This window comes from Vigna unguiculata, chromosome 10 (genome assembly GCF_037176805.1).
Source record: "Vigna unguiculata cultivar grain cowpea cultivar isolate G323 ecotype 2 chromosome 10, ASM3717680v1, whole genome shotgun sequence".
NCBI classification, from domain to species: domain Eukaryota; kingdom Viridiplantae; phylum Streptophyta; class Magnoliopsida; order Fabales; family Fabaceae; genus Vigna; species Vigna unguiculata.
In genome coordinates this window covers 30,536,245-30,608,333 of record NC_140801.1, presented here as the reverse complement: position 1 = coordinate 30,608,333, position 72,089 = coordinate 30,536,245, and the positions used below count along the sequence as shown (strand labels likewise).

The 72,089-nt window shown below is 38.1% G+C and overlaps 3 protein-coding genes and 2 pseudogenes across 3 annotated transcripts; all 5 read left to right on the top strand.

The window, feature by feature from the left end:
- Window positions 1–26,401: 26,401 nt before the first annotated feature.
- Window positions 26,402–27,130, top strand: LOC146882368 (zinc finger BED domain-containing protein RICESLEEPER 2-like). Its single transcript, XM_085667372.1, has 2 exons — window positions 26,402–26,591; window positions 26,838–27,130. The coding sequence occupies exons 1-2, from the start codon at window positions 26,402–26,404 to the stop codon at window positions 27,128–27,130; spliced, it is 483 nt and encodes a 160-aa protein (XP_085523498.1).
- A 144-nt stretch (window positions 27,131–27,274) lies between these two features.
- Window positions 27,275–28,161, top strand: LOC146882367 (zinc finger BED domain-containing protein RICESLEEPER 2-like). The gene is made up of 3 exons (XM_085667371.1): window positions 27,275–27,583; window positions 27,662–27,989; window positions 28,085–28,161. Exons 1-3 carry the CDS (start codon window positions 27,275–27,277, stop codon window positions 28,159–28,161), a joined length of 714 nt encoding a protein of 237 aa, XP_085523497.1.
- An 11,093-nt stretch (window positions 28,162–39,254) lies between these two features.
- On the top strand, window positions 39,255–44,165 carry LOC146882366 (uncharacterized). Its single transcript, XM_085667370.1, has 5 exons — window positions 39,255–41,234; window positions 42,078–42,220; window positions 42,314–42,449; window positions 42,552–42,675; window positions 44,059–44,165. Exons 1-5 carry the CDS (start codon window positions 39,255–39,257, stop codon window positions 44,163–44,165), a joined length of 2,490 nt encoding a protein of 829 aa, XP_085523496.1.
- Window positions 44,166–47,419: 3,254 nt separating this feature from the next.
- Window positions 47,420–50,570, top strand: LOC114171453 (uncharacterized; annotated as a pseudogene).
- Window positions 50,571–51,141: 571 nt separating this feature from the next.
- On the top strand, window positions 51,142–54,150 carry LOC114171463 (uncharacterized; annotated as a pseudogene).
- The last annotated feature ends 17,939 nt before the right edge of the window (window positions 54,151–72,089 follow it).

The window sequence follows — 72,089 nt, the reverse complement described above, 5'->3', positions numbered from 1 at the left end:
AACATCAGAAAATCAATGACCATTCTATCGGAGAGGGCCTTGATGTAAACATAAGAAAATCAATAACCATTCCATCGGAGAGGGCCTTGATGTAAACATAAGAAAATCAATGACCATTCCATCGGAGAGGGCCTTGATGTAAACATAAGAAAATCAATGACCATTCCATCGGAGAGGGCCTTGATGTAAACATAAGAAAATCAATGACCATTCCATCGGAGAGGGCCTTGATGCAAACATAAGGATATCAATGACTATTCCATCGGAGAGGGCCTTGATGCAAACATAAGGATATCAATGACCATTCCATCGGAGAGGGCCTTGATGCAAACATAAGGATATCAATGATCATTCCATCGGAGAGGGCCTTGATGCAAACATAAGAAAATCAATGACCATTGATTTTGACATGTTGGCAAACATCATGTGATTGCTTAACATCGGTGAAACTTGTACACAATATTTGTACCGATTGAATTTTTTTCAGATTTTCTCTTTTTGAACAATTTTTTTTAATGACTTTCATTGATTTTTATGATGTATGATGTGATACGATGAAAGTGCATGATAGTGGTGAAATATTTTGAAAGGATTTTTTTTTTTTTGCATTTTCATTTTGTGCATCATTATTATTTTTGTCAAAAAGGTCGGGTTTAGGAAGCTTGATGAGTTAGGCTTTGAGGGGCCAACGCAAAATTGGGCTTGATAGTCTAAACTACGCTTGGTTGGGCCAGTGCGAAACTGGGCTTGATAGGCCAGTGCGAAATTGGGCTTGATAGGCCAGTGCAAAACTAGGCTTGATAGGCCAGACAAAACTAAGCTTAGACTAGATAAAACACAGCTTGGAGGCCAGTCAAAGTTGGCTTTATGGCAAGTACAAAACTAAGCTTGGAGGATATATAGGTCTTTCATATGAATGAAGATGACCATCAATTTGAGAAATGTCAAGAAGATGATTTTTTGTAAATTGATTCCTTTAGAAGAAACAATGGTTGAAGAAGTATGATGCATGAAAATTCTCACTAGTGTCATGATGTCAAGATTCTTTTGCTTCTTGAATCGAGTGTCAACACATGGTATGATGATATGACATGCAAATGGTTATGCATGATAGAAATCATGTTTTCTTATTTTTAAGCACAAGGAATCAAAATGTTATTGTAGAGATCAAGATCCTGGAATGCATGAATGCATGATGAAAAACTTGTTATGCTCTGCCTTTTTGAAGTTTTGTTTTTTCATGCTATGTCCTCTTTCCAGTCATCAAACTTATTGTTATGGAGAACGTAGGATGAAATTCGAAGTATTTTGAATTGGAGTTTTTGAAAAGGAAGTAATGATTGCAAGAGAGAAGTGACAAGGTGTTCAGACATTGGTAAGCATGTTTTTAAAGAGGAGAAACTAGGTGTCGAAACCTTGGCAGGGTGTTGAAACCTTAACTTAAAGAGGAGGAAATAAGGTGTAAAAACCTTAACAGAGTGTAGAAACCTCCACTTAAGCAAGAGAAACAAGGTGTCGAAACCTTGGTGCGGGGATCAAGGTGTCGTAACCTTGATATGTAGAAATCATGGTACAGGGATCAGGGTGTCGTGACCCCGATATGTAAGAGAAATAAGGTGTCGAGACCTTGGTGTAGGGATCAAGGTGTCGTAACCCCAATATGCAGAAGAAAACAAGGTGTCAAAACCTTGGTGTAGTGATTAAGGTGTCGAAACCCCCATATGCAGGAGAAAACAATGTGTCAAAACCATGGTGTAGTGATTAGGGTGTTGAAAGACATGCAGGAGAAAACAATGTGTCCAAATCTTGGTGTAAGGATCTAGGTGTCATAACCCCGATATGCTGAAGAAAACAAGGTGTCAAAACCTTGGTGCAGTGATTAGGGCGTCAAAACCCCAATATGCTAGAAAAACTTGATTGATAAGGATTTTGTAATTTGAAGGAGGAAACATGAATGTATGTTGATCCTTTTGTGTTTTTGAAGGGGAAGGATTCGATAACTATTCAGATGAATGAAAAAGGCTTTTATTTGAAAGATATTGTTTTTGGACTGAGGGCAACATATGTTATGGTTGTTTGTGCAAGATGCATGTCTGATAACGCTATCGTCAAGCGATCAAATTAATACTACTTATCTATAACAACTTCAGTATTGTTAAGAAAGTAGCCAAAAAATTAGTATGGGTTAAGTTAACCTTAAGTCGTCTCCCAACGAACACGAAATTGATTTTTAACAGGTTAGTTCTTAAAAAACTATACAAAAGAGTTAGTCAAATAAAAATATGAGAGATAAAGATAAAAATATGAAAGGATTAAGATAAACAAAGAAAGAAGTAGAATTGAAAAGATAAAAAAAATAAAATAAAAACAATAGTAAAGAAAAATAGGTCGATTCCATTGCTTTTTCCAAATAGGATTCATCATTGGCTTCCTAAAGATTTATTGTTATTGATTTCTTACTTAAGACTTCAGATTAATCAATGTAACTTCTCAATTAATTTGTTGGCGTCCTTGCTTTTAACCAAAGTAACATCTCAATCAAAAGCAAGAACTTTGTAGATTAATCTTAGTAAATTTAACCAAAGTAACTTCTCAATTAAATATTACTAATCCTAATCGTGTCCATTCTTTTACCTCTTATATCTAGTAAAAATTTAATTAACCAAAGTAACTTCTTGATTAATTCTAATCTAAGTTTTCACCTTTAATCAAAGTAAATTCTCAATTATTAGCAAAAACTCATTCAATCATATGAAAGTTTCTAAAATTAATCAAAGTAACTTCTCAATTAAAATTTAAAAACCCTTGGACTCATACGATTGTTATGTTATGTAGATTTAACACTGTGCTAACTTGCTACAATGTAAAAATCATTACTTTTAATAAATTAAGAACCAAAAGACATAGATGAAAATAAATCTCAACAAGAATCAAAAGAACAAACAAATTAATTTATCTAACCTTAGAATCCAATTAAGAAATGATGAAGGCATGACCACCTCCTTAGAAGCTCCATCAAGAAGGATCACTAGAAGCATGTCTAGAGGGGAGTCTTCTATTCCATCACCTTTATCTTTGTTTTGCATTACTTTAGTTTGAATTCCCTAAGTTGGTTTCTAGTTGATTTATTTTGGTTGACTTGTTGACTTTGATCCAAAGTTGACCTTTGACCAAGATTAGATTAACTTAAACCAACATGTTAATCCTTGTTTGTCTTGTTTTGTAGGTAATTAAGAGAAAGTAGAGCATGGCTAGGTGGCACTTGGTGATTGGAGCACTTGGATGAAGTGGAAGAGAGAGGAAAGCAAAAAGCATAAAGCAAAAGCAAAAGTAGACATGTACCTTTTGCCTTTGTGGTTTATGCCTTAGAAGGTCACTTGGTCTCCTTCCCCTTTTGGCCTAGAATCCTCATGGGAATGCCTCCACCAATCATCTCCCTTCACTTGGCCAAGACTCACTCTCACATTAGGTTTAGGGTTTGCTAGTTAATCCTTTTTCATGTTTTTGTATTTGCTAAAGGACCCCTATGAACTCCTATTTAAAGGGTGCTCCTTGTCTTGTAAAAGGGTTGATCATTTTGTTTCTAAACTATTGTGTTTCAACCTTTAAATTTTCGTGAGCTCTCCTTCCTAGAAGTGAACTCACCTTTGCCTTATCTTGCTTGCAAGTGGCGGCACCATCACTCATCTCTAGGGCTTGGTTGGCTTAGATCCCCCCCTACGAGTGGCGTGCTTCTTCCATTCTTCATCTTCTATGCTTTCCATTTTTATTGTTTCTTCTTTCATTTTGCTCTTTAGTGTTGTTATTGCCGTGTGTGTTTAAGCTTGAATCCAACTCTCTTCTTCCTTTCATGAGCTTGAGAAATGAACCTTCACATCTAGATAGCATGCTATCTTAATGTCCAGTGGGAATTTTCAAAAAGCTTTCTTAAACAACTTCACCATATTCATAACTCTAAAAGGAAACAAGATAATCCTTCATCATTTGGTATCTAGAGCTTTGGTTGTCCTTGAATATGGTGTTTTCATGTTCTAGCCTTGTTTTGTGTAGCTATCTTTAAATGGTCCACAAAAAAAACAGTGCTGGCAGCAACGTTTACGTTTTTGAAAAAAATACTGCAGCTAGCTCAGTGGTCCAAAAGTAACGTTCTTCAAATCAAAAGAAAGCTCTATGAGTCTAGTTTCCAACAAAAAAAGAATTAACGCATTTGGAGTTTTGTGGAGAGAGTTATGATCAAATGAGTCAGCAAAGGTCAGAGCTGCCGAGAATACGAAAAACAACGTTTTCAGGTTATGTTGTGGCAATTTTGGCTTCGGTTTTGTGACTCTTTTGCTCCTAAATGTGGTTGGATAACATGTCTTTTGATGCTTACTCTTTGAGCCTCAAATCCATGAGTTTAAATGCATGATAGCTACATGTTTGTGTCTTTGTGTATGTCATGTTGAGTCTTTAAATGTGTCTAACTTTTGCTTGAGTCTCTTGTCATATGCTTCTTTGAGTTTTCTTGTTCTTGTTTCTAAGTTTTTGAACTATTGCATGAGATCTATGCCTTGTATTGTTGTATGCTCCTTGAAATTGATTTTGACCTAATTTTAAGGAACTAAGTGTTCAAGACACCCTAAAACATCCTTATCATCATTTTAAGTACCTAGTTTTGAAAAGAAAAAGTGTTTTCAAGACCAAAAACAGTTTGGCCGCGAGCTTTTACAATGTTTGGTGAATCCATTTGGCCATTTTTACTAGGTGTTATGCTACCAAAATTTATACTTGGATTTTGGGTGATATTGGCAAATTAGTTCCATGCTTTGACTTGGTTATGATCTTTCACAGTGTATGCATAATTTGAGGTATAATCTTGGCTTGTTCAAATGCTTTCCATAGAGTCCTTAAAAGTGCTTTTTATTGTTTTAGTCTTGTTCAAGTTTTGTCTTTAAAAACAAGTTTCCTTAGAAGTTAAACTTTCTTGTTTTTTTTTTAGCTTTGCTTGCTTGTCTTTAGGTAATCTTTGTTTTGTCTTAGGAGTTTTCTTTCCTTGTCTTCCTAGAGTGTTGTGGCCGAGCCACTTGTTTGAGCTTTGAAAAGGTTTTCATCTCTTTAAAGGTGTTTTCACTTGTTTGGAAGGTTTTTGAGTGCTAGCCTTGCTTGTGTGCTTTGGGAGTGTGATCAAAAACACTTGGGTGCTTGAGAAGACCACACTTGGTCTCGGGTTTGGAATTGTTTGTTAGCTAACCTCTTCTTTGTCTCGGTTTTTGGTGAGTTTTTGGTGTAGGAACATGAATATGGATCCAATCTTGGAGGTAGAAGAAGAGGAGGAGTCGGCCTCACCTTATTCCCCTCCCATGGTGACTCCTATGGCCCAAGAAAGTGGACAAATAACCCTTGCCAACATCTTACGTGAGATGGAAGTGAGTAGGAGAGAAACTTTTGACCAATTGAGGGCGGATAGGAGGCAAAGTGAGATCTTCCTACAAGAGCACATCCAAAGACTTGAGCTTAGGGAAGATGAGAGGAGAAGGAGGAGGTCCTCTTCCGAGGACTCTAGCCATGGTGGAAGAAGAAGAAGACACGACTATGATGGTGGTGGAAGGCGCAATCAACTCCCACAAAGACAACCTCCACCAATCAAGATTCCAAAGTTCAAGGGGGAGAATGATCCAAACCTCTACATAGAGTGGGAGCAAAAAGTGGACCAAATCTTCAATATTCATTTAGTTAGTAATCAAGAACAAGTAGATTTAGTAGTTTTAGAATTTGAAGATTATGCCATGACATGGTGGCATCAATTGTGTATGGACAATATTAACCAAGAGCCACCCGCAGCCTCTTGGATGGACATTAAAACTTTGATGCGCGCTAGATTTGTTCCTTCCTACTATAGGAGGGAGACTCTTTTGAAGCTCCAAAGGCTTCAACAAGGGTCTATGTGTGTGAATGAATATTTTAAAATGATGGAGTCAATGCTTCTCAAAGTAGGACTCCAATTTGAAAGTGAAGAAGAAAAGGTAGCTAGATTTGTGAGTGGTCTTAGAAGAGAAGTTCAAGATGTAGTTGAGTTGTATGAGTATTCCACTCTTGACAAAATTTTACACTTGGCCTTAAAAGTTGAAAGTCAATTTAAAAAGAAACAAGAGGCCAAGAGGAATACTTCATACAATGAATACTACTCTAGAACTTGGAAAGGAAAAGAAAGAAAGGATGAGAAACCTACTTCCAAAGACCACCCACCTAGGACCAATTCGTCTAGAACCTCCCATGAAAATGCAAACTCTTCTCAAAGTTCAAGAACTAGTTCCATCAAATGTTTTAAGTGTTTGGGCTATGGTCACATTGCTTCAAATTGCCCAACAAAAGGAACATGATCTTGAACCCTAAAGGAGAGGTTGAAAGTGAACATTCTTCTCCCCCCTCCCCTAAAAGTTCTTCCTCCCACACTTCTTCCCAATCTTCAAGTGAGGATGAAATCAAACCTAATGAAGGAGGTTTGTTGGTGGTTAGGCGCATGCTAGGCCAAGTGCCTAAAGAATTTGAAAACCAAAGAGAAAATATTTTTCACTCAAGGTGCCAAATCAACAACAAAACTTGCTCCCTCATAATTGATAGTGGAAGTTGTGTTAATGTGGCTAGCACAAGGGTTGTGGACAAGCTTGGCTTGAAAACCATCCCTCATGCCAAGCCCTATAAGCTTTCTTGGCTTAGTGAGGAAGGTGAAATTAAAGTGGACAAACAAGTCCTTATTAACTTCTCCATTGGAAACTACAAGGATGAGGTATTATGTGACTTAGTGCCCATGGAAGCAACTCACATTTTATTAGGAAGGCCATGGCAATTTGATAGAAAAGCTTTTCATGATGGCCATGCTAACAAGTTTACCTTTAGCTTCCAAGGCAAAAAGATCACATTACTACCTCTTTCACCAAGAGAAGTCAATGAGGACCAATTGCAAATGATTAAGAAAAGAAAAGAAGAGAAGGCGCAAAAGAAGGCACAAGGGCATGAGTCCAAGAGCATGATCACTCTCAAGGGGGTGAGGAAGGTAATGCTTGCCCAAAAACCCATCTTCCTAGCTTATCCTAGTGAATCTTCCCCCTCCTTCCAAAACCCTCACTCTAGATGTCCCTTAGACTTGTCATTAGTCTTAGATGAGTTAAAAGATGTTTTTCAAGAACCTCCAAAGGGTCTCCCACCCCTAAGAGGTATAGAACACCAAATTGATTTCATACAAGGCTCATCTTTGCCTAATAGGCCAGCCTATAGGACTAGTCCCGAGGAGGCTAAAGAAATTCAAAAACAAGTAAATGAGTTGTTAGAAAAGGGGTGGGTGCAACATAGCATGAGTCCTTGTGCAATGCCCGTGATCCTAGTCCCCAAAAAGGATGGAACATGGAGAATGTGCATATATTATAGGGCTATCAACAACATAACCATCAAGTATAGGCATCCCATTCCTAGGTTAGATGATTTGATTGATGAGTTACATGGTGGAACCATATTTTCCAAAATAGACTTGAAAAGTGGGTACAATCAAATTAGAATCAAAGAAGGTGATGAATGGAAAATCTCTTTCAAGACTAAGTTTGGATTATATGAGTGGTTAGTCATGCCTTTTGGCTTGACCAATGCACCTAGTACATTCATGAGACTCATGCACCATGTTCTTAGAGAGTTCTTAGGGAAGTTTGTTGTGGTATACTTTGATGACATTCTCATTTATAGTATGTCTCAAGATGACCACTTGCATCATTTAAGGAGTGTGTTAGAAACCTTAAGGAAGGCATCCTTGTATGCTAACATGGAGAAATGTGTGTTTGGGATGGATCATGTGATCTTCCTAGGTTTCAAAATAAGTCAACATGGGGTCCATGTGGACCAAGAAAAAGTGATGGCAATCAAGGATTGGCCTCCCCCAAAGAATGTAAGTGAGCTTAGGTCTTTCCATGGGTTAGCTAGTTTCTATAGGAGGTTTGTGCCAAACTTTAGCACCATAGCTGCCCCTCTCAATGAATTGGTCAAGAAAGGTGTGGCCTATAAGTGGGGCAAAGATCAAGAAAAGGCTTTTGAAACTTTAAAACAAAAATTGATCAATGCACCACTCTTAGCCCTCCCTAACTTCTCCAAAACTTTTGAAATTGAGTGTGATGCATCCAATGTAGGCATTGGGGCCGTGCTTCTCCAAGAAGGGCACCCCATAGCTTATTTTAGTGAGAAACTCAAGGGGAGTCACATCAAGATATATGATAAATTATTACCAATTAATATTTGTATTAATTTTCCAAATCAACCCTTTGCAATCTCCTCAAATTATCTTCTAAATAATCCAATATCTTCAAGATATATTTGTTTGTTGTGGATCTAACAAGAATCAAGAAGATCTTGTCATATTTAAAAAGATTTGGTAGTTAATATCTTTTAATATTTTATGATAATTAAATAAGATAATTATTTAAAAATATCAAATAAAATATCTAAAGATATATTTTTCCCAAGTTATCTTCTATCATAAAGATAAAGAAAACCGCAAGGTCCAATTTTTTTGTTCCTCTCTTCTTGGTTTAGCCAAACTTCTTCACTTTTTCAAGCTTTTCTTGTCGTCTTCATGCAATACTTGGCTTGGATTTTTGTGCTTTTGATAATTTCTTATTCTTGGATTTATCTTTAAGGTGTCATGAAGCTTTAATCAATTTATTTCCACACCTCCATGAGCTCAACTTAGCTGCAGCTGCACTAACACACCTCAAAATATCCAAAGAACATTTATGCAACTAAAAAGCTATTTTTAACATGTTTTTCTATCTCATGCTCAATAAACCCAATTATAGGAAATCCCAATTAAATCAATCTTTAAGCACACAAATTCAATTAAATACCCAAAATTAAACATTAAATGAGGGCAAAAATACGCACTCATCAATGTCATTATGCCAACTCATGAATGATGAATGTATGTACAACCCTTTTTCATTTTCTTGTTACTCAAGGTGTTAAAACCTTAATGCCAGAACTAGGGTGTCGAAACCATGATATGCATGAAAACCTAAATGCGTGATGGAAAAAGGATGGTTGTGTCTTGTCTTTTGATTTCTTATGCATGCCTGAGTCAATTGTTTTATTTGTTGATGAAGGATTATCTTGTTCCTTTTTAAGATTATTGAATATGGTGTGAGTTGATTAAGAAAGTTATGTGAAATCCCCACTGGACATTAAGATAGCAAGCTATCTAGATGTGAAGGTTCCTTTCACAAAGCTCAAGAGAAGAAGATGATGGATTGATTCAAAATGAAAAGAAAATGGAAAGCACATAAACCATAGAAAACCAAGAACAATTAAAGGAAGAAGAAAACACAAAATGGAAAGGAAAGAAATGGTAAGAATGTGAGAAGCACGCCACTACAAGGCTAGGCTAGAAGCCATGGCAACCTTGAAGATGAGTGGATGTGTGCCGCCACTTGCTATGCAAGATAAGGCTTAAAAGTATTCACTCCCTAGGGAGGAAACTATCACAAATGGTTGAGACACAAGAGTGTTTTTACTTCAAAATGTTCAACCCTTTTACATATCTAGGAGCACCCCTTATATAGAAGAGTTTAGGGGCCTCTAAGCAAATAAAAGATACCTAAGGATGTCTCTACAAAAACCTAACCCTAGCTTCTAGAAACTAGGTCAAATAAGGTTACAAAAATGAGAGACAAAGAAGCTAACTATGGTGTGTGCAAGGCTAATTTCGTTCTAGCACAAAAGGAGACAAAGAATGTGTTTCATATGTCTCCAAAAAGTGGCCAAAGTGTGCTAAAAACAAAGGAGACCAAAGGTACATAGGTACACTTGCTTCATGCCTTTTACTTTATGCTTTATGCCTTTGCTTTACTCTCTCCTCCATACCATTTATACTCCTCAATCACCATGCGCCACCTAGCATTGCTTTCTTACTCCTAATTAACCTACAAAGCAAATAAACATAGATTAGCATGTTGGCTTAATTCAAGTCAACTATAGTCAACAAGTCAAACCTAGTCAAAGGTCAACAAGTCAACTAAAGTTGATTCAACTAAGTCAACTTAGGGAATCAAAAATAACAAACACAAATGAAAGGGATGAAGGATTAGTGAACTTCCTTTCTAAACATGCTTAGTCTTCTTAAGCATGTGCCTTCATCCTTGGTTGGGGTCAATCTTTCATCATCCTCCCCTTCTTGGAGAGAATTTGACCACAAATTCTTTAAGCCTTTGTAGATGGAGCTTGACTTGATTTGGGGGAGGTTTTGCGCCTCCCTTTTATGAGCTCTTGTTCCATCTTTTCTAAGGGTACTACCCCTAGCTTTGGTTAGGCCATCCCTCTTTTCTAGACCACTCTTCTTCTCATGCTTGCACATTGGGTCTTCCTTTTGAGCCTTGCAAGAGAAGAAAGAATGGTGATGTCCATCTTGCTTTGAAAATCTTCTTTTAGAGGCAAGTAACACTTTGGAGGTAACTTGCTCTTTTTCTTTTTCATCTTTTCTCTTATCTTTCACTTTATTTTGGTCCTCATTTGCTTGATTAGGTGAGAGAGGTAGGAGTGTGAACTTCTTGCCTTGGAAGGAGAAAGCATAGGTGTTAGGATGGCCATCATAAAAGACTTTTCTATCAAATTGCCATGGCCTACCCAACAAAATATGAGTTTCTTCCATAGGCACAACATCACATAACACCTCATCTTTAAAATTTCCAATTGAAAAGTTAATGAGGACTTGTTGAGTTACTTTAATGTCTTCTTTCTTAAGCCATGATAGCTTGTAGGGCTTGGCATGAGGGATAGTTTTCAAGCCAAGCTTGTCCACAACCCTTGTGCTAGCCACATTTACACAACTTCCATTATCTATGAGGAGGGGACATAGTTTGTCTTTGATATGACACCTTGAATGAAAAAGGTTTTGTCTTTGAGAAGGGTCAAGTTCCTTGGAAACTTGTCTTAGTTGGTGCCTTATCATTAACAATCCACCTTCAAGGGGTTTAATCCTTTCACTTGAAGAAGAAGTGTGGGAAGAAGTACTTTTGGGGGAAGGGGGAGAAGAATGTTCACTCTCTACTTCTTTTTTAAGGTTTAAGGCCATGGTTCTTTTGGTGGGACAATTTGAAGCTATGTGCCCATATCCCAAACACTTAAAACATTTTATAGAACTTGTCCTTGTACCTTGAGAAGAATTAGGAGTTTCATTAGAAGGCCTAGACGAATTAGTCCTAGGAGGTGGGTCTTTGGAACTCTTAAGTGGTGATTTATCATGTTTTCTTTCTTTATCTTTCCAAGTACTAGAATAGTAGTCATTGTATGAACCACTCCTCTTGGCCTCTTTTTTCTTTTGCAATTGAGTTTCAACTTTGATGGCCAAATGTAAAACTTTGTCAAGAGAGGAGTACTCATATAACTCTACTAAATCTTGTATGTCCCTCCTTAAACCACTCACAAATCTAACTACCTTTTCCTCTTCACTTTCAAATTGGAGTCCTACTTTTAGAAGCATGGACTCCATTAATTTGTAATATTCATCCACACACATGGACCCTTGTTGAAGCCTTTGGAGCTTCAAAAGAGTCTCCCTCCTATAGTAGGAAGGAACAAATCTAGCGCGCATCAAATTTTTAAGGTCCCTCAAAGAAGTCGCGAGTGACTCTTGGTTAATATTGTCCATACATAATTGATGCCACCAAGTCATGGCATAATCCTCAAACTCTAAGACTACCAAATCTACTTGCTTTTGATGACTAACTACATGAATGGTAAAGATTTGGTCCACTTTTTGTTCCCACTCAATGTAGATGTTTGGGTCATTTTCTCCTTTGAACTTAGGAATCTTTGGAGTTTGCTTCTCTTGTGACGGTTTGCGCCTAGAATGCCCTCTTTTCCTAGCCTCTCTTTCTTGCTCCTTAGCTTCAAGCCTTTGAATGTGCTCTTGGATTCTTAGGTCACTTTGCTCCTTGTCCTTTCTCAATTGTTCAAAGGCCTCCTTCCTAGACAACTCCAAATCCCGAAGCAATCTCATCAATGTATTGTTTTTTTTTGGTGTAGGTGCATTTGATGAACTTGCCATGATTCCTACAACAAAAACACTCAAATCCGAGACAAAATAAATGGATTAGGGGTTAGACAACATGAAAACCAAGACCAAATGCAACCCAAAATGTAACCCAAGTGTTTAGATCACTCTTCCAAAGTAACAAGGCAAGGCTAGCACTCAAAATCTACCAAAGGAGTGAAGCAAACACTTTTAAAAAACTTGTTCAAAACCTTTCAAATGCAAGACAAGTGATTCGGCCACAACATCCCAAGAGTTTCAAGAAAAGAAAACTACTAAGACAAAACAAAGAACACCTAGTGACAAGCAAGAAAAGAAAAAAAACAAGAAAAGCTAAACTCTAAAGAAGAAAAGTTTGAGACAAAACTTTTAACAAGACTAAAACAAGAAAAGCACATTTTAAAGACTCTATGGAAAGCATTTGAACAAGCCAAGATTATACCTCAAATCATGCATACACCATGAAAGATCATAACCAAGTCAAAACATGGAACTAATTTGCCAATATCACCCAAAATCCAAGTATAAAATTTGGTAGCATAACACCTAGTAAAAATGGCCAAATGGATTCACCAAGCATTTTAAAAGCTCTCGGCCAAACTATTTTTGGTCTTGAAAATACTTTTTCTTGAACATGTAGCTATCATGCATTTAAACTCATGGATTTGAGGCTCAAAAACTAAGCATCAAAAGACATGTTATCCAACCACATTTAGGAGCAAAAGAATCACAAAACCGAAGCCAAAATTGCCACAACATAACCTGAAAACGTTGTTTTTCGTATTCTCGGCAGCTCTGACCTTTGCTCACTCATTTGATCATAACTTTCTCCACAGAACTCCAAATGCGTTAATTCTTTTTTTTTTTTGGAAACTAGACTCACAGAGCTTTCTTTTGATATAAAGAAAGTTACTTTTGGAACACTGAGCTAGCTGCAGTATTTTTTTCAAAAACGCACACGTTGCTGTCAGCACTGTTTTTATGTGGACCATTCAAAGACAGCTACACAAGACAAGGTTAGAACATGAAAACACCATATTCAAGGACAACCAAAGCTCTAGATACCAAATGATGAAGGATTATCTTGTTCCTTTTTAAGATTATTGAATATGGTGTGAGTTGATTTAGAAAGCTAAGTGAAATCCCCACTGGACATTAAGATAGCAAGCTATCTAGATGTGAAAGTTCCTTTCACAAAGCTCAAGAGAAGAAGATGATGGATTGATTCAAAATGAAAAGAAAATGGAAAGCACATAAACCATAGAAAACCAAGAACAATTAAAGGAAGAAGAAAACACAAAATGGAAAGGAAAGAAATGGTAAGAATGTGAGAAGCACGCCACTACAAGGCTAGGCTAGAAGCCATGGCAACCTTGAAGATGAGTGGATGTGTGCCGCCACTTGCTATGCAAGATAAGGCTTAAAAGTATTCACTCCCTAGGGAGGAAACTCTCACAAATGGTTGTGACACAAGAGTGTTTTTACTTCAAAATGTTCAACCCTTTTACATGTCTAGGAGCACCCCTTATATAGAAGAGTTTAGGGGCCTCTAAGCAAATAAAAGATACCTAAGGATGTCTCTACAAAAACCTAACCCTAGCTTCTAGAAACTAGGTCAAATAAGGTTACAAAAATGAGAGACAAAGAAGCTAACTATGGTATGTGCAAGGCTAATTTCATTCTAGCACAAAAGGAGACAAAGAATGTGTTTCATATGTCTCCAAAAAGTGGCCAAAGTGTGCTAAAAACAAAGGAGACCAAAGGTACATAGGTACACTTGCTTCATGCCTTTTACTTTATGCTTTATGCCTTTGCTTTACTCTCTCCTCCACACCATTTATGCTCCCCAATCACCATGCGCCACCTAGCATTGCTTTCTTACTCCTAATTAACCTACAAAGCAAATAAACATAGATTAGCATGTTGGCTTAATTCAAGTCAACTATAGTCAACAAGTCAAACCTAGTCAAAGGTCAACAAGTCAACTAAAGTTGATTCAACTAAGTCAACTTAGGGAATCAAAAATAACAAACACAAATGAAAGGGATGAAGGATTAGTGAACTTCCTTTCTAAACATGTTTAGTCTTCTTGAGCATGTGCTTTCATCCTTGGTTGGGGTCAATCCTTCATCATCTATAATCATCAAGCTCATTGATTTTGAATGTTCCATGAAAGTGAGGGATGTCACACATCTCGAGGTCCAACATCTGAAATGATTATATCTTTGATTTTCTAATTTGCGACATTAGTGCATACATGCTTGAATTCACAAGTGAGTGAAAGGCCAAGAATTTTTAGAAAAAGTTTGAAGGAGAATGAGGTAGCCATGCGGGTATGTTGTTCCTCACACACCCCTCCAAGGAGAAGTAATTTGTGAATGTCAAGGCGAAAAACACAAGAGTTCCCAAAAAGGTTGCCCCAATTTTGGTGTCTTAGAACAAGTGCTTGAGAATATGGACACGTGAATGTTAGGGCGAGAAACTCATGAGATTCACAAAGTTGCCTTAATTTTTGCGTATCCAGAAGAATTTGAATGAAGTATGAGTTTTGTGTCAGAAAAGATAGTGGATATGGAAGGGATTGGATTAAAAGAATTGCCTAGTTGGTTTATTTTCCTTTCCTTTGCTTTTGGTAAGATAACATGGAGTTCCCCTCTTCCTAAGACACTGTTTTTTTAATCAATTATTTGGTTTGATCAATTTATTGAAAAACTCTATTTTTGTATCATTTCCTTTGAAGTATCATCTAAACAACATGCATAAAATTTCCAATGGCTTAGAAGAGGTTGGATGAGATGACGAGGACTGACTAGGGAGTTAGCCTAGTTTGATTTGGTATCGGGGCACCATGTGTTTGGGCTTGCCCCACCTATTGATGACATGAAGAAAATAATATGGACTTCAAAAGTTGACCCAGTGTGAGAGTATGGATTGGCATAAGGGCACAAAATGCATTTAAATTGCCATAGTTATTGAAGAAAGGATTAGAAAAAAGGAGGGGACTTCAAAGGTTTCTCTGATTTGAGGATTTGGATTGACACACTACCCTGGTTGAGAAGGAACAAAAAGGTTGAAAAATGATGGGGACTTAGAAAGTTTCCCTTATTTGAGGATTTGAATTGACACACTACCCCATTTATGAAGAGGTTGAAAAAAAAAGACGGGGACTTCAAAATTTTTCCTTATTTGAGGACCTGGATTGACGCACAAATTGTGTTTGGTCTGCCCCAATTATGGTAAGGCATGAAAAGGTTTAAATGTGGTGGGGACTCTAGACGTTGCCCCTAGTGTAACCATGATTATTAAGGTGATGTTGCCCTTTCTTTGGATAAATGAATGATCATACAAATGGTAAAATGACGCAACTGCCCCAGTTTGGATTTTGGAGAAAAAGGTTCAACAATTGTATGCAAAGGTTGGACAAGGTTTAGGTCGTGAGTAGAGGATATGATAAGAAATGAAGATGAAATCCATGAAGAGGGTGAGAATGAAAAAAACGAAGGAGGATGCCCCTTATCTAATTGATTAATCATGCTTATTCCAAGGAGCTTTTGGCACATGTGAATCAAAAAAATGTCTTAGTCATTGAAAGTAGATCTCAAAACATATTTTCCAATTTTTATTTTTCTTTTTTTAAAAAACAAAAAAACCACCCTTTCAGGTTTTCAGTTTAGCAGACATTTTTTACTTTTATTTTCATGTTAGAAGAATTGCTCACAATTTGCCTAGGATATGTTGCTCCTTTCATGTTGGTCCTCCATGGAATTAAAGAACTAGGTTTTATGAAAAAAATATGAGTCTGAATATCTCATGTTATGCAGATTAGACAAATACTTCCAAAGATATGATATAAAAAATTATCTATTCATTCATCCTATTGATTTGACCAAAGAATATTTTGTCTTTTTTTTTCTTTTAAACTTGCCTCTCAGGTTTTCAGTCTAGCGAACTTTATTTTCTACTTCGTTTTTCCTTTCTTTTCTTTTTCTTTTTTCTTTGAATTTCTTTTTTGTCTCGACGAAATCAGGAACCACCCAACCAGTGTAAGCAATGATAAACTAGGCAAATCTACCCAATGTAAAAGTGTGTTTATCAACTTGGGTAATGGTTGTGTTGATAGGGCAAATCCTTCATTTTAGGAAAGCCGAAGGATGGATGTTTTCAAATCGTGCGCACATAAACGTCTCAAAGGAAAAAGTCAAGTCATTGTTAAACATTTGACCCCAGAAAAGCGTGACACCCCCTTATTTTTTTTTTAAAAAAAGAAGTGAATTTGACGATTTATGAGAAAAACAAATGACTCAAAATGTGACAATCTTATTGTATTTCTTTCTGTTCATTTTTGGAGACACCCCTTATTCATATGAGATGAGACACATGTTATGGATTGAGACAATAATTGAATGCAACGCAAGTTTGTGCCCAAGAGGCAGTTACTCACTTGTATGCCGATGTGATTGAAGAGCACTGTAACGTCCCATTAAATTAACAAACATAATTAATGGAAACGTCGCACGAGATAGCATAATAGTGCAGTCCTAGAGTTTAAACCCAACTCCTTACAACATAAGGCACATTGCGGTGCCACAAGAAAACCAGTTATAAAGTCAAAAGGAATATAAAGAGATCATAAGTCAAATGAGTACATGGGTTGTAGCCCTAAGAAAAGCCCAATAAAATAAAACATCGGGTCCAACCCAGGTGGACTATGCAGCGGAATCCTCTCCCCTTTGTTGGCCACGAGTACCTCTCGCCTCTGCTCCCATCAATAAATTGATGATCATTGCAAGAGTAGAAGAATAACATACAAGGCATTCAAACAAGAAAGGGTAAGCTAGAGCCAAAAGATTTCATCAATACAGGTAGGTACGTTTTCACTATCCAATACACAAATCTCAACCAAGCATGTTATGACTTCTCAAACAATACACTAAGACTCGACTCGACTCATTCGGATACATATAACCTGGTCGGATTCAGCGGATGCTTGCACTTGTGGTGGATACCTCTGCTCACCCCCGAGCTATGTGTTACAAGTGTTATAATGAATCAATTTCCTTCACCACAAGGTTAGCCCTTAATGAATTTTAGGCCTCCTGCTACTCTCAACATAGGAGTCAGTCCCCTCTAAGTGAGACTAACTGACCCCTTAGAGCGTTAGGATACAATCCTTACCTTGAATCCTTACCAAGTTATACAGATGGGGCACCACCATGGACACCCACTATCAGGGACCATGGAATTATGTCCCGACCACTGAAGCACGACCCTGAAGATCTCACCTAGAGATCCCAAGGAATTACGCACTGACACAGACCAATCATGCTCAATAAATTAAGAGGAATTAACAAAATAGTATTCATCCCAAATAAATGTGTGCCAACATTTAAGTACGTGCAATCCCATACAATCAAGCACAACCCACAACCATAATTCTTACACCAAAATTCCTAAGAAAATTTATTATCAGAAAACCAAAATCATTGCAGTTATCATCACAAAACCAAAATCAAGCTACAGACATCTAATCGAGGATCCAACCGGTCAAACCATAAAATAGCATATTATCAACCAAATGTCAAAATTTAAGCTCAATCCAACGGTTAATGAGTCGGGAAATTCAATTTAACTAAAACTGCGCATATCAGAAAAACACAGTCGCCCAACGACCAAAGGCACTCGCCCAGCGACTGTGCCACGCATCCAGCAACGAGAAATAACGTCAGATATCACAGTTTCATGAACATTTGAACCCCTAACTCAGAAATATACCAAAAACTAACGTTTCCCCAATCTCTTCTCATATTTCACAAAACATTATTCGTATAAAATTGAAACCCTAGCTTCCCTTACTTGGAAAGGGTTTAGTAGAGGATTCTGACACCACAGTAGTGAGTATAGCAGCTCCAAGAACAATTTAGGGAGCTGGAAAACAGTGGAACCATTCAAAATGGGTTACCAAGGTGAACCCTAGTTAGACTCAGGACTACAAAGCTGAAAACAAAGAAGACACAGGGGAAATTACTTACGTGAGCAAAAACAATGGAGTTGTGTGAGCTCGAAAAGGGAAATGTCCAAACCCTAGCATAGCTTTTGTTACTAGGGAAAAAGGGTAAGAGCATTGTCTTTGCAAAGTGTGGCAGAATGAGAGGGGTTAGGCTGCCTTAGGGGCTTTGGACACCCTATGGGCCAGCCCTAGGCCCAACTAATTTAGGGCAACCCTTTTTAAATTAGGGCAGAAATAAAAAGAGGGTTTTACAAGCACCATGCATGATATGCAACCAATTAAAAAAACGTACATGGGATGTAATGCGTGTGCCTCAAGAGGCATTTATTCTCATGATATGATGATGAAATGTGATACACTTATTTGAAAACACCATGCACGATATGTAGAGTGACATAGCAAAATGCATGTTTACGCCTCAAGGGACGCCTATTTTCATGAGATATGATGTATGATATAAAAATGATATGCATGATTGTGCCTCAATAAGAACTTATTCACATGTACATTATGCACACAAAAGGTGAGAATTAAAGCAAGCAATCTCCTTTTGTGCCTTAACAAAGGTTTAGCGCGTAATGGATCTAAGGTAATGTACATGCACTCACCGGGATGGTTCCCTAAACTTAAGGATCAAGGTCACTAGAGTTATGGCCCAATTCATGATATTTCCCACAATAGTTGGTATACAACAAGGAGTGAGAGTACCAAGGAAACAAGAAAAATCTAGTTGGGGTTCTCACGATGACCACTTGGGAAGTTCATCCACTTTGGCACCGCTACACAATCCCCTCTAATTCTAAGTTACACAGACCCGGGTAAAGGGCCTCACTCATGATATGCACAATGTGTGTGTGTGGAGAGAGAATGATGCATACCATAACCCTCACCTGCAAAACAACCCAAAAAATTCCCAGGCAGATATCTAACATAAAAAGCAAAACAATTCACAAACAATTATTCCAAGAGACAAATATAAACACATGAAAATAAAGACAATAATAAACAAATAAAAATAAAGAGGAAAGAAAACATAAGGAAAAACCACATCCAATTCGCATATCTAATTAAATGGCTAGACTCTCTAGCTTCCCCAGCAGAGTCGCCATCTGTCGCAACCGAAATCACGACGGGAAGGCGAACCGAAAAAGAAATCGGGTTTGAAAAGAGATTTGGATTCGCCACCATAATTATTTCTGGAAAACTATGAAAAACCATAAAAATAAAATAAGCCTGTGAAAAATCAGATTTTTGGATCTGGGAGTCGGTTACGCGTAGGGAAGGTGTTAGCACCCTATAACGCCCGCCCGAAAACGGTACCTTTAATTAAAAATGCAAAGTTGATGGGGTTTTCAAAATATTAATTTTCCCCAAAAATAATGAGACAAATAATACTAAAAAGAAACATAAATATATTTTTTTTATTTTTGTGCCCGACAAGGATTGACCTTGGTCCTACGTATTCTCATTTAAAGTGAAAAATCAGGGTTACATAGTTCTTAAAAAGATATTTGAAAAGCAATTGAGAAAAAAATTTGATTTGTTTTTAGAGGTGAACCTGACAAGGCTTGGCCTTGCTCCTACGTATCTCACGGTGGAGAATCAAGGATCACGTAGTTCTTAAAAAAAAGACCTTTTTGTTTGAAAATATTGATATTTTATATTTTGAAAATTTTGTATTTTTTGGTGTTTTTTGAATTACTTGAAAATATGTGTCATACGACGTGAGTGGTCGGACAAACACTAAAAGAGAAAGAAAACTATTTTTGATATTTTTGAAAATGAGTGTCACACGGTGCGGGCGACTGGACAGACACAACAAAACAAAAGATAACATTTTTCATTTTTTAGATTTTTTTCTAATTTTTTGTAATTTTTTATAATTTAAAATATTTTCATTTTCTCTTTTCAAAATAAAAATAATAATAATAAATAAATAACAAAAAGGGATAAAAAAAACAAATACCAAAAAAGGACAAAAGTGAAAGAAATAAAAAAAAATTAATCATAATAATAATAATAATAATAGGGTGCATGAGTAATGTGTGAGGTGCATGAAGTAAACATAAAACACATGCCTAAAACAAGATAAACATAAATAGGGGTGCAAGATTATCAATTATGATGGTGCACGAAGTAAAACATGAAACGAGGGTGGCAGGGGTGCGAGGTTAGTAAACATCAGGGGGTACTCGCAGATAAAATTAAAACAGGGGTGCAAGATAAAGGAAAAGGGGGTGCGTAGAGTAAAGCATGAAACAAGTGTGGCAGGGGTGCGAGGTTGATTATGGAGGTGTATGAATTGAAAATAGGGGTGCAGAGATTAAAAAAATGGGGGTGTGCAAAAATTAAAGATGGGGTGCGTAGAAATAAAATAGGAGTGTGTAGAGATTAAAGACGGGGTGCGCAGAGTAAAGACGGGTCTGCCAACCCAAACCAAACCGCTTATAATTTGTTTTAAAAAAAACAGAAACCATAAAAGGTTTATTTCCCTCCATGGCAGCCCCTTTCTTTGTCGTCACCGCATATTCAAAAATTTTAGAGACTTTGGTCTCACAAATTAAAACCACTAAGCGTTTAATCTATGCGACCTAAAAGCAAGGTGAGAAAGCACTTAGAACTTTCTACACACTCACTTACTAAAACGTTGCACTATAATATGAAAAAGGTTCTATTTAGGAGATAGGATTGAACACCTTTGGTTCCCCAAGACACCTAAGTAGGCCATGGATACAATTGAGAACTTGAAAGCAAATTTGGTTCACTAATTTGGTACTCAAAATGAAGCAACCTCAAGCCATTTAATATCTCAAAATTTTGATGCTCAAAAGATGCAATTTCACAATCAAGGAGGCTTCAAAATGGTACCAAATAAGATGTGCCAAAAAGAAGTACAAAGTAGAAAGAAATAAAGCCAAAAAAATAAGATACAATGCAACTCCAAATGTGCTGCCAAAGTGCTGCCAATTTGCACAAAATCAAGAGCCAAGAGCTTGGCTTGTAGCCTCCTTTTGATTTGAACAAAGACCACCACCAAGTAAAGCACTTGTAAGCACCTTAAGCCACCAAAAGGAAGTGCAAAACAACAACTATAGCCTTGGTTTTAAGGCCAAAACAACCACCAAACCTGCACCAAAAAAACAAAACAACAAGAAAACTATACCAAGCAATGGAGTTAGCACACACACTCTCAAATGAATAGGTCCAAAACTCTCAATAGGTGAGCAAAAGGATAAGCACACAAGCTAAAATTCTACTTCAATATCCACCACCTAAGATGCTACTAAATCATAGAAACCATTCTAAACTTCATAGCATCATCAATCACAACCAATAACCAAGAGTCAAGTATATGAACCCAAACAAAGGAGAAAGCAAGAAAAGCTAATTAGAAATGTTAAACCAAAAGAGAATTGAAATGAAACATGACTAGAAGGAGATTCAAGAAGTGACAAGCAAGAAATTAAAGGCTGGAAAGAAAGGCAAGCACCACAAAAAGGAACCTAGAAATGCACTAGAATAGACGAAAAAAATTGAAAACAGAGAACAAAAAGTGCTCAGAAACAACCACTGTACTCATTGCAATTTTGTGCCAAATTGAGGGAATAAATTCCACTTCTATTGAAGGCAAACTCAAGTCAATATAGAGTACACAATCAGGAATCAATTAGAATAACAAAGAGCACTCAAATGCACCACAAATCGCACAAAGCAGCAGTAAAACATAAAATTCCCGAGACCACTGCGCCAGAAAACGTGAAAATTTGCATCAACTTTGCCGATTTTTCATTTTTTTTTTGTTCTTAACATTTTTGAATGATTATGTTTTTGTATTTTTCGACTGGATGTTAGCTAAATGAGGAAAAATTAAGATTAAAATTTGGACCGGGCAGTGAGTCATGAAAAATCTCAAATAGTAGGTGTGCGTGCAGTGAAAATTGGAAAAACAAACTGGAGCAGAATTGCTCACGGAAATTGTAAGATGTTCTATGAAAATTCAAGATGAATGAACTTGATTATGATCTAAAATCAAGTATGAATCATAGAAGAACATCTTAAACACTCAAAAGCACAATCCAATCGGTGAAATGGACAAAAAGTAGTGAGACCATTGCCTTACACATCCACAAGCATCACTTGAAGTTCATAGCTCATTTTGTGTGATGTAGGACTTGGTTCTCATCAAGCAAATGCAGAATTCATCCATATGAACGAAAATTAAGATGTATGAAAGTGCTAAAACATGACTTAAGACAAAACACAACATAAGTAACTGAAAATTAAAAGATGCACTAATTAAAATGAAGAAAAACAGCAAGGAAGAAAAAAAAAGTGCTGGAAAACGAAAATGGAACCTAAAACAGATTTGCACCAATGAAGCAAGGAGTACTACAAGATGAATCAATGGAGATTCATGTAGCCTCAATGTCAAATGGTGGAGAGCAACAAGAACATGAAAAAAATAGCAGCAAAATTGAAGAAAATAGTGGAGAAGAGAGATAAAACGAAAATTGAAAACAAGAGACAAGTATGGACCAAGAACCTTACCCAAACCAAGAGGATGCATGCACCAAAGGCTTGGATGGCTCTAGATACCAATTGATTGACGTCCTTGGTGTAGGAGAGGAAGGAGATCCATGGAAGACACCAAAAAGTAAATGAAATGCAGCAGAAATGAAGATAAAAACATGAAGAGCTCTAGGCAATGGAGGTTTTTGGTGAAGATGAAAAGTGGAAGTGGAGCTATGGTATGAAAGGTGGCTAGAGGAGATGAAGGAGAATGTTAGCCATGTATGCTCTCAAAATAATAGAAGAGTGGAGTGATCTCAACACAAACATTCTATTAGAAATTTCAAGAGTTAAAATGTACAAATGGTCTACTTTTGGCTTTTATATGTGAGCCTAAAAGCTAGACTAATTCTTGGCCCTTAGATCAAGCTTGGAGGAGAAGCTTTAATCATCACCCTTGGATGGTGGCTTGGAGAAGCAGGCATCTTCCTAGCCTTTGGATGAAGACTTGGAAAAGAAGACACTCTCTTAGCCCTTGGATGAAGGAGGCACATGGGTGGAGTGTGGACTTGGCTCCATGGGATGCATGATCCATGAGGTGTAGGAAGGAATGTTGACTTCCACTTAGTCCACCTTTAACCTTCGGTAGCTCATGGCCAAATCCCCTATTGGGCTTAGTCAAGCCCAATTTTATCAATTCAACTACACATTGTTTGACTTATTATTCTAGAAAAACAAGGCCTAAACAATGGCCCAATTTAAATCTATACTACTTCCTTCATGCATCATCTCATATTTTAAAGATTTATTTAGCCCATGTGAATAATGTAAAAAGCCCATGATTGACTTGATCATCTTGTGAGAGGCCCATGTGAATCTTTCTCATCATGCTTCTAGTGATTGGGCCTTGATGTGGGCTTAGGCTTGTTGATGCACTTGAGCTTGGGCTTGTTGGGTCACATCACACAACTCAAGGAACCCAGCAATCCCATCTTTAAAGCATCACTAGAAGCCTCGTAGATCACACATATGCAATCAAAGATCAAAGCTTCAGCAGTACAAATCGCCTGGCGGGGGACACGTGCCGCCAAGCGCTGCCAGCTCCCAGACCACCTGGCGGGTGTCACATACCGCTAGGCGCACAGTGCCTCAAAAATTCTCCTCGCTGCAGGTACCGCCTGGCGGTGAGAGTAATACCGCCCACGTAACAGTGACTCCCTATTGGGTAGATATTGCCTAGCGCTAGAGCTGTCATTTTTTATTTTAGCCCCTAGGCCAGCCCTGGCCCCCTGTAAAGCTAAGCCCCATTTTTGTGGCCCACTTATCAGGGGGCTTTTTTAAAGCCCCTGACCCCCAAAGCCCCCCAAGCAGTGGGTTAGGACAAGTTAGGGCCGGGTAGCCCCCTCATAACCGCTCTTCATTCAAAAAATGCGTCTTCTTCCTTCAACAACTATTCTTCTTCCTAAATTTCTTTCACCCAACTTCAAGCTATATCTAACGTTTTCCAACCGCCACCGTCTACGACGAAGCTTGACGGCAACATACGACGGTGTAGAGCGGTGGTGATAGTGATAGAAGAGGAGAATCCTGATTCGTCAACGAAAAAGTTATATCAAAGGTAACACTTTTGTCTGTGACTAAGAATACCTCTTTGAAATCTAACTACAAATCCCCTTTTGCAATTTTTTTCTCCAGTTTTGGGACTGCAATTCTGATATAGAGCAACTTTCGTGATATTATATCAAAGAAGAAACAGGGGTAGGTAATCTCAGTGTTGTACCAATCAAAAGTGGGTAATTCTGAAATTAGTTATATATTTAAATGTCTGTAGTAAAGTTTATGGTTGTTTAAAGCCTAACTATTCTGGGTTCTCTTAATTTTCAAGTTGATTTAGAATTTGTGGAAGTATTAGCATTCAGGTAGCATGTTTATATGAATATATCGTAACAATTTGAATATGGGAAGTTTCTATAGGAGATAGAATTTTCAGATTTCACTGATCCGGGGGTTGGGGGGATATAGGGAATAAATCTTAGTTGTAGGGTCCATTTCTTTGTCTTACAGTGTCTAGCAAGAATAGTTTGCTATGTTAACATATCCATTTTAGCTATATTATTGTCTATGAGAGAATATGCTTGAAATGTTTATATTCTGCAAATTTTGTTGATGAATTAGTGATTTCTTTCTTTTGTGATTAGACTACAATATGGATTATTGAGAATTCTTTTCTTGTTTCATCTAAATATTTGATTGGCAGACAAAGTCATAATTCATTTTTTGAGGTCAAACTTTCTGATCTTTTGTGTATATAGATGTTTTTAATAAACGATTATATAAATGCAACAAGTCTATTATTTTGGAACATCCGCAACAGCAAAGATTAACAAAAGAATGGTTAAAGATCTAGGGTAGTTTGTAGTCAAGTAAAACTATTTGTAGTTTGATTTTGTATACTAATTCTTTAAGTTGTGTTTTATGGGCAATCTCAGCATATTATTGGAAATGTCTTGTTATTTTATAACTTGTTTAGGTAAAAGAAATGGATTGTTTGATCCTAACGATATTAATAAAAATCTAAGCCTTCATTCATTTTCAAAGCTGATTATTTATTACTAGTTACATGTTACAGATAAGATCTCTCATCTTAAGTTGGTTACATGTGAAGAGGTGAATTTTCTGTGAAAGTGTACCTTAACTACAGAGATGCATTTTTCACCTAAGATGAAAGGTTTTACTAGTTACCCTTATAAGAAAAGGAGAAAAAAGAAAAGGAGTTGGTAAATGATTTGAATGAAACAGAGAAAATTGTGAGAATGACTAAACCAGACCAAAGCCCCTTCTGCTGCAAAATCAAATGTTGCATTCACGTTATAGCTTTGGATACGTACATGGTAAAAGTGAGGGGCTCACATGTGTAAAAAATGTAAAGTAAAAAAACAAAAATCATGCAATTACTTTTTATCGTAGTAAGTAACAAAGTTACTCTTAATAAAATATGAGTGTCATGTCAAGTGGCACAATTGGACATCTTCTCTTACTTTCTGTCCCATCCCACCACCTCTTGGATTTCAATATGGTTGGAATGGGAAAGTGATAACAAAAGTTTAAATAAATTTTTAAAATGCTTGGTTAAAATATTTCTCTTCTCTCTCGTTGATATCTCGCCTTTTTCCCTTCGAAGATAACCATGTTTTTGTGTAACTTCTGTGTTTGTAAGCTCTTGGTGTGCCTATTTGTAGTTTGATTTTGTATACTAATTCCAATATAGACATCTTCATAGTGAAAAATGTCTAATTATATTGTTTAGCTATCTATATTATCTAGCAATTTTAACTATTACAATGAGGATTAAATTCTAAAATATTTTATGTAGTTGTGTGGAATAGCTTTAAAATATGGATCCCTCTAAGAGTAACCCTTTGAATTTGGATGATGATCTTGTATCTGAAACTCCTTGTCCATCTGAAAGTGCTGCCATAAATAAAAAAGAAGTATCAAATGTTTGGAACTTTTTCACAAGAATAGGTAAAGACAAGGATGGAATTGAAAAGGCTACGTGTAAGTATTGTGGCCATCACTATAAAGTTGGCAAAAACCCTAAAACCAAAAACAATTATGGGACTTCACATTTAAGTCGTCATATCTATTCATGTAAAAGTATTGCAAACTTAGATGTGGATCTCAGTCTTGATCAAGAAGAAAAGTTTGGGACACGAAAAATCAAACAAAAGGTTCATCGTAAGTTACTTGCGAGAGCCATAATTAAACATGGTCTTCCTTATGATTTCGTTGAGTACGAAGGAATTAGGGAGTGGATAAAATACATTAATCCAGATGTTGACATGAAATGTAGGAACACCACTGTTTTAGATGTGGAGAAGGAATACATTGAAGAGAGGGATAAAGTTAAGCAAATCATGTCTAGGATTCCTAATAGAATTTGTTTAACTTCTGATGTTTGGACTGCAATTACTTTTGAGGGTTATATTTGCCTAACTGCACATTTTGTTGATGAAAACTGGAAATTGACAAGTAAGATTCTGAACTTTTGTCGAATGAAACCACCACACACGGGTGCTTAACTAGAAAGTGTTGTATTTGATTGCCTAAAGCAATGGGGTATTGATAAGAAAATTTTCACCATTACCTTGGACAATGCTTCTGCTAATAATACCTTGCAAGATATTTTAAAAAGCCATCTTTATGTTCAGAGAAATTTATTATGTGATGGTGAGTGTTTTCACGTTCGATGTTGTGCTCATACTCTTAATTTAATAGTTGAAGATGGTTTAAAGGTGGTTGACAAAGCACTTCATAACATTAGAGAAAGTGTTAAGTATGTTAAATCATCGGATGGAAGAACTCTCAAATTCAAAGAATGTGTTAGTGATGTTGGCATAAATATGAGCATTGGTTTGAGATTATATGTGATTACAAGATGGAATTCGACTTATTTGATGCTTGAAAGTGCAATAAGATACAAACAAGCTTTTGAAATTCTTAAAGTGGTTGATAGAAGTTATGAAAATTGTCCATCTTCTGAGGAATGGGATAAGGGAGAGAAAATGTGACAATTCTTAGAACCATTTTATGAAATCACAAACATGATGTCTGGTTCATCTTATCCCACTTCAAATTTGTATTTTATGGAAATTTGGAAGATTCAATTAATCATTGAAGAGAATTTATTGAATGAAGATGTCATTTTAAAGACAATGGCTTTGAATATGAAGGAGAAGTTTCAAAAGTATTGGAAGGAGTATAGTATTGTGTTAGCTTTTGGAGCTATTCTTGACCCACGACTAAAGGTTGATTTTATAATGTATTGTTATAAAAAGTTGGATCTTCTAACTTATGAAGAGAAAACTAAGAAAGTGTTAGAAAAGTTCAAGATGTTGTTTGGAGATTATGCAAAGAACTTGTCTATCTCTAGTGGTTCTCTTTCACAATCTCCTACGGAATTCGTCTTCATGTCTCAATCCAATATCGAAGAGAGTAAGGCCAAAAGATCAAGGATTATTTCGGTAAGTATTTTTTACTTGGTGTTCATGTTTCATTTTTTTCTTGTTTCGTTTTGATAATTAATATGTAATACATTGTAGGATTTTAAAATGTATCAAAATGAATTAAAATCCATAATTGGCAAGAGCGAGGTAGATGTTTACCTAGATGAACCAACAATAGATGATGAAGAAAGTGAAGATTTTGATGTACTCAAATATTGGAAGACTAATGAGAAAAAATTCCATATGTTGTCTATAATGGCTCGAGATGTGCTTAGTATTCCCATTACTACTGTGGCATCAGAGTCAGCTTTTAGCAAAGGTGGGCGTGTACTTTCCAAATATAGAAGCTCTATTCTTCCTGATCATGTGCAAATGTTGATTTGTACTCAAAGTTGGTTATACGGACTTTCTGAAAATCCTAGTGGTAAGTTTATATATTATTGTTTTTAAAATTACTTTACATTGTATAATTAACTCTAGACAAGTAGTTTGATTATCTGTTAATTGTTTCTGAGATAGATGAAGTTGTGCATTATATTTTTGGACATGAGGGGATCATTGATGAGTCTAAACTTCTTGAAGATGTTGAAGATTAACAGGTTCAATTACTACTTCATAAGAACATGCTTTTAGCTTTTATTTGCTTTTGAAAAACATTACTATTTTAGATTCAGATATTTTACATAGTCATTATATATGTAAATCTGTGAAATATATGTTTAGATCTTCAATGGATTTGATATGAATCTATTTGACAACCAAAGTAAGCATTGATAACTATAATTAGCAGTGACTGAGTAATATAGTGTATTTTGTTAGAAAATTTTCAAAATGAAGATATCAAAACATATCTCTAGAAAATGACAGTCCTTGAAGATGAAAAAAAATGTCTTCGACTGTTTTTTTTTTTATTTTAGAATCAAAAATTTATTTATTGCTTTGATAGAGATAATTTTTCAGATTTATAAGGTTAGAAAAGACCACAAACCTTGACAAAAACAGTATAATTTTTACATGTAAGTTACTTTATTTTTGTTTTTCCATTGTATTTTACTTTTCATATTGTCCTTTATTTATTCCATGTGCCAAATTTCTATCCATTAGTCAATCTTGGTTTTCAAATTATCTTTCAAAGTGTGTCTCCAATCAACTCTCGTTATGTAGGGTCTCTCAACTTCTGATTCAATGATTACTCAAATTCCTTGTTTTGTTCAATTGAAGTCATTGAAATTAGAAATGAAATCTTCAACAAACATATCTGATGAGGGAGTTGGCAGGATAGTAGAATACTTACTTCAAAAATCCCTATTTGCTAAAGTGGATATTATAAATTGCTGAGTGATATCCATGCACACTTAAATCTTCAGGTAGCGTGTTTTACATATTGTTCAGTTCATGCTTCGTTTATGTTGTTCCTGATACTCTCTGCCTATTCTCAATTCTTAGAGCCACAACAAGTAAAAAGATTTCTATATTATGAGGTCCTTTTTGCCCCCTTGTAGCGTTGTTTTTTCCTATATTTGGCTTTGTAGAGGACAATTTTTAGGTATTGTTGTATAACACATGCTATTTCTCACTCTTACCTCAAATATCTTCCCTATTTGCCTTATGCAGGCTAGGGAAAGATAACATCTTATGTTGTTTTATCCATTAAGAATTAATGGGGGGATAATGAACTGAGAATGCATGAGGAAAAAAGGTTTTTTGTTTTGATGCATTTTAAATTACAACTAATATAATTAAGTTCCGGTTTATTTGAACTATCTCTGAGATTTTGTTGTTATATAAATATATTTACTGTAGTTTTAATCATCCTTGGAGAAAGAACGGTTGAAAGGGGGGAAAACCAAAGAGATTGCTTAATATTCTGATGAATATGAAGTTTCTTTGTTTGCTGTTGTTATAGGCTGCATAATTGTCAAGTTTTATTTAATGAAAATAGATTGTATCGTGCTTTTCTGTCATTCAGGCTAGAATATTTAATGAAAATGGATTATGTTCAATTTCGTATTTTGGGTTTGGTTTCAAGGAAGATATAGATACGACTATTTGGAAAGCATTTCAGTAAGATCTAGAGGGAGTTCTTCAAAATAGAAAAGAAATCATGGAAACTTCTATAATCTAGATTTAATATGACAGAATAAAACCCTTGTAGTTTCATAGGTTAATGATCGCAATATTTTATCAGACAATTGGTAAATGTAGAATAACATGCAGTTGGATAGACATGGTTGTTTCCTTTTTTTTTGTGCTTTTGGTTATGCAGTAAGATTCACCTATGACTATTAGCATGTGGGTGAATTTGGATTTCAGCTTTTTGGTGGAGTTTTGTTTCGCGGTGTCTATTGTGATGTTGGCTGATCTGTTTAACTAATAATTTCAGAAGTACTTCCTTATTTCTTGTGTTATAGATTTCATGATTTTGAAAAGGGGATGGCGTTAATAACAAAAAAATTGTTTTCACCATTTCCTTTAAAAAATTTACAGAGTTTTGCGCGAAATAGTTTTATTTTGCATATTTGAGGATGTTGAATATACCGGTTTGAACAGAGAATAATACTACTAAAAAATTGAAGTTTGATGTTTCAAACCATGAAAGTGAATTGCCTAGTTTCTCATCCTTAGTTTATTTTAAATTCCGAACTTGATTTTATTGTTCTTTCTATTTAGTTTGTGATTATAATATATTATTTGTACACCATGTGATTGAAAATTTAATTTGGACAGTCCATCACTGGCACCACAAGAAGCATGATTATTTTGGAGTGTAAACATGACTTGATACTATTTTCTGTTACATACATAATAAAGTTAAACTCCCACATGATGTGGTGGATGATATTAAACTGATATGCCAAGCAGAAAACTTCACACTGATTTTTTGAAAAGAACCATTTGCTACTGCTATTGTTTCAAGCCACGAAAAGAACCATTTGCGAATGCTATTGTTTCTAGCCATCTAGGTTGCTATTTTGTACAAATATTTGCTATCTGGTGGTGCCTAGTCAGAGTGTTATGCCAAAAAAAATGATAGTTGAGCAACAAACTATGTAAATCTTGGAAGATACATGGAATTGCGATTCATGCCATGACTAAAATGCTTGAGCAAGAATTTTGGTTTAATTTTCACTAATTTTCACTCAAAAATCTTCTTTCATAAGCCATACATTTTGTATTTATATCTACTTACATGGTTTTTTTTCCATTGACAGAGGGTACTCTTATTGAGCCCTTAGACTAATTTTTTTGTTCTTTTGTTTTCCAGTGATATCAAAATATCTTAGTAAGGACAACACAGACTTTGACCATCATACTTGAAGTGGCTGTATCCAGGCAATCTATGATGTCTTCTATAGCTCAAGCTATTAGAGTGCTATTCTTAAGGTCTATTAGCTATTGGATCTTTGGATGAAAGGATATGTTAATGATATTATCCTTTTATGAATGGAAAAACAGTATAATTGTGAATGTGTTGTATGAAATCACATCTCTTTTTGGCATGGGTTGTTCTGATTTATGTTCAATTTTCAGTGAGTGATGTTTTTATTTCTCTTGCAATGGCTAGTACAATTAATTGGGATTTGGAAGCTTGGACTTTTGTCATATAATTTTTTTTCATGTTTATAGAAAAGCCCATGGGCTGGCCCAGGCCGACAGGGCTTTTGTGGGCTTTTTAGCCCTATAGGCTTTTTTAGTGGGGGGCTTTTTGGCCCTGTGGGCTTTTTTAGCCCCAGCCCATGTGGGCCAGGGCCAAGCCATATGAGTGGGGCTAAATTGCCAGCTCTACCTGGCGCCATAAACCTGACCGTCAGGCGTTGCGCTATCAAGCACTCTCTGAATTCCTCTCTATCGCCTGGCGGAACCGTTCCTTCCCGCCGGGCGTTGTATCAGTACAGCAATCTCTTCTGGTTCATGTTCTTTATCTCATATGTCTCTCAAAGTAACATCTCTAAGGAATATTACTATTATTTAATAAATAAATTCCAAAATAAAATAAATACTGCATTTAATATAAAAACATTTCCCAAAAACATGGGAAAATTTAAAACGGTATACAATGTAATAATTACCGGAGTCCATAATAATAAAACCGAAATAGAATTCAAATGGCTCCCATAAGGTTACAGTATTATCTCAAAACCAAAATAAATAACATATATACAAAAATTCCCAGATATCCCTCGCTCCGTGTCTAGGCATCTCCTGGCCCACCTATTAAATCATCTGCTCCCAGATAACGAATCATCCGATCATCTTTGAGTTGAGTTTATGAATCAGGTATACCACTCGTGTTTTACGGGTCAAATAGGTTAGTCAAGTTTATGGGTGATGATTATGGCTCAGATTTTACGGAAACGAATTTTATGTCGATTTTAGGGGTGGTGATTTTGGTTTCAGTTTACGATTGAATTGGGTCAATTGTACATGTTGTTTTTATGGATCGAGTTTCTTGGATAGGTTTACGGGTTGAGTTTACAACTCAAGTTTTCGGGCCGAGTTTATGTATCAAGTAACGACCTAAGTTTAATGGTCATGGTTTTGGGTTGACTTTAAAGATCTAGTTTACGGGTAATTTCATCGATTGAGTTTATGGGCGAGTTGACGGGTTAGGATTTCAAGAGTTTGATTTACGGATGATTTTATGACTGTAGTTCACTTGTTGAGTTTATGTTTCAACTTTTCATGCTAGTTTACGGATTGAGTTTGATGTGATCCCAATAAGTATAAGCCCAAATGCATCAACAAGCCCAAACCCACCTCGAGGCCCAATCACTAGAAGCATGATGAAGAAGATCCACATGGGCCTCTCACAAGATGATCAAGTCCATCATGGGCTTTTCACTTTATTCACATGGGCCAAAGAAATCTATCAATATGAGTTGATGCATGGAAGACCGTTGTTTAAATTTAAATTGGGCCATTGTTTAGGCTTTGCTTTCAATAATGGTGTAAGACATAAAAATAGGTGTTAGATGTACAAATGAGCTCGGCCCACTAAGAGTCTCCTTTAGGCCGTGACTTCCTCATGGATCATGCATCCCATGGACCCATGTCCACACTCCACCCATGCGCGCCCTTCATCCAAGGGCTAAGAGAGTGTCTTCTTTTCCAAGTCTTCATCCAAAGGCTAGGAAGATGCCTCCTTCTCCAACCCACCATCCAAGGTGATGATTAAAGCTTCTCCTCAAAGCTTGATCTAAGGGCCAAGAATTAGTATAACTTTTAGGCTCACATATAAAAGCCAAAAGTAGACCATTTGTGCATTTTTAACTCTTGAAATTTCTAATAGAATGTTTGTGTTGAGATCGCTCCACTCTTCTATTATTTTGAGAGCATAAATGGTTAACCTTCTCCTTCATCTCCTCTAGTCACCTTCCATACCATAGCTCCACTTCTACTCTTCATCTTCACCAAAAACCTCCATTGTCGAGAGCTATTCTTGCTCTTATCTTCATTTCCGCTGCATTTCATCTACTTCTTGGTGTCTTCCATGGATCTCCTTCCTCTCCTATACCAAGGACGTCCCTCAATTGGTATCTAGAGCCATCCAAGCCTTTAGTGCATCCATCCTCTTGGTTTGGGTAAGGTTCTTGGTCCATACTTGTGTCTTGTTTCAATTTCCGTGTTGTCTCTTCTTCTCCACTGTTTTCTTCAATTTTTCTGCTGTTTTTTCATGTTCTTGCTGCTCTCCACCGTTTGACATTGAGGCTACATGAATCTCCATTGATTCATCTTGTAGTACTCCTTGCTTCATTGGTGCAAATTTGTTTTAGGTTCCATTTTTGTTTTCTAGCACTTGTTCTTTTCTTCCTTGCTGTTTTTCTTCATTTTTGATGAAGGATTGACCCCAACCAAGGATGGAGGCACATGCTTAAGAAGACTAAGCATGTTTAGAAAGGAAGTTCACTAATCCTTCATCCCTTTCATTTGTGTTTGTTATTTTTTGATTCCCTAAGTTGACTTAGTTGAATCAACATTAGTTGACTTGTTGACCTTTGACTAGGTTTGACTTGTTGACTATAGTTGACTTGACTTAAGCCAACATGCTAATCTATGTTTATTTGCTTTGTAGGTTAATTAGGAGTAAGAAAGCAATGCTAGGTGGCACATGGTGATTGGGGAGCATAAATGATGTGGAGGAGAGAGTAAAGCAAAGGCATAAAGCATAAAGTAAAAGGCATAAAACAAGTGTACCTATGTAGCTTTGGTCTCCTTTGTTTTTAGCACACTTTGGCCACATTTTGGAGACATATGAGACACATCTTTTGTCTCTCATTTTTTGTAACCTTATTTGACCTAGTTTCTAGAAGCTAGGGTTAGGTTTTTGTAGAGACATCCTTAGGTATCTTTTATTTGCTTAGAGGCCCCTAAACTCTTCTATATAAGGGGTGCTCCTAGACATGTAAAAGGGTTGAAGATTTTGAAGTAAAAACACTCTTGTGTCTCAACCATTTGTGAGAGTTTCCTCCCTTGGGAGTGAATACTTTTAAGCCTTATCTTGCATAGCAAGTGGCGGCACACATCCACTCATCTTCAAGGTTGCCATGGCTTCTAGCCTAGCCTTGTAGTGGTGTGCTTCTCACAATTTTACCATTTCTTTCCTTTCCATTTTATGTTTTCTTCTTCCTTTAATTGTTCTTGGTTTTCTATGGTTTATGTGCCTTCCATTTCCTTTTTGTTTTGAATCAATCCATCATCTTCTTCTCTTGAGTTTTGTGAGAGAAACATTCACATCTAGATAACTTGCTATCTTAATGTCCAGTGGGGATTTCACTTAGCTTTCTTAATCAACTCACACCATATTCAATAATCTTAAAAAGGAACAAGCTAATCCTTCATCATTTGGTATCTAGAGCCTAAGTTATCTTGAATATGGTGTTTTTCATGTGCTAACCATGTCTTGTTGTAGCTATCTTTGTATGGTTCAAATCCACTTCCATTACACACAAAAACAATGCTGGCAGAAACTGTTCACGATTTTAAAAGATTAAACTGCACCTGCTTAGTGATCCAAAATTTACGTTCTTGATGTCAAAAGAAAGCTCTGTTAGTCTAATTTCTAACAAAAAAATAACCAATGCATTTGGAGTATGCCAATACTTGGTGGCATAAAGTTTGTAAGAATTATGACCAAGGGCCACCCGCGGCCTCTTGGATGGACATTAAAACTCTTATGCGCGCTAGATTTGTTCCTCCCTCCTATAGGAAGGAACTTATTATGAAGCTCCAAAGGCTTCACCAAGGTCTTATGAGTGTGAGTGAATACTTTAAAGAATTAGAGTCTCAAATGCGTAGGGTTGAAATAAAAGAAACTAACAAAGAGAAAATAAAAAGATTTGTGAGCGGACTTAGGAGAGACATAAAAGACCAAGTAGAGTTGTATGAGTACTCCACTCTTGAAAATGTTTTCACACTTGCCCTTGGGATTGAAATTCAATTGAAAAGAAAAAGAAGGGCAAAGAAGAGTTACTCATCCAACCACTACTTTAGTCACTCATGGAAGGGAAAGGATAAAAAGAAACATGATAAGTTCCCTTCTAACTCATCAAGAACCACCAAGTAAAAGTAAGTCACCAAGTGATCACATTCATCATTCCACTTCTCCAAGTTCAAGTTCCATTAATTAAATTTTTTAAAAGTTTGGGTTATAATCACATTGCTTTAAATTGCCCAACCAAGAGGACCATGATCTTAAAGAAGAGTAATGATGTTGAAAGTGAACACTCATCTCCCCATTCTCTTTCAAAAGAATCTTCTTCCTCTAGTAAAACAAAAATTTTTGAGAAAGACCCTATGTTATTAAGGCGCATGATAGGTCAAGATCAAAGTGAGCTTGAGCCAACTCAAAGAGAAAACATTTTTCAATCTAGATGCAAAATTAACAAATGGGTTTGCTCTCTAATTATTGATGGAGGAAGTAGTAGCAATGTAGCTAGCACAAGGTTGGTGGAAAAGCTTAGCTTAGAGACCATTCCTCATGCTAAGCCCTACAAGCTTGCTTGGATAAGTAAAGAGGGAGAAATAGATGTCAATAAACAAGTCCTAATTAACTTCTCTATAGGGAGCTACAAAGATGAGGTGCTATGTGATGTTGTTCCCATGGAAGTCACACATATCTTACTAGGTAGGCCATGGCAATTTGATAAACAAACTTTACATGATGGTCATACCAACCAATACATTTTCTTCAAAAATAGGAAAAAGACCACTTTACAACCTCTATCACCTCAAGAAGTTAATAAGGATAGAAATATAATAAGAAAAGATAAAGAAGAAAAAGAAAAGGGGCAAGCTTTCACTAAGGTTTTACTTGCCTACAAAAAAATTCTTCCAAAGCAAGATGTGCATCACCCTTCCTTCCCTTCCCAAGCCAAAAAGGAAGGCCCAAAGCACAAGAAAGAGAGAAAGAGTAGTCTAGAAAATAAAAATGGCCTAACCAAAGGTATGGGTAATACCCTTAGAAAGGATGGAACAAGAGCTCATAAAAGGGAGGCACAAATCCTCCTCCAAATCAAGTCAAGCTCCATCTACAAAGGCTCGAAGAAATTGTGGTCAAATTCTCTCTATTTGTGGTCAGACAAACGTATCTCTATTTTCTCCCAATTGCTTAAGCTTAAAAGTTTCTCTGCATGATGTGTGTTGAAGTGTCACCTCTATTGAATTACTTTATGTTGACTTATTTAGTTTCTCAAATTGGAAGATTGGGGATGGGGAAACGAGTTGTTATATTTTCTGATAGACGTAAGTAGAAGGTAAAACACATAGTAGTGAGAAAATGAGGCTATAGACTAAAATAAAATAAAATCGAATGTCTAATAAATGAGGTTAATATCTTTGATGACACACGTCACCTTTTATGTCAGTGTGCAAACTTTCATGATCTCTTTAAGGAACTTCAACTTTATTTCTGTTTGTCTTTGTTCTTCACTTGTTTATTTTCTCTCTCTTTTTTTCTGTTTTTTTTTTTCTGCAGAGACAACATAAGGGAAGATCCTTTTGGTAAGAAGCAACATTGACTATTGTATAATGCTTCACTCTCCTCTTTTGAAGTTATGTTCATTTATGTCTATTTTCTTTTGAAAATTACGATCATTTCATTTTTAAGTTACGATAATTAGTTTAGTTCTAAGAAATTATAATATTTATACGTTTTACATATTTATAATTATTCTCAGTTTTCGAAGGCACGAAGATTTTTCTTTTTGAAATATTTTATATATGTTCTTTCAAAATTAAAAAAGCTTACTTTTAAGGCATGTTTAAGCTTTAGTTAAATTCAAGACTCTAGTATTACTCTCTACCAAGTCAAGATTCCGAGAAAAAAAAATCATTCAGTGGTTTTAATTTTGATTAAAATATTAGATCATATAAACCCAGTTTAAATTAATTTCGTTTTGTAAGTGTAAGACCCATTTTATTCCTGCCCTAAAAGTTAGTGGGCTGCCCTACAGTATTGGGCCTAAAGGCCGGCCCATAGGATAAAAACCTGTTTCAGTTGCCCTAACACTCACACTTTCTGCATTCTTAGTTTCGCAGCCGCCTCCTTCCCTGTACCGCTAGAGCTCTGCTAGGGTTTTGACCCCCCACCTCGAACCAGTTCGCCTAGAAGCTCTAGTAGTGATTCTTCTTCCTCGTAAGTAATTCTGACCCTACCATCTTTACTTCCTGAGCTGTTCTTCGCGTTTTACCGTTTAGGGTTCGAGCTAATCTCGTTTTCTCCCACTGTTTAGCTGTTTCTCCAGTTCTTCAAGTCCATCACTCGAGCTGCGGTGCTCCGAGGTTCTGCGTTGAAGTTCGGATAGCTTTTCCCAGGTACGGGAAGTTAGGGTTCTTGCTTCGAGTCCTTCCTTGAAACTTTTGTGCTTTATTGTTGATTTTTTTGGATGAATCTGCCGTTTGAATGCGTGAGGGTATCGTGCATGTGTGGTTTGGACGAAAACGTGGCTGTTACAGTGATAAACAGTGGCGAGCCCTGTTAATCTCGCCCAGGCGAGTCAATCTCGCCTAGGCGAGATGGAACAGGGAGGCCTTTGCGCGAAATCTCGCCCAGGCGACTCGCTCGTCTTTTGAGCGAGCAGGCAACTCGCCCAGGCGAGAGGGATCTCGCTTAAGCGAGATCCCGTGATGCCAACATGCTGGTTTTTGTGCTCTCGCCTAGGCGAGGGGGAGGCTCGCCTGAGCGAGCATGTCTCGCCTGAGCGAGGCCCCTCAGCCTGGGCGAGATGCTGGGCGAGGCTGTGCTATGTATTGGACTTGTGATGCTTCCCGTGTGATCTGTTTTGATTGGGTATGATTGTGTGATGATGTGTATGTATATAATGGAGTACGAAATATATGTTTGGCATGATTCATGAATTGTGGATGAATGAGTTGGTATGAGACTTAGCATGTGAAATGAATGGGTGGTTTGAAATTAAAGGAACATGGTGTTGTCATGAGATGGGACCCTAGACACATTGGGGTGGTAATTGATCAGAGGTATGGAATTGAGAGGTGATACATATGAGGACTTAACTTCAAGGCTTGATATGGGATTGAAAAATATAATTTGATATTCGCTTATTGCTGATTTATGAATGTTGGTCCGTGTTAGCGTGTAATTCCTTGGGATCTCTAGGTGAGACCTCCGGGGTCGCGCTTCAGTGGTCGGGATGTAATTCCATGGCCCCTGCTAGTGGGTGTTCATGGTGGTGCCCCATCTGTATAACTAGGTAAGGATTCAAGGTAAGGTTGCATCCTGACGCTCCGAGGAGCCAGTTAGTCTCACTTAGAGCGGACTGACTCTTGTGGTGGGAGTAGCAGGAGGCCTGAGACTCTTTAAGGGCTAACCTTGTGGTGGGAGAGATTTTTGATTCATCGTAACATTGGTAACACATAGCTCAGGATCGAGCAGCTCAGGTTCGAGCAGAGGTACCCACACGAGTGCAAGCATCCGCTGAATCCGACCGAATTATACGTATCCGAATGAGTCGAGTCGAGTCGTAGTGTATTGAATGAGGAGTCATAACATGTTTGGTTGCTATGTGGATGAGTTGATGAGAATATATTTGATTGCATGCTGAATATGTTGATTGGCTCTAGCTTACCCGTTTTGTTGCATGGTTGTGATGTATGTGGCTGTTCTTTCTTGCGATGATCATCGACTTGGTTGATGGGAGCAGATGGGCGAAGTTCTCGTGGTCAACAGGGAAACGGTGATCCAGCAGCTTAGCCATCTGGGCTAGATCTCACGCTTCTTCTTTTCATGTTTTCTTTAGGGCTATGGCCCCTGTATTCGTTGTTTTGGATTGTAAACTCTTAGTCAAACTGTTATCCTGTTTTGTTGGCATCGTGGTGTGCCTGGTTTCGTAGGGGTGATGTTGGGAACCCCAGGACTGCGTGATTTGACTATCTTATGTGTGATGTTTCCTTTAATTATGTTTATAAATTAAATGGGACGTTACATTTATGGTATCAGAGCGGTCATTCCTTAGGTCTGTGGACTTGGATGTCCGCTTAGCTTTCTCTGTGTCTTCTGAGTGTTCTTAGTTGATTTTTGTCTTTATCAAGCCTAACCAAGTGATTTTCTATGTGCCAGTGGACTATGGCACCTCCTCGTAGGACTTCGCAATCATCCCAGGGAGACGCACCTGATATTGCCAGAGCCATAGAGGCGATGGTAGCAGCTATGACGCAGCAGAGTGCTGCGATGATGCAGCAGCATGAGGCATCTATGCAGCGGCAGGCGGCGTCGCTAGAGCAGCAGCAGGCGGTGATGCAGCAGATGGAGGCTGCGAGGATAGCCGCCGAGGATGCTCATCGGCAGCATATGGAGGCCCTCCGCCAGTTGGAGGAGAACAGGGCGGCTGCCCCTGTATTTGGTCCTGAACCACGACCTGCAGTTAGGGAGTGGAGCCTGGAGGACTTTCTGAAACACCACCCGGCGAAGTTTGACGGGAAGACCAGTCCTGACGCCGCAGACCAATGGCTGAAGGACCTGGAGCGCATCTATGATGCGAAGATGTGCCCTGTAGAGAACAGGTTGGCGTTCTCTGTGTACATGCTCACGGGAGAGGCGGAGCATTGGTGGAGCAGCACCAGATCCATCCTGGAGGAGAGGGATGAGCCCGTGTCATGGGAGATTTTCAGGGAGAGATTCCTATCGGAGTACTTTCCTGACAGTATCCGGTACGCCAAGGAGGTGGAATTCCTCCAGTTGACCCAGGGAGGGAAGACAGTGGCAGAGTATGCTGAGAGGTTCAAACACCTCAGCCGTTTCTACACCCTACCGCTCGATGAGGAGTGGCGATGCAGGAAGTTCGAGAATGGGCTTCGCGGTGACATCCGCTTGATGGTGGCTCCTTTGTCCATCAAGGACTTTGCCGCCCTGGTAGAGAAGGCCAGGGTGATGGAGAAGATGAAGTGCGAGGTGGAAGGCCAGCGCCCACAGCAGCCACAGCCGCCTCAGAGGATCGGTGGACCATCTGGGTCCAGGCCCAGGCAGGAGGAGCGGAGGAGACCATATGATAGACCACACCATCAGTCTCAGGGGTCTAGAGGTTTTCCTCCTCAGCAGGGTCGAGTGCAGTGTTACTCATGTGGAGGACCCCACCCGAGGCACGCCTGTCCACGTAGGGAGGGTTACCGTAGATGCAACAACTGTGGCAAGGAAGGCCACTTTGGGAGAGATTGCCCCAACCTTGCTGGGGCAGCGACACGCCCTCCAGTTCAGGCACCCCAGCAGCATCAGGGGAGAGACCGAGGCAACAGGCCTCAGGCGACGGGCAGAGTCTATGCTATGACAGGAGCAGAGGCGACTGGTTCAGGTAACTTGGTTATGGGTTGCTGCTTGATAGCTGGTGTATCTTGTTGTGTGTTATATGACTCTGGAGCGACGCACTCCTTTGTGTCAGATAGTTGTGTGAAACGTCTGGGTTTGCCAGTAAGCGAGCTACAGTGCGAGCTCGCGGTGTCTACTCCGGCGTCGGGATTGGTCACGACGTCGTCTTTGTGTGCTCGGTGTCCAGTGGAGGTAGAGGGACGCAGGTACAAGGTGAATCTAATCTGCTTGCCTCTACAAGACTTGGAGGTGATCTTAGGGATGGATTGGCTCTCTGCCAGTCGCGTCCTTATAGACTGCCGGGAGAAGAGGTTGTTGTTTCCCGATTCAGAGGATCTCAAGTTAGTGTCTCCCCAGGGGGCGGTGAGGGAGATTCAGAGTGGCGCGCAATGCTTCATAATCTTCGCTCGTATGGAGGTGGGAGAGAGAGAGAGACCATCAGTCATACCTGTGGTACATGAGTTTGAAGACGTGTTTCCAGATGAAGTACCAGGATTGCCTCCCAGTAGAGAGGTGGAGTTCTCCATCGATCTAGTCCCAGGAACAGGCCCGGTCTCGATGGCCCCATATCGCATGGCTCCGGCAGAGTTGGTAGAGCTCAAGAAACAGATAGAAGATCTGATGGAGAAACAGTTCATACGGCCCAGTACTTCGCCTTGGGGAGCGCCGGTGTTGTTGGTAAAGAAGAAGGACGGGAGTTCGCGTCTGTGTGTGGACTACAGGCAGCTGAACAAGATGACGATCAAGAATAAGTATCCGCTTCCGAGAATTGACGACTTGATGGATCAGTTGCATGGGTCATCGGTGTTCTCGAAGATAGATCTGCGATCGGGTTATCATCAGATTTTGGTAAAGGCCGATGATGTACAGAAGACAGCCTTCAGGTCGAGGTATGGCCACTATGAGTACGTGGTTATGCCGTTTGGTGTGACCAACGCTCCCGCAGTGTTCATGGACTACATGAACAGGATCTTTCGACCTTTCCTAGATAAGTTTGTCGTAGTCTTCATAGACGACATCCTTATCTATTCCAGGACTCAGGAGGAACATGCAGAACACCTGAGGTTGGTGCTTGGTGTTTTGAGAGAGAAGCAGTTGTATGCCAAGTTGTCCAAGTGCGAGTTCTGGATGGATGAAGTTCAGTTTTTAGGGCATGTGATATCCGCCCAGGGGATTGCAGTGGATCCGGCGAAGGTCGAGGCAGTGGTAAAGTGGGAAAGTCCCAAGTCGGCCACAGAGATCAGAAGCTTTGTGGGGTTAGCGGGCTACTACAGGAGATTCATAGAGGGATTCTCCAAGATAGTGGCGCCTCTGACTCTGCTTACCCGGAAAGACCAACCCTTCACTTGGACGGACAAGTGTGAGGATAGCTTTCAAGAGCTAAAAAAGAGATTGACGAGCGCTCCTATTTTGGTAATTCCGGATGTGGGGAAACCGTTTGAAGTCTACTGCGACGCGTCTCATCTCGGACTTGGTTGCGTCTTGATGCAAGAAAAGAAGGCAGTGGCATATGCTTCACGACAACTTAAGGTGCATGAGCGTAATTACCCCACTCATGACCTTGAGTTAGCAGCGATAGTTTTTGCCTTGAAGATCTGGAGGCACTATCTGTATGGTGCTCAGTTTCGAGTGTTCAGCGACCACAAGAGTTTAAAGTACTTGTTTGATCAGAAGGAGCTGAACATGAGGCAGAGGAGGTGGATGGAATTCCTCAAGGACTATGACTTTGAGCTCCTATACCATCCGGGGAAGGCAAATGTAGTAGCAGATGCTCTGAGCAGGAAGACGGCACACACTGCACACCTTATGATTAAGGAGGTGGAACTACTAGAGAAGTTCAGAGATATGAGGATACAGGTGGAGTTGGGGTCCGAGTTCATTAGGTGTAGTACCCTTACTATATCTAGTGACTTCTTGGGCTCGATCAGAGAGAGGCAGTTGTTGGATGCTAGTCTGAACAGGGTTAGGGAACAACTTGGATCAGAGGAAGCCAGAGACTATGCCGTGAGTGATGATGGCATACTAAGGTTTCGAGGCAGAGTATGCGTACCTGATGATGCAGAGGTGAGAAAGTTGATTCTTGAGGAAGGGCACAAGAGTCGTCTTAGCTTGCACCCCGGCATGACTAAGATGTACCAGGACCTCAAGGAAACTTTCTGGTGGCAGGGAATGAAGAAAGATGTGGCTCAGTTTGTATCAGCTTGTTTAACATGTCAGAAGGCGAAGGTGGAGCATGAGAGGCCTGGTGGCGTTCTACAGTCGTTGGAGGTACCGGTGTGGAAATGGGACAGTATCTCCATGGACTTCGTGACTCATCTTCCACGGACTTTTAGAGGACATGACACTATCTGGGTGATAGTGGATCGACTGACCAAGAGTGCACACTTTTTGGCGATGAACTTGAGAATGTCTATGGCCAAGCTAGCCCAGTTGTACATTAAGGAGATAGTAAGACTCCATGGAGTGCCCTCGAGCATAGTTTCCGACAGAGACCCACGGTTCACATCCCGGTTTTGGCAGACGCTGCAGAGTGCTATGGGTAGCAAGCTCACCATGAGCTCAGCTTATCACCCTCAGACCGATGGTCAGTCTGAGAGGACGATCCAGTCCCTAGAGGATTTATTGAGAACTTGCATATTGGATCATCTAGGTTCTTGGGACGAGGTATTGCCTTTGATAGAGTTCACCTACAACAACAGCTTTCACGCGAGCATTGGCATGGCGCCATACGAGGCTCTTTACGGCAGGAGGTGTAGGACTCCTCTTTGCTGGTATCAGGATGGAGAGGCAGTATTAGTTGGACCAGAGTTGTTAGAGCAGACCACCGAGAAGGTGAGGATGGTGAGAGATAGGATGTTGGCTTCGCAGAGTAGGCAGAAGGCCTATGCGGATCGCCGGAGGAGGCCTTTGGAGTTTGCAGCGGGAGACCATGTATTCTTGAGGGTGACCCGAACCACGGGTGTGGGAAGGGCTCTCCGCTCAAGGAAGCTTTCGCCTAAATTCCTTGGCCCGTATCAGATCACGAGGAGGATTGGACCAGTGGCTTACGAGATAGCCTTACCCCCGCAGTTGGCGAACCTTCATCCAGTGTTTCATGTGTCACAGCTAAGGAAGTATGTTTTTGACCCGGCTCATGTGTTGGAAGCTGAGGATATACAGATCAGGGAAGATCTCACAGTGGAAGTACCACCCATCGCTCTTGAGGATAGCAAGGTTGAGGAACGCCGTGGAAAGACCGTTAGTCTTGTTAAAGTCATCTGGGATCAGAGGACGGGTGACTCGACTTGGGAGTTAGAGGAGGACATGAGAAAATCACACCCACATTTGTTTACCTGGTGAGTCCTTATTTTCGAGGTCGAAAATTTTGTTGCTGGGAAGAATGTAAGACCCATTTTATTCCTGCCTAAAAGTTAGTGGGCTGCCCTACAGTATTGGGCCTAAAGGCCGGCCCATAGGATAAAAACCTGTTTCAGTTGCCCTAACACTCACACTTTCTGCATTCTTAGTTTCGCAGCCGCCTCCTTCCCTGTACCGCTAGAGCTCTGCTAGGGTTTTGACCCCCCACCTCGAACCAGTTCGCCTAGAAGCTCTAGTAGTGATTCTTCTTCCTCGTAAGTAATTCTGACCCTACCATCTTTACTTCCTGAGCTGTTCTTCGCGTTTTACCGTTTAGGGTTCGAGCTAATCTCGTTTTCTCCCACTGTTCAGCTGTTTCTCCAGTTCTTCAAGTCCATCACTCGAGCTGCGGTGCTCCGAGGTTCTGCGTTGAAGTTCGGATAGCTTTTCCCAGGTACGGGAAGTTAGGGTTCTTGCTTCGAGTCCTTCCTTGAAACTTTTGTGCTTTATTGTTGATTTTTTTGGATGAATCTGCCGTTTGAATGCGTGAGGGTATTGTGCATGTGTGGTTTGGACGAAAACGTGGCTGTTACAGTGATAAACAGTGGCGAGCCCTGTTAATCTCGCCCAGGCGAGTCAATCTCGCCTAGGCGAGATGGAACAGGGAAGCCTTTGCGCGAAATCTCGCTCAGGCGACTCGCTCGTCTTTTGAGCGAGCAGGCAACTCGCCCAGGCGAGAGGGATCTCGCTTAAGCGAGATCCCGTGATGCCAACATGCTGGTTTTTGTGCTCTCGCCTAGGCGAGGGGGAGGCTCGCCTGAGCGAGCATGTCTCGCCTGAGCGAGGCCCCTCAGCCTGGGCGAGATGCTGGGCGAGGCTGTGCTATGTATTGGACTTGTGATGCTTCCCGTGTGATCTGTTTTGATTGGGTATGATTGTGTGATGATGTGTATGTATATAATGGAGTACGAAATATATGTTTGGCATGATTCATGAATTGTGGATGAATGAGTTGGTATGAGACTTAGCATGTGAAATGAATGGGTGTTTTGAAATTAAAGGAACATGGTGTTGTCATGAGATGGGACCCTAGACACATTGGGGTGGTAATTGATCAGAGGTATGGAATTGAGAGGTGATACATATGAGGACTTAACTTCAAGGCTTGATATGGGATTGAAAAATATAATTTGATATTCGCTTATTGCTGATTTATGAATGTTGGTCCGTGTCAGCGTGTAATTCCTTGGGGTCTCTAGGTGAGACCTCCGGGGTCGCGCTTCAGTGGTCGGGATGTAATTCCATGGCCCCTGCTAGTGGGTGTTCATGGTGGTGCCCCATCTGTATAACTAGGTAAGGATTCAAGGTAAGGTTGCATCCTGACGCTCCGAGGAGCCAGTTAGTCTCACTTAGAGCGGACTGACTCTTGTGGTGGGAGTAGCAGGAGGCCTGAGACTCTTTAAGGGCTAACCTTGTGGTGGGAGAGATTTTTGATTCATCGTAACATTGGTAACACATAGCTCAGGATCGAGCAGCTCAGGTTCGAGCAGAGGTACCCACACGAGTGCAAGCATCCGCTGAATCCGACCGAATTATACGTATCCGAATGAGTCGAGTCGAGTCGTAGTGTATTGAATGAGGAGTCATAACATGTTTGGTTGCTATGTGGATGAGATGATGAGAATATATTTGATTGCATGCTGAATATGTTGATTGGCTCTAGCTTACCCGTTTTGTTGCATGGTTGTGATGTATGTGGCTGTTCTTTCTTGCGATGATCATCGACTTGGTTGATGGGAGCAGATGGGCGAAGTTCTCGTGGTCAACAGGGAAACGGTGATCCAGCAGCTTAGCCATCTGGGCTAGATCTCACGCTTCTTCTTTTCATGTTTTCTTTAGGGCTATGGCCCCTGTATTCGTTGTTTTGGATTGTAAACTCTTAGTCAAACTGTTATCCTGTTTTGTTGGCATCGTGGTGTGCCTGGTTTCGTAGGGGTGATGTTGGGAACCCCAGGACTGCGTGATTTGACTATCTTATGTGTGACGTTTCCTTTAATTATGTTTATAAATTAAATGGGACGTTACAGTAAGATCTAGTCAACTTTTGTAATTCTTTTGGTTTATATTATCTTAAATAATTTAGAACTACCTAATTCTCAATGTAGATATACATACATGTTTTCTTCATATCCAATAATTTTTTATTCACTTCAGGAAAATTATCTGTGTAGAGGATTTTTTAATTCTTTTCTTCAGAAAAGGATGACCTCCATTACAATCCACACCATCATCACATTATTAAACAAACAAACAAACATGCAACCATTATTCAAAACTTGTTTCTTCTATATTGGATTTTCGTGCGCCTCAACACTCTCCCATTGGCTGCAATTAGTACCAATACCAAAGGGAAAAAGTTGAGAAAGCATGGTTCCCCAAGCACTACCTTTCTCTTTCTTTTTTTTTTATTTGTTTTCTTTGCCCTAGGTATGAAAATTTCTGTGTGAAGTAAAGTACACACGTACGGATCAAGCGTATTGGTGGTTGGTTACTACAAGGCAAAATAGTGGGAAGTGAAAATTTCTAGTACTTGGATTCTTGATTATTTGGTGGTGTAGCATGTCAGAGGAGCATAGACACATCACGTGATGGTTTTATAAGCTTTTTATTATTTTTTGAGATTTGATTTGAGAGTAACTTTATTCATTCGTGTCGTGTTATTCAATTATTATGTACATATTTTTGGGAACTTTCTTTTATCAGTATAAGGTAACTTTTGCAGTTATCAAAGCCTAATTTAAGAAAGAAAGAAAAATCGTGCTAAACCTCATTTCCAGTGAATGACATTGCATCCAAGGAATCTCATTCTAAAAGTATTTAAAAAAATTATTTGATTTAATCGGGAATGTAATTCGTATTTGGATGTAAAAGTATAAGCATTTTTATTTTGAAGAGGTTTTAGTTTTTGTTTTGCAAAGGTTTTCATTCTTGGGAAGACTTTTGGATAGGTAATATCGATCTGTGCATCGTTCCAAGGTCAGTTTGGTGGTTACTATTCTTGTAATGAATTAACTTTTGATTTAGTTTTCTGGTCTGGATCTGATTATTTCTTTCTTCTTTAGCAGTGGTTTATTCATATACTGATGTACTCAAACTAAATCATACATGTTTTTTATTTTCTACGCATCATTCATGTTTTAGACTTTGGTTTATTGTTTAATTTCATTTCACAAAACTCACTTTTAAGGTAATAATTTTCTCTCACCCATCTATTTTGAATCTCCATGGTTCGTTTATTATTTTCTTTCAGTTGATTCATAAGGATTCCTATTTATTTTAAGAAATTGACGAGTAGAAGAATTTGGCTTTTCTCATTGTTTAGTAATTTAACTTGTGAATTTTGTCCTTCCTTATCTCATATGTCGCTTCTTTTTTGCCACTTTCTTTTCTTCTGTTCAATAAAAATTGTTGTTGAACTGTTTGAGAGATTCTTTTGTTCTATCTTCATTAGTGAGTTATATAGCTTGTGCTCATAGAATTTCTGTTGCTTAGAATTCCTTTGTGTGAACTGTTCTAAAGTCAAATGAGTTGTTATGTTATATTAAATGGTGGTAGTGTTGAGTTCACAGATTGGACTACGTGTTTGGCTATTTCTGAGCTTTAACCAAAAGCAATGGTGTTAATTTATACACACAACAATGGATCGGAGTTGGATAAATTTTTTACGCACAACAAATGAATATGAGAATGGAGTAGAAGAATTTATTGAATTTGCAAATATGAATGTTCCAGATAATAATGGAAAATTCTACTGCCCGTGTGTTAATTATTTAAATGAGAGAAAATTACCAACTGACGTTATTCGGGAGCATGTTCTTTGTGATGGTTTCTTAAAGAGCTACACAAAGTGGATATGGCATGGTGAATTAATAGACATGCCAAGTGTAGATGTGTCTGAAGCAGAAGAAGTTGATTTAGAGATGGATGATCGAATGGAGGAAATGATTCGTGATATTGGACATGATTCCTTTCAACGTGCGAATGTGTATGACAATTTGTGCAATGACGCAGAAAAACCTCTGTACGCAGAATGCACTAAGTATACTCGATTGTCAGCGGTATTAAAATTGTTCAATGTGAAGGCAAGAAATGGGTGGACTGATAAAAGCTTCACGGAATTACTTGAGTTGTTGAGTGACATGATTCCTAAAGGTAACACGTTGCCAACACGCAATTATGATGCGAAGAAGATATTGTGTCCGATGGGTATGGAGTATAAAAAAATTCAGGCATGCCCAAACGATTGTGTCTTGTACAGGAAGGAGTTAGCCATGTTACATCAATGTCCACGATATGGGGTGTCACGATACAAACAGAAACATAGTGAGTTTGAATCTGATAGTAAGGGTCTGCCGGCGAAAGTTTTGTGGTATCTTCCTGTAGTTCCACGGTTGAAACGTTTATTCAGCAATGCAAATGATGCAAAACTCATGAGATGGCATGCAGATGGACGTACAACAGATGGTCATTTGAGACATCCGGCAGATGGTTTGCAATGGAAGAAAATTGATTCCATGTTCCCAAATTTCTCCAATGATTCAAGGAACATTAGATCTGGACTTGCTACAGATGGAATGAATCCATATGGTAACTTGAGCAGTAAACATAGTTCATGGCTTGTTCTATTAGTGATTTACAATTTACCTCGTTGGTTGTGCATGAAACGCAAATATGTTATTTATCCTTGATGATCTCGGGTCCAAGACAACCAGGAAACGACATTGATATTTATTTAACCCCATTAGTTGAAGATTTGAAGATGTTATGGGAGGAGGGTGTTGATATGTTTGATGGGTACACTAGTGATTCATTCAAATTGCATGCCATGTTATTTTGTACAATCAACGACTTTCCAGCATATGGTAATTTAAGTGGATATAGCACTAAGGATCACAAAGCATGCCCTATATGTGAAGAAGGCACATGTCACCATCAACTACAACATGGAAGGAAAACAATATACCTTAGACATCGGAGATTTCTTAGTACAAACCATCCATATCGTAAATTGAAGAAAGCATTTAATGGGTGTCAAGAAAATGAATTAGCTCCAATGGTTTTAAGTGGGTCACAAGTATATGAGCGTGTGAAAGACATTAGGGATGTGTTTGGAAAGATGAAAAATAAAGGCACTTTTGGAAGGTCAATTTTCTTTGATCTCCCATATTGGAAGGTGCTTGATGTGAGACATTGTATAGATGTTATGCATGTAGAGAAAAATGTGTGTGATAGTATTATCGGAACACTCCTCAATATTCAAGGCAAGACAAAAGATGGTCTAAATGCTCGTTTGGACTTAGTTGAAATGGGTATAAGAGAACAATTAGCTCCACAATCACATGGTAAGCGAACATACTTGCCTCCAGCATGTCACACATTGTCTAAACAAGAGAAGAGAAGTTTTTGTGAGATTTTACAAGGTGTGAAAGTTCCACTAGGTTACTCTTCCAATTTTGTATCCATGAAAGATCTAAAATTACTTGGGTTAAAATCTCATGATTGTCATGTATTGATGCAACAACTTCTACCCGTGGCTATTCGAGGCATATTGCCTAAGAATGTTAGATATACCTTAACAAGATTGTGCTTCTTTTTTAATGCAATATGTAGTAAGGTTATAGATATTGAGAAGTTGGATCAGTTAGAAAATGAGGCTGTACTCATATTGTGTCAGTTGGAGATGTACTTTCCTCCATCATTCTTTCATATTATGGTCCATCTGATTATTCATTTAGTCCGAGAAGTTAGAATTTGTGGTTCAGTATTCTTACGATGGATGTACCCTATTGAGCGATACATCAAGATATTGAAAGGGTATGTAAAGAACCAATATCGTCCAGAAGCATCAATTGTTGAAAGATATATTGCAGAGGAAGCTATTGAGTTCTGTACAGACTACTTATCACAAGTTGAAGCTATAGGGGTAACGAAGTCTTGTTACCATGGAATAGGTGCTGGTAAGGGTACTCAAAGTGCAAAAGTTATAACTCTGAGTAGAGATGAAGTTCTCCAAGCACATTTATATATATTGAATAACACTAAAAAAGTCATCCCTTATTTAAGTGCTCATAAAGATATTGTGAAGAGAAATAATCCACGAATGTCTCAAAAGTGGGTCATTAATAAGCACAACAAAACTTTTTTGAAGTGGTTCAAACAACAGGTTCAAAATGACAATACAACTTCTGATACATTAAATTGGCTAACAAGTGAGCCAAACTATGATGTCTTATGCTGGAGTGGGTATGATATAAACAATTATACATTTCATACAAAAGACGAAGATGAAAAAAGCACCACACAAAATAGTGGAGTAATGGTTGTAGCTAAATGCATTTCTCAAGTTCAAAGGATAAATATCTGATTATGGCCTCAATGTGCTACTTTGGTGTAATTGAAGATATTTGGGTAATAGATTACACAAGTTTCAGAGTACCTATTTTTAAATGTAAGTGGGTTGATGGTAATACTGGCGTGAAGATTGATGATCTAGGTTTTACCTTGGTTGACCTAGAAAAGGAAGGTTATACTAAAGAGCCATTCATCATGGCATCTCAAGCAAAACAGGTGTTTTATGTCACTGATCCCGCTAACAAAAGATGGTCAGTGGTTCTCCAAGGCAAAACCATACATTATACTGATTTCAATGATGAATTGATACTTGATATTAGTGAAACTCCATCCTTCTCATCAAATATGCCGACCTTGAATGTCGACAATGAAGTAAATGATGTTCATGCCGTACGTGATGACCACAATGAAGGGTTGTGGGAGAACATTCTAACTTGACCCATTTATTTATGAGCTCATAAACTTGTGTGTGGCTTTTCTTCACCCTCTTCATCTTTCTCAGTTCAAGTTCATTGGTACATTTTATCCCTTCTTGTTCATTATTTTAAAAACTATTATTCATGTGGTTCACTTCATCTTTATTTCTTTTATATTCTTCGTAGGTGGGTAGGTTCAAAGTTTTGATCTGAAGCCATTACAAACAAGATAACCTAATATCCATTGCTTTCAGGTAACTTTTATATTCTAGCTACTCTGTTGCATTCTGTTTCCAAAACAATAAATAAGGATAATATGTAGTCAGAGACATAGACAACATGGGTTGATTTCTTTACAGTAAAGTTTGGTAAATTTCTGTTTCTTCCTCCCTTTAGCTAGAGGAATTAAATGAACTATGAAGAAAAAAGTTTTGAATGCTAGTTTGAGAGAGTCCCACATGGAATCGTTTTGTATGTTTTGAAGTCTCCAAAGAATGATTTATTATCATATGTTGAGATGTAAAAGCCTTCGAATTCACTAGATATAAATTATTTATTAATTCTCACTAACAATTATTTATTTGAATAGAGAAATGTCCGGCGACACACCATTTGGTGACCTTCCACCTTCACAAGGTGGGGACAAGATTCATACATGTACCAAAAAAAATGGTAGGAGTGGAACTAGGTTGAGAGAGTTAACAGTCAGTCGTAGTGCAGATCAGAGATTGCCTATCCAGTTTTATATGCAAACTGGTAAAGCTTTGGGAGATAATAGCACAAAATTCACCAGCTATGTGGCCTTGCTTGGTAGGAGCAAGTCATCCATTCTTATAGATGATTGGGACCATGTTCCAGAGACAGTAAAGAATCAGATTTGGATAAGTGTCCAAGTATGAAATCTTAACTTATATAATTTATTACGTACATATATAACTGATATTTAACATATGTAATACATTCTTATTATACAGGTCACATATGATGTCCCAAACAGTAATCTGTTGAGGACAAAATGGATTTCATTTGCTGGGGAACGATGGAAGGGTTTTAAGACGGACCTTACAAGTCGTTATATCTATGGTCCCTTAAGTGATAGAAACCCTTGTGAGAAGTATCCGTTCATTGATGAAGACACATGGCAGGCTTTTAAGGAAAGGCGATTAAATCCTATCTTTCAGCTAAATTCATATTATATGTAGGTTTAACTATTTAATTGAACACATTGCTAACATAAATCATCCTTTATACTTTGGTGCTCACAGGCTAAGAGGAAAGCTGCACAAGAGATAGCAAAAAAGAATGTCCACCCCCATAGATTGTCTCGTGGGGGTTATGATAAATTGGAGCAGAAGATGATGAAAGAGGCATCTGCCTCTAATTCCAGTGGGATTACTGTTACTCATCCTCCTCGCCATGATAAATGGAAAAGAGCTCGTCAAAAACCAACAGGGGATTACATATCTGCAGAAACAGAAAGTGTAGCTAGGCGTATTGTAAGTAACTTAAACTAATTTACTTTTAGATTTGTATTAATATTTTTTTTTAATCTTAACTTAAAGTTTTTATGTTGTAGGATGAGCTGGTTGAGCAAAGCACACAAGGATCATTCACTCCACAAGGACGTGAGGACATATTGGCAGTTGCCATTGGTCGTCTAGAGCATCCCGGACGTGTTCGTGGTGTTGGAAAATTTGTAGGAATCCGTCAATTCTTTGGTCCTCCATCAGCTAATCATAATAAAGTAAATATCAATGAGGAAGTCATCATGTCCATGAAAGAAGAAATGAGAGAACAAATGAGGGAGGAAATTAGGGAGGAGATTAAGAAGGAGATGAAGAAAGAGTACTTTGATATGAAGGCACAATTGTTAGCAAACATGAGAGCAGAGTTAGCCTCTCCCTCAGCCCAGCCTTGCAATCCTCCTCAACAACCTTCTCTTATTTGTGTAAGCACAAACGGGAGTTGTGATGTTCCTCTTGAAGAGGCTTCTCTCACTGTTGATGCAGATTACGAGTTGTTCATTGATGATCTCCTACAGTCCTTGGTGGCTTTAGGTAATTTGTCTAATTATATTGTTTTGCATGTATTTGTTTAAGCCTAATTATATTGTCTTATTTATTTTACAAATATTATTTGGTTACCTTAGGTAAAATGTATGCATTGGGGTCAACCATACACCATGCAACCATTGCCGATGATATGATGAGAATAATGCTTGTAGATGTTCGAGATGCTACTGCTCGAGTCCCAGTGCCCACTCAAGAGGTTAAGACAGTGGGGCAGGCCCCTGGAAATTTTATCCTTTGGCCAGTTAGATTAGCAAAAGTAATTGCAAAGGAGGTAATTGTCCTTACTTGTTTTAATTATGCATTTATTTACATCGGTGTATACTAATGTTATTTAATACTTTAAATATGTATAGCAGATTAGAGTACAAGAAAAGGAAGATGTGAATGAATCATTACCACAACAGACAATTCTAGAACGACTTGGTGCAATGGCGGCGACTATCGCCTTGCAACCTATCCAATTAGAAATGCCTCCCCAAGCCACAAATAGGACCTTCAACACCCCTTTTTTTTATATGTCAAAAGGATATTTTTAAAGTTCTCTCTGGCACTGATATGTTATGTGTATCAGTATTACAACTTTGGTTGTTGTAAGTAAACTTTTATTACTTTTATGAAGTTTGAATATATTCAATATGTTATTCTTATATTATTTATTTTCAATGTTTAAGGTATTTACATCGTAGATGCACTGAGAAGAAGAATGATCACATATATGGATTTATTGATCCTATTGCCATTCAAGGCGTTGGGAATAAAAGTAAAGAGGTTCAAAAGTACCTATTAGAGGCATTTGATGTTGGGAAAAAAGAAGTGTACTTAGCGCCTTATTTGCAGCAGTAAGAATGTCTATTATACATTAAATTATATTTACGTAAAACTTAATTGTATATAATGGTATTTGAATCTGTAGGGGTCACTGGCAGTTGCCGGTAATTCTTCCTCAGAAGTTTGTTGTGGTTCTTTTGTGTTCATTACACAAGAAGCCTAACACTTTGAAAATTAAAAGTACTTTACAAGCGTAAGTTTTTTTTACTAACTTATTTTTTGTGTTATATAATTTAATTTAATAAGTTCCATATTAGGCACAATTTCAATATACATTAAATTTTACAGAGCTGTTTAGGCTCATTCTAGGTTGCAGGGACAACAAATCACTTCCAGAAAGAAGTTGCAGTTCATTGCTCCAATTGTAAGTAGTTAATCTTCAAACTGTTGAAATACAATTATCAAATTTATGATAGTATATGAATTTAACTTGTAGTGCTCACGTCAACCGGGAAGCTATGAGTGTGGATATTATACCATGAGGCACATGCATAGAATCATATCCGCAAACATTGTTGACTCATGGGATATGGTAATATGTACAATTTATAAAACACATCTTAAGTATTTATCACTAAAGGATTGTTGACTCAAGTATTCATTGTGTAGATTTTCAATGACACATCTCCAATGGATCAAGGAGTCTTGAAGGAAGTTCGTGAACAATGGGCTTCGTTTCTTTTAAGTGTTTATATAAGATGATGTTATGTGTTTTATGACTTATATAGTAATGCGTTTTGGAGTAGTATTATATTTCATATAAACATTAGATTCTATTTCATGTAAATATTAGATTGAATGAGACTTGTTTTGTGGATGTTTTGGATAATTATATACAGTATATAAGATGATGTTAGGTGTTTTATGACTTATATAGTAATTCGTTTTGGAGTAGTATTATATTTCATATAAACATTAGATTCTATTTCATGTAAATATTAGATTGAATGAGATTTGTTTTCTAGATGTCTTGGGTAATTATATACAATATATAAGATGATGTTAGGTGTTTTATGACGTATGTAGTAATTCATTTTGGAGTAGTATTATATTTCATATAAACATTACATTCAATTTCATGTAAATATTAGATTGATGAGATTTTTTTTTTGGATGTTTTGGGTAATTATATACAAGTTTGGTATGTGGTAAGAAGCATAAACGAATTTTTCATAAAAAAATAATAAATCACTTTTTATACCAGTTGAGGTCATACTTGGTGTAAAATGTGTAATTTTTTATACCGGTTGGAACTATAATCGGTATAGTAAGTCATTTTTTCTTATATAACTTTCCATTTCCAAGAGGACTTTCTATACTAGTTTTAGAAATGGTATAAAAAATAATTTTTTATACCTGTCATGAAACCGATGTAGAAAGATCAAACCTTCTATACCGCCTACATCTATACCGATGCTAGAACCGGTATAAAAAGCCTATTTTACACTAGTGAATTTTCTTTTTCTCTATTTCACGATCAAAATCAAAGGAAGGTGGTATGAATGTTCTTCTCATGCATGCTCTCAACTCACTCCAATTTTGAATAGGAGATTTTCTTCTTTTTTCCACTCTAAACTGCCTATAATCCCACCACTCTCTTGCATGTCCTACAAAACTTGAAATGCACAAAGTAACAAAGTAGTATTTACTATGTCTAAGATGGAATGATTGCACCAAATCATCTATTTCCCTCTCCCAAGATATGTATGATAATGCACTTATGTCCTCACCAAAGAAAGGGAATGTACTCTCATGTGTATGATGCATTTTATCTTCACTATGACTACCTAAATGCAATCTATTGTACAAATGATAACTCATTTTGGGAAACACTTTTGAAACATTTATCTAAACAACTTTTCACAAAGAAACTTTAGGAATTTTAAAGAGAATATAAAGGAAAAGATTTCTAGAGATGTTCCCATGAAAGGAAGGTGAGTCTCATGGACAGGCTTAGAAACCAAACCTTTCCTAGCCAGAAATCTCTAAATTTCTTTCACAAAAATTCTCAATAAAATTTCCCAACAAGACAGATCTTAATTGTGAAAAACAACTTCCAAAGTGTGTGAAATCTTATGACCAAAGAAAGGTCAATTAAGTGTTTAAAGATTTGCACCTAGATATCACGGTGACCTAAAACATAGAAGCAATCATACAAATTACACAAAACCTGGACATTTAAAACATCAAGGCAGAAAACATAAAAACTGAAAACATAAACTAGACGAAAATCCTAAGTGAAAATTCATGTGGCCTAGGAACCCCTTGAACCTCACACTACACCTTAAACTATTACAATTAAATTCTAAGGATAGGATTGCTCTAAAGCATTTTTCCCACCTAAGCCAAATAAAAGGAGAAAACTGAAAGAAAGAAAATTACACAAAATCCATGACATCAAAACAGCAAAAACCAAAATAAAACTATGCTATGCCAAGCTATGTCTCTCAAGCTCTCGGTCCAGCCTCCAAAGTGTGTCTCCCTCAAGTGTTTGCTTTGAATTTTCTCCTTTGTGAACTTCACTTGTAGCTTGGAGTTCCACTTTGGTTTCCACCTCCTAGGATGCTACCTTGAGTATTTAGTTACCTCCAAAGAAATCTTCCATCAAGAATGTAACACCAAACCAAGAAGCCAATAAGGAAAAACAAGAAAAGCTTAAATGAAAGAAGAGCTAAACTCAAGTGGAATATAGTTGAAACATACTCAAAGATTTAACAAAGAAAGAAAACTAGAAATAAGGCAAAGAAACAAGTTAAGCACTCAAATTAATTACCTAAAGAATGGATTAGAATAGATTAAAAACAACCAAAAACAAGCTAGAAATCTGCACAGAATTTGAATTTTCAGCCACTGCCAGTTCAAAAAACGTGAAATTCAGCCTCTACTTCAGGGATTTATCATGTTTTCATTTCTCAACATTTTTCAATGATTTTTGTTTTCTTTTTTTCTTCTATGTTTTAGCTACAAGAGGAAAAAATCATATTTGGATTTACAATAGCCAATATTTTGTGATAAAACAAATACAAAAAGTGTGCAGACAGACAGCACTGGAACAGCAGTAAAATGTAACAAAAAAATGCTCTCAAACTCAAGTGATGGTTGTGATTCTAGTGTACTTCTTTTGCCACTTTATTTTGATCTTTTCTTTTGATTATTTTTTGCACTTGCTTGTACACTTTTTGTGCTCTTTTTCTTTCTTTTTTTATAGCTCTTACAGCAGCTAGTTTCCACCACAAATTAGAATCACCACCACACTATGCTTGATCATTTGCATTTTAATAGAAACAAAAGAGAAGGAAACTTAAAGGAATCAAAAGAAGATTATGAAACTCAAGGAAACACAATGGAAATTAACTCTAAAGAACTTGCCAATAACTAATTAACAAGTATGAACTCAAATGCGAAAATTAAAAGCACACAAAGCACACTAGAAACGAAAATGAAACTTAGGTGATTAAGCAAGCACAAGGAAAATTCCCATTGGACATTAAGATAACAAAGGTTATCTAGATGTGAAGGTTCATTTCCAAGGCTCCAAGGGAGAAGAAAATGTGTATTTATGAACCAAAAACAGCAGCAAAACAGTAGCAATACAGCAGCAAAACAGCAGCAAAATGGAAAGCTAAACAAAGGAATTTAAGACATAATTAAACCACACATTACTCTAGACAAAACATATGGATGAGAAAATTAAAATGACTCAAATAGATGAAATAGAAAATGAACAAGACTCAAACAAAAATGTAAAAGGCACACAAATTCACCATGGTTGAGTTCTTAGGCACAATGGCCGAATGGTTCCAAAGGAACAATGATAATAACCATATAACCAATGAGGTGAAAAGAAGAAAAACAACAAGACAATCAAAGGAAGTAATGAACAACACGGAAATTGAAAGAAAAACCACAAGGAAGATGAACTTATCTCTTGACGTCAAGCTTGATCAACCAAAGCTCTAGATACAACATGATGAGTCCATCTTCAAGAGTAAGGAAGCCAAGGAGAAGCCATGCGGAATTGATGAAGCTTCCATGGAGAAGGATGAAGGTGCGGAACTTAGAAGATGACAGGAGAAGTGGTGCGGCAATGGTGTTTGGAGAAGCTCTCAAGTGAGGTTGTGCCAACACTCAAGGAAGGGGGCTAGAGGAAACCAAGAAGGAGAACTCTAGCCTAAGTTGATTCACAAAAAGAGAGGAGTCTGGAGTCATCTCAACAGAATTTCTCTACTATATTCATGAATGAAAATACAAGGGTCCTAAGCTCTCTATTTATAGGCTAAAATGAGACCAAGGAGTCTCCAAAAAGTGGAGGGAAAAAGGAGTCTAGAAAGTTGAATTTTTGAGCCAAAAAGGAGCATGTGGGAGGTGTGACTTGCCACCTCAGCAAGTCACACTTGTCTTGCCATGGGAAGCTAACTCTCATCCTTAGAGAGCAAGTTTGAGAAGCTTCTAGGCTTTTCTAGAGTGGACACACTACTCTTGGCCCATTTGGCCCAATTCCCCTTTTTGGTCCAAAATTACTTCTAAAGCCCAATTTCCTCTAAGGCCCAATACATGTCCCAAAGAAAATCCTATTCTACTGGGCCCAAAATACAAAGCCTAAAATAAAATCCTAATCTAGTATTTACAAGCAAAGTGTCCTAGGCTAGGTCTTCACATCTTCCTTGGCCCATGTGAAGTACATCTTGGGCCTTGCATGCGCATTGGAGGCCCATTCCTCTTGTATCCTCCTAGCCATTGCTCTTGTTGTGGGTCCCTTGGTTAGTAGTATCTCATCATCCCCCCCCTCTTGAGAAGGATTTGTCCTCAAATCTGAAATTTCTGCCTCATCATCTATACCACTGAAATATTGGGCTGATTCATCAAGATGCCTCCTTCTCCAAGCCACCATCCAAGGGTGATGATTAAAGCTTCTCCTCCAAGCTTGATCTAAGGGCCAAGAATTAGTCTAACTTTTAGGCTCACATATAAAAACCAAAAGTAGACCATTGGAACATTTTTAACTCTTGAAATTTCTAATAGAATATTTGTGTTGAGATCACTCCACTCTTCTATTATTTTGAGAGCATATATGGCTAACTTTCTCCTTCATCTCCTATAATTGTAAGATCCGGGAAAAATTAGAATAAAAGGAAAACACATGAACAAAATTAATGGTTTGATTAATATTGTTGATTTATTTAATTTAATTAGGATATTAAATTATGAAATATGAAATAATTATATTTTGAATGATTTAAGTTATTATTGTATGTATAATAATTATTTAAGTGGTGTAAGTTATTGTTGTATTTATTTTGAATTTAAATATTATATTTAATGTTGCAGATATGTATATATAGATAAGTGGTGCAAAATATAATGTGCAAAAGTATATGGTTTAGCAGTTATGCATTTGTTTGACCTATTTGGGTGCACGGGTTCAACTTTGGTCAGATAGAAAAAAGGGCTTTTGTTTTGTTATTTTAATTAATTGTTGTGGATGGACAATATAAGTTTATATTTTATTCGTGTATAATATATAAAGAGAAAACATTTGGTATAGTGATTGATGTATATATGTGGTGTGGCGTTGTGCGCGAGTTGGAATCCTGGGTGACCCACAATGTGCAATGTTATTTTTATTTTTCTCACTCTTTAAAGTTTTGGGGCCACAAAACTCTTTAATTCATTTTCTCTCTCCATACGTGAGTGCAGCATGTAGGGGTTTCAATTTACTTTTTTTGCTATTTTTTTCCTTTCTTCTTTCTATTTTCTTTGCTGCCATAAACAGAATAAAAATAGAACTCTCTTGCATTTGTAGTATTTTGTATTCTTTTTTTATTATTAAAGACTTATTGATGCTACATGAAGATAATAAAACGAGAGAGTATTAGTATTAAGTGAAGGGTAGGGTTTTTGATAGAAATACTCTAGGTTATTTAGGGTTCTATAACGTGAGTAGAAACAAGGGATAAAAGGAGAGTAGGAGAAGCGGGAGAAACATGGAGAGTGAAAGAGGAGGCTGTGGGAGTAAAGAAACGCGTAGCAAAGAAACCATTAGGTAGGGGAAGTTAACTTTATTTTCTATTTTGTTTGAAGCATGACCTTGTTCTTGTTGTCTTTGTTTTGGTTGCTTGATGAATGAAACTTGAAAAACATGCATATATAGGGGAAGCTTAACTCTTTCTTTGTTCACTTTTAAACGTTTGATGCTTGAATGTTGTGCTTTGTAAATCAGACGAGATGTTGGGGTATATGTGTTAGTGAATGCAGGGTATCAATTTTGGTTGTTTGCATAGTCCTCATATATCTCGTTTTCTTTTAGGTGGAATATATGCAGGGGTATACATGAATGCAAGTGCATGACTATTCTTTTTTTTTTTTATCCCATATATATTGTTAGTGGAGTGTATATTTTTTATTTAGCCATGCATTTAATGTGTCAAAAATATTGTGCTTTGAATCTTATCATGGCCACGGTTACGTGCTGCATTCTATGAGAATGGAGGGAGTAGTTTTCTTGGTTTCAATTGGATTATTATATAAGTGTTTTGGTGTGTAGGAGGGACCCACAAATGCATGTAATGTAGCCTTTATAATGTTCAAACTGTGGCCACGAGAGGTGGTGTGTTTTCTTTTTTCACAATTTTTTTACGTTGCAGGTTTGGTTTTGGGTGACTAAGCATTTTCTTTTAAAGTGTTTAAACATTGAGGAAAGAGAATGGGATAATGTTTACGTAGGGTTCGTATAAGTTTGCATGGGTATGGAAACCAAATGTTGCTTGGTGCTTTAGATGCTTGGTGCTTGAAATCTTGTCATGGCCATGGTGTGTAACTATTTCTTCTTTGCTTTCTTCTTTTTCTTGATGGTAAAGTAAGGTGGGAGAAACTCAATGGTTATGATTATTTTCGAATGGTGTGTATGGTGCAGCCACTTTATTTTTGGGTTCTCGCTTTCTTTTTGCAAGTTTAGCATGTTTGGTTGGTACATGGGTGGGGTCCATGTGCAAAGATTTGTTTCTCTTTAAAGCTTATGGTTTCTTTTATTTTACATCAAGTTTTGGTTTGATTGTTAAAGAACCCAAAGCATGCAGAGGGTCATTTATTTGGTGCATAGTTTCTCTTTCTTAAAACTTTCTGGTACCTACCACACGTAACATTAAATGGGTTGTTTATGATTGGTGCATGTTTAATTGAAGAGACGGGTCCCACTTATTTTAAGTGGTAGTTTTGTTTTCATTGGAGAAAACATATAAACTTACTTTTGTGTCTTCTCAAAAGCCATGCGATTATTTCCTTTTCATATGGGTTCATGGTTTCCATTAGAATGAATGGATTTTTGTTCTTATAAAATGCATGCAAACATATCCTTGTTCACGGTTCTTTTCATCGATTGACTTTGTGGGCCTCGTTTATGAGCGAGTTTACGGGTCAAATTTACGGGTTAGGATTGCACGAGTCTGTTATACGGGCGAGTTGACGGGTGTAGTTCACTGGTTGAGTTTATGTTTTAACTTTTCATGCAATTTTATGGATCGGGTTTAGAAGACGTGTTTTACGGGTCAATTAGTTTACCCAAGTTTACAGATCGAGTTTACGGGTTGTTATTATGGCTCATATTTTACGGGGTCGAATTTTGTTTTGACTTTATGGGTAGTCTTTGTGGTTTGAATTAACGGTCGAATTTATGGTCACATTGTGGGGCTCGTGTTTAGAGGACAAGTTTACGATCGAGTTTATTGGATATATTTACGGCCCAAATTTACGTGTCAAGTTTTTTTGCTAAGTTTACGGATCAGGTTTGTGAGCCAATTTTAGTGGTTATGTTTACGGTTCTAGTTCTCTAGTTTAGTTTCGTTTCGACTCTTTGAGTTGAGTTTACGAAGCAGACATACAACTCGTGTTTTACGGGTCAAATAGGTTAGTCAAGTTTACGGCTCGAAATTACGGGTCATGGTTATCGCTCATAATTTACAAAGATGAATTGTATATCGATTTTAGGGGTCGTGAGTTTGGTTTGAGTTTACGATCGAATTTACGATTTAATTGTACGTGTTGTTTTTATGGGCCGAGTTTACGAGTCTAGTTTACGGGCGAGTTGACGGGTGTAGTTCACTGGTTGAGATAATGTTTTAACTTTTCATCCCAATTTACTGATCGCATTTAGAAGTCGTGTTATACAGGTCGAATCGGTTAAGGAAGGTTACAGATCGAGTTTACGGGTTGTTATTATGGTTCATATTTTACTATGTCGAATTTTGTGTTGACTTTTTGGGTCGTCTTTCCGGTTCAAGTTCACGGTGAAATTTACACTTACATTGTGGGGCTCGTGATTAGAGGACAAGTTTACGATCGAGTTTATTGGATTTGTTTACGGTCCGAATTTTTGTGTCCAGTTTTCTGGCTGAGTTTACAGGTTTGGTTTGTGAGCTCATTTGAGTGGTCGTGTTTCTAGGTCTAGTTTTCGGGTTTAGTTTCGGTTCGACTCTTTGAGTTGAGTTTATGAATCGGGTATAAAACTTGTCTTTAACGGGTCAAATAGGTTGGTCAAGTTTACGGGTCATGATTATGGCTCATATTTTACGAAGACGAATTTTATGTCGATTTTAGGGGTCATGAGTTTGGTTTGAGTTTAATATCGAATTTACGGTTTAATTGTACATGTTGTTTTTATGGGTTGAGTTTATTGGATAGGTTTACGGGTGGAGTTTACTAGTCAAGTTTTCGAGCCGAGTTTATCGATCGGGTAACAACCCAAGTTTACTGGTTTTCATTTTGGGATCAGGTTACAGATCCAGTGTACAGGTCAATTTCATCGATTGAGTTTACGAGTCTCGTTTACGGGCGAGTTGACGGGTGTAGTTCACTGGTGGAGTATATATTTCAACTTTCCATCCGAGTTTACGGATCGGGTTTAGAAGTCATGTTTTACGCGTCAAATAGGTTAGTCAAGGTTATAGGTTGAGTATACGGGTTGTTATTATGGCTCTTATTTTTTGTTTACTTTATCGGTCGTCTTTCCGGTTCGAATTCACGATCATATTTGCAGTTACAATGTAGGGCTCGTGTTTAGAGGACAAGTTTACGATTGAGTTTATTGGATTGGTTTATGACCCAAGTTTATGTGTCGAGTTTTTGGGCTGAGTTTACATATTTGGTTTGTGAGCTCATTTTAGTGGTCGTGTTTACGTGTCTAGTTCTCCGATTTAGTTTCGTTTCGACTCTTTGAGTTGAGTATACGAATCGGGTATAAGACTCGTGTTTTGTGGGTCAAATATGTTATTCAAGTTTACTGGTCGAATTTACGAGTCATGATTATGGCTCACATTTTACGGAGACGAATATTATGTCTATTTTAGGGGTCATGATTTTGGTTTGAGTTTACGATCGAATTTATGGGTCGATTGTACGTGTTGTTTTTATGGGTCGAGTTTATTGGACAGGTTTACGGGTTGAGTTTACAAGTCGGGTTTTCGGGCCGAGTTTATGGATCGGGTAACGGCCCGATTTTACTGGTCCTAATTGTAGGTTGAGTTTACAGATCCAGTTTACGGGTCAATTTCATCAGTTTAGTTTGCAAGTCTCGTTTACGGGCGAGTTGAGCGGTCAAGTTTACGGGTGAAGATTGCACGAGCTGACGGGTTTAGTTCACTGGTTGAGTTTTAGTTTGAACTTTCTGTCCAAGTTTACAGATCAGGTTTAAAAGCCGTGTTTTACGGGTTGAATAGGTTAGTCAAGGTTACAGGTTGAGTTTACCAGTTGTTATTATGGCTCGTATTTTACGGGGTCGAATTTTGTGTTGAGTTTATGAGTCGTCGTTCCGGTTCCAATTCACGGTCAAATTTGGGGTTACAAAGTGGGGCTCGTGTTTAGAGGACAAGTTTACGATCGAATTTATTGGATTGGTTTACGCCATGAATTTACATGTCGCATTTTTGGGCTTAGGTTATGGGTCTTGTTTGTGAGCTCAATTTAGTGGTCGTGTTTATGGGTCTAGTTCTCTAGTTTAGTTTCGTTTCGACTCTTTGCATTGAGTATACGAATCGGGTATATGACTCGTGTTTTACGGGTCAAATATGTTATTCAAGTTTACGGGTCGAGTTTACCGATCATGATTATGGCTCATATTTTACGGAGATGAATTTTATATCGATTTTAGGGGTCATGATTTTGGTTTGAGTTTATGATCGAATTTACTGGTCGATTGCACGTGTTGTTTTTATGGGCCGAGTTTATTGGATATGTTTACGGGTTGAGTTTATGAGTCGAGTTTTCGGGTTAAGTTTATAGATGTCATTTTTCTGGGTTGAGTTTATATATCCAACTTGCGGGTTAATTTCATTGATTGAGTTTACGGGTCTCGATTAGGGGCGAGTTGACAAGTGTAGTTCACTAGTCGAGTTTATGTTTCAACTTTTCGTCTGAGTTTACGGATTGGGTTTAGAAGCCGTGTTTTACGGGTCGAATAGGTTAGTCAAGGTTACAGGTCGAGTTTACGGGTTGCATTATGGTTCATATTTTACGAGGTCGAATTTTGTGTTTAGTTTATGAGTCGTCTTTCCGGTTCAAATTCACGTTCGAATTTGTGGTTACAATGTGGGGCTCGTGTTTAGAGGACAAGCTTACGATCGAGTTTATTGGATTGGTGTATGGCCCGAATTTACATGTCAAGTTTTGGAGCTAACTTTACGGTTCAGGTTTGTGAACCAATTTTAGTGGTCGTGTTTACGGGTCTAATTCTCTTGTTTAGTTTCATTTCGACTCTTTGAGTTGAGTTTACAAATCGGGTATACTACTGTGTTTTACGGGTCAAATAGGTTAGTGAAGTTTATGGGTCACGATTATGGCTTATATTTTACAGAGACAAATTTTATGTCAATTTTAGGGTCGATTGTACGTGTTTTTTGATGCGTCGAGTTTATTGGATAGGGTGATCGGTTGAGTTTACGAGTCGAGTTTTCGGGCCGAGTTCATGGATCGGGTAATGACCCGAGTTTACTGGTCCTGATTCTTGGTTGAGTTTACAGATCCAGTTTATGGGTCAATTTCAATAGCTAAGTTTACGAGTCTCGTTTACGGATGATTTGACGGGTCGGGTTTACAGGTTAAGATTGCACGAGCCTTGTTTACTGGCGTGGTGACACGTGTAGTTCACTGGTTGAGTTTATGTTTCAACTTTCCGTGCGAGTTTACGGGTCGAAGAGGTTTGTCAAGTTTACAGGTTGAGTTTACGGGTTGTTATTATGGCTTACATTTTACGGGGTCGAATTTTGTGTTGACTTTATGTGTCGTCTTACCAATTCGAATCACGGGGGACTTTACGGTTACATTGTGGGGCTTGTATTTAAAGGATAAGTTTACGATCGAGTTTATTGAATTGGTTTACGGCCAGAAGTTACGTGTCGTGTTTTCGGATAGTGTTTTCTTGTCAGGTTTGTGAGCCAATTTTAGTGGCCGTGTATACGTGTCTAGTTCTCTGGTTTAGTTTTGTATTGACTCTTTGAGTTGAGTTTACGAATGGGTATACGAGTCGTGTCTTACGGCTCAAATTGGTTAGTCAAGTTTACGGGTCGTACTTACGGCTCATGATTATGGCTTATATTTTACGAAGACAAATTGTGTCGATTTTGGGGGTCATGATATTTGTTTGAGTTTAGGATCGAATTTACGGGTCAATTATACGTGCAGTTTTTATCGATTGCAAGTGTTATTTATGGGTCGAGTTTATTGGATATGTTTACGGGTTGAGTTTACGAGTTGAGTTTTTTGGCGGAGTTTATGGATCGGGTAATGGCCCGAGTTTAATGGTCATGTTTCTTGGTTGAGTTTACAGACCCAGTTTACGGGTCAATTTCATCGATTGATTTTATAGGTCTCGTTTACGAGCGAGTTGACGGGTGTAGTTCACTGGTTGAGTTTTAGTTTCAACTTTCTGTGCGAGTTTATGGATGGGTTTAGAAGTCGTGTTTTACGGGTCGAATAGGTTAGTCAAGGTTACAGGTCGAACTTACGGGTTGTTATTGTGGCTCATATTTTATGGGGTTGAATTTTGTGTTGAGTTTATGAGTCGTCTTTCCGGTTCAAATTCACGGTTGAATTTGCGGTTACAATGTCGGGCTCGTGTTTAGAGGACAAGCTTACGATCGAGTTTATTGGATTTGTTTACAGCCCCAATTTACCTATCATGTTTTGGGGCTAACTTTACGGTTTAGGTTTGTGAGCGAATTTTAGTGGTCGTGTTTACGAGTCTAATCAATTTACCTATCATGTTTTGGGGCTAACTTTACGGTTTAGGTTTGTGAGCGAATTTTAGTGGTCGTGTTTACGAGTCTAATTCTGTTGTTTAGTTTGCGGGTCATTTTCATCATTTTAGTTTATGAGTCTCATTTATGGGCGAGTTGACGGGTTAAGATTGCACGATCCTTGTTTACTGGTGAGGTGACACGTGTAGGTCATTGGTTGAGTTTATGTTTCAACTTTCCGTGCGAGTTTACGGATCAGGTTTAGAAGTCATGTTTTATGGGTCGAATAGGTTAGTCAAGGTTACAGGTCGAGTTTATAGGTTGTTATTGTGGCTCATATTTTACGGGGTCAAATTTTGTGTTGAGTTTATGAGTCGTCTTTCCGATTCAAAGTCACGGTCGAATTTGCGGATACATTGTTGGGCTCGTATTTAGAGGACAAGTTTACGATCGAGTTTATTGGATTGGTTTACGACCCGAATTTACGTGTCAAGTTTTGGGTTAACTTTATTGGTCAGGTTTGTGAGACAATTTTAGTGGCCATGTTTACGGGGCTAGTTCTCTTGTTTAGTTTCGTTTCGACTCTTTAAGTTGAGTTTACGAATCGGGTATACTACTCATGTTTTACAGGTCAAATAGGTTAGTGAAGTTTATGGGTCAAGTTTACAGGTCACGATTATGGCTCACATATTACGGAGACGAATTTCATGTCGATTTTAGAGGTCATGATTTTGGTTTGATTTTACGATCGAATTTTAGGGTCGATTGTACATGTTTTTTAATGGGTCGAGTTTATTGGATAAATTTGCGGGTTGAGTTTACGAATCAAATTTTTGGGCCGAGTTTATGGATCGGGTAACGACCCGATTTTACTGGTCCTGATTCTTGGTTAAGTTTACAAATCTAGTTTATGGGTCAATTTCATCAGTTTAGTTTACGAGTCTCGTTTGCGAGCGAGTTGACGGGTCGAGTTTACGGGTTAAGATTGCACGATCCTTGTTTACTGGTGAGGTGACACATGTAGTTCACTGGTTGAGTTTATGTTTCAACTTTCCGTGCGAGTTTACGGATCGGGTTTAGAAGTCGTGTTTTACGGGTCGAAGAGGTTAGTCAAGTTTACAGGTTGAGTTTATGGGTTGTTATTATGGCTTACATTTTACAGGGTCGAATTTTGTGTTGACTTTATGTGTCGCCTTTCCAATTCGAATTTGCGATTACAATGTAGGTCTCGTGTTTAGAGGCAAAGTTTATGATCGAGTTTATTGGATTGGTTTACGGCCCGAATTTAGGTCTCAAGATTTGGGGTTAACTTTATGGGTCAGGTTTGTGAGCCAATTTTAGTGGCCGTGTTTACGGGTCTAGTTCTCTTCTTTAGTTTTGTTTCGACTCTTTGAGTTGATTTTACGAATCGGGTATACTACTCGTGTTTTACATGTCAAATAGGTTAGTGAAGATTCCGGGTCAAGTTTACGAGTCACGATTATGGCTCACATATTACAGAGACGAATTTTATGTCGATTTTAGGGGGCAAGATTTTGGTTTGATTTTACGATCGAATTTTAGGGTTGATTGTACGTGATTTTTAATGGGTCGAGTTTATTGGATAAATTTGCGGGTTGAGTTTACGAGTCGAGTTTCCGGGACGAGTTCATGGATCAGGTAATGACCTAAGTTTACTGGTCCTGATTCTTGGTTGAGTTTACAGATCTAGTTTACGGGTCAATTTCACCAGTAAAGTTTACGAGTCTCGTTTATGGGCGAGTTGACGGGTCGAGTTTTAGGGTTAAGATTGCACGATCCATGTTTACTGGTGAGGTGACACGTGTAGTTCACTGGTTGAGTTTATGTTTCAAATTTTCGTGCGAGTGTGCGGATCGGGTTTAGAAGTCATGTTTTACAGGTCGAAGAGGTTAGTCAAGTTTACTTGTTGAGTTTACAGGTTGTTATTATGGCTTATTTTACAGGGTCGAAATTTGTGTTGACTTTATGTGTGGCCTTTCGAATTCGAATCACGGTTGAATTTGCGGTTACATTGTGGGGCTCGTATTTAGAGGATAAGTTTACCATCGAGTTTATTGAATTGGTTTATGGCCCGAATTTACGTGTCGTGGTTTCGGGCGGCAATTTCGTGTCAAGTTTGTTAGCCAATTTTAGTTGTCGTGTATACGGGTCTAGTTCTCTGGTTTAGTTTCTTTTCGACTCTATGAGTTGAGTTTACAAATGGGTATACTAGTCGTGTCTTATTTTGGGGGTCATGATTTTGGTTTCAGTTTAGGATAGTATTTACGGGTCGATGACACATGTTGTTTATGGGTCAAGTTTATTGGATAGGTTTACGGGTTGAGTTTATGAGTTGAGTTTTTTGGTTGAGTTTATGGATCGGGTAATGGCCCGAGTTTAATGGTCGTGTTTCTTAGTTGAGTTTACAGACCCAGTTTACGGGTCAATTTGATCGATTGATTTTACAGGTCTCGTTTACGAGCGACTTGACGGGTCGAGTTTACGGGGTAGGATTCCACGAGTGTAGTTTACAGGCGTGTTTACAGGTGTAGTTCACTGGTTGAGTTTTAGTTTCAACTTTCCGTGCGAGTTTACGGATCGAGTTTAGAAGTCGTGTTTTACGGGTCAAAGAGGTTAGTCAAGTTTACAGGTCGAGTTTACGAGTTGTTATTATTGCTTATATTTTACGGAGTTGAATTTTGTGTTGACTTTATTTGTCGTCTTTTTAGTTCGAATTCATGGTCGAAGTTACGGTTACATTGTGGGGCTCGTATTTAGAGGATAAATTTACGATCGAGTTTATTGGATTTGTTTACGGCCCGAATTTACGTGTCAAGTTTTTGGGGTAACTTTACGGATCAGGTTAATAAGCCAATTTTTGTGACCTTGTTTACGGGTCTGGCTCTCTTGTTTAGTTTCGTTTCGATTCTTTGAGTTGAGTTTACGAATCGAGTATACTACTCGTGTTTTACGGGTCAAATAGGTTAGTGAAGTTTACGGGTCACGATATGGCTCATATTTTAAAGAGACGAATTTTATGTTGATCTTAGGGATTGTGATTTGGGTTTCAGTTTACAATCGAATTTACGGGTCGATGGTACGTGTTCTTTCTTAGGGTCGAGTTTATTGGATAGGTTTACTAGTTGAGTTTATGAGACAAATTTTCGGGCCAAGTTTATGGATCGGGTAACGGCCCGATTTTACTGGTCTTGATTCTTGGTTGAGTTTACAATTCCAGTTTACGGGTCAATTTCATCAGTTTAGTTTACGAGTCTCATTTGCGGGCGCGTTGACGGGTCGAGTTTACGGGTTAAGATTGCACGATCCTTGTTTACTGGTGAGGTGACACGTGTAGTTCACTGGTTCAGTTTATATTTCAACTTTCCGTGCGAGTTTGCGGATCGGGGTTAGAAGTCGTGTTTTACGGGTCGAAGAGGTTAGTCAAGTTTACAGGTTGTTATTATGGCTTATATTTTACAGGGTCGAATTTTGTGTTGACTTTATGTGTCGCCTTTCCAATTCAAATCACGGTCGAATTTATGGTTACATTATGGGGCTCGTATTTAGAGGATAAGTTTACGATCATGATGAAGGATTATCTTGTTCCTTTTTAAGATTATTGAATATGGTGTGAGTTAATTAAGAAAGCTAAGTGAAATCTCCACTGGACATTAAGATAGCAAGCTATCTAGATGTGAAGGTTCCTTTCACAAAGCTCAAGAGAAGAAGATGATGGATTGATTCAAAACAAAAAGGAAATGGAAAGCACATAAACCATAGAAAATCAAGCACAATTAAAGGAAGAAGAAAACATAAAATGGAAAGGAAAGGAATGGTAAAAATGTGAGAAGCACGCCACTACAAGGCTAGGCTAGAAGAAGCCATGGCAACCTTGAAGATGAGTGGATGTGTGCCGCCACTTGCTATGCAAGATAAGGCTTAAAAGTATTCACTCCCAAGGGAGGAAACTCTCACAAATGGTTGAGACACAAGAGTGTTTTTACTTCAAAATGTTCAACCCTTTTACATGTCTAGGAGCACCCCTTATATAGAAGAGTTTAGGGGCCTCTAAGCAAATAAAAGATACCTAAGGATGTCTCTACAAAAACCTAACCCTAGCTTCTAGAAGCTAGGTCAAATAAGGTTACGAAAAATGAGAGACAAAAGAGCTAACTATGGTGTGTGCAAGGCTAATTTCGTTCTAGCACAAAAGGAGACAAAGAATGTGTCTCATATGTCTCCAAAATGTGGCCAAAGTGTGCTAAAAACAAAGGAGACCAAAGGTACATAGGTACACTTGTTTTATGCCTTTTACTTTATGCTTTATGCCTTTGCTTTACTCTCTCCTCCACATCATTTATGCTCCCCAATCACCATAGTCAACAAGTCAAACCTAGTCAAAGGTCAACAAGTCAACTAAAGTTGATTCAACTAAGTCAACTTAGGGAATCAAAAATAACAAACACAAATGAAAGGGATGAAGGATTAGTGAACTTCCTTTCTAAACATGCTTAGTCTTCTAAACAACTTAGAGACGAATTTTATGTCGATTTTAGGGGGCGTGATTTTGGTTTGATTTTACGATCGAATTTTAGGGTCGATTGTACATGATTTTTAATGGGTCGAGTTTATTGGATAAATTTGCGGGTTGAGTTTACGAGTAGAGTTTTCGGGCCGAGTTCATAGATCAGGTAATGACCCGAGTTTACTGGTACTGATTCTTGGTTGAGTTTACAGATCTAGTTTAAGGGTCAATTTCATCAGTAAAGTTTACGAGTCTCGTTTATGGGCGAGTTGACGGGTCGAGTTTTAGGGTTAAGATTGCACGATCCTTGTTTAGTGGTCAGGTGACACGTGTAGTTCACTGGTTAAATTTATGTTTAAACTTTCCGTGCGAGTTTACGGATCGTGTTTAGAAGTCGTGTTTTACGGGTCGAAGAGGTTAGTCAAGTTTACAGGTTGAGTTTACGGGTTGTTATTATGGCTTATATTTTATAGAGCCGAATTTTGTGTTGACTTTATGTGTCGCCTTTCCAATTCGAATCACGGTCGAATTTACGGTTACATTGTGGGGCTCGTATTTGGAGGATAAGTTTACGATCGAGTTTATTGATATGGTTTATGGCCCAATTTTAGTTGTCGTGTATACGGGTCTAGTTCTCTGGATTAGTTTCTTTTCGACTCTTTGAGTTGAGTTTACAAATGGGTATACTAGTCGTGTCTTACGACTCAAATTGGTTAGTCAAGTTTAGTGGTCGTGGTTACGGGTCATGATTATGGCTTTTATTTTACGGAGACGAATTTTATGTCGATTTTGGGGGTCATGATTTGGGATTCAGTTTAGGATAGTATTTACGGGTCGATTGCACATGTTGTTTATGGGTCGAGTTTATTCGATAGGTTTATGGGTTGAGTTTACGAGTTGAGTTTTTTGGCTGAGTTTATGGATCGGGTAATGGCCCGAGTTTAATGGTCGTGTTTCTTGGTTTAGTTTACAGACCCTGTTTACGGGTCAATTTGATCGATTGATTTTACAGGTCTTGTTTACGAGCCAGTTGACGGGTCAAGTTTACGGGCTAGGATTGCACGAGTCTAGTTTACAAGCGAGTTGACGGGTGTAGTTCACTAGTTGAGTTTTAGTTTCAACTTTCTGTGCGAGTGTACGGATCGAGTTTAGAAGTCGTGTTTTACGGGTCAAAGAGGTTAGTCAAGTTTACAGGTCGAGTTTACGAGTTGTTATTATGGCTTATATTTTACGGGGTCGAATTTTGTGTTGAATTTATGTGTGGTCTTTCCAGTTCAAATTCATGGTCGAAACTACGGTTACATTGTGGGGCTCGTATTGAGAGGACAAGTTTACGATCGACTTTACTGGATTGGTCCACGACCCGAATTTACATGTCAAGTATTTGGGCTAACTTTACGGATCAGGTTAATGAGCCAATTTTAGTGACCGTGTTTACGGGTCTAGCTCTCTTGTTTAGTGTCGTTTCGATTCTTTGAGTTGAGTTTACGAATCGGGTATACTACCCGTGTTTTACGGGTCAAATAGGTTAGTGAAGTTTACGGGTCACGATTATGGCTCATATTTTACGGAGACAAATTTTATTTTGATTTTAGGGATCGTGATTTGGGTTTGAGTTTACAATCGAATTTACGGGTCGATTGTACGTGTTGTTTTTTAGCGTCGAGTTTATTGGATAGGTTTATGGGTTGAGTTTACGAGTCAAATTTTCGGGCCGAGTTTATGGATCGGATAACGGCCCAATTTTACTGGTCTTGATTCTTGGTTGAGTTTACAAATCCAGTTTACGGGTCAATTTCATCAGTTTAGTTTACGAGTCTCGTTTGCGAGCGAGTTGACGGGTTAAGATTGCACGATCCTTGTTTACTGGTGAGGTGACACGTGTAGTTCAC

Coding starts and splice junctions, on each gene's coding strand:
- LOC146882368 (XM_085667372.1), top strand. CDS start 26,402: ATGAAATGTAGGAACACCACTGTTTTAGATGTGGAGAAGGAATACATT. Junction 26,592..26,837: donor TGAAAACTGGAAATTGACAA/GTAAGATTCTGA, acceptor TTAATTTAATAG/TTGAAGATGGTTTAAAGGTG.
- LOC146882367 (XM_085667371.1), top strand. CDS start 27,275: ATGGCTTTGAATATGAAGGAGAAGTTTCAAAAGTATTGGAAGGAGTAT. Junction 27,584..27,661: donor AAAGATCAAGGATTATTTCG/GTAAGTATTTTT, acceptor AATACATTGTAG/GATTTTAAAATGTATCAAAA. Junction 27,990..28,084: donor ACTTTCTGAAAATCCTAGTG/GTAAGTTTATAT, acceptor TTTCTGAGATAG/ATGAAGTTGTGCATTATATT.
- LOC146882366 (XM_085667370.1), top strand. CDS start 39,255: ATGATGCAGCAGCATGAGGCATCTATGCAGCGGCAGGCGGCGTCGCTA. Junction 41,235..42,077: donor CGGGTTATCATCAGATTTTG/GTAAAGGCCGAT, acceptor AACATGAGGCAG/AGGAGGTGGATGGAATTCCT. Junction 42,676..44,058: donor ACCGGTGTGGAAATGGGACA/GTATCTCCATGG, acceptor TTTACCGTTTAG/GGTTCGAGCTAATCTCGTTT.